Here is a 72,089-nt window from a genome sequence, read left to right as displayed (position 1 = left end):
AGGTGTTTTTCTCCTGGATACTTTGCCCACGGTGTTCCGGGGAGTTTTGCCAATTTGGCTGCGATGTCACCTCCTCGCTTTTTTTTAAAACATCTCCGGGTCTAATAGAAATAAATCTAAATTTCTTTGTACCGCATTGTACACACTTACCAGTAAGCGCCGATCTGTTATTTCTTGTCGTAACGGTTGTCATATCATTTGTGCCAGTACGCACTCTACACTTCACACAATATAGATCCATAATTTATGTATAGAGATATGAATATAATTGATTTTTCGGCGACTAAAACAAGAGAACCAGTTAAGCATGTTGCAGCGTTACCAAACTCGATCCGGATGATTATCATCGGACCATCTGGATCCGGCAAGACGCAATTGTTACTCAATTTAATAATGAGATGGATGAAGTGGGATAAGTTGTATTTGGTTGCTCCTAGCGTAGATGATCAACGATGCTACGAGGTGTTGAAAGATTTCAACGAGAATGCATCAGCGATCGCTAAAAAGAATGTTATTGAGTTTATTACGGATATCAATGATGCACCGGGTATTGATGATATTGATGGCGACGTTAACAATCTAGTCGTGTACGATGATGTTATGTTAGACAATCAAAAGAACCCAGCTAGGATATTTTCCAGAGGCAGGCATAAAAACACTGACGTGATATATGTCACTCAACGATACACTCAGATTCCAAAAGTAATCAGAGATAACTGCAATATTCTTGCTGTATTCAACGGCGTTGATACACACACGCTACGAAATATTTGGCAGACATGGTGCGGCGGTGACATGGACTTTAATGTTTTTCGAAACTTTTTTAGTCATGCTCAGTCGACCCCACATGGATTCATAACGATAAATTTACATGATCCTCGGACACGATATCGTATCGGACTTGACCAAATATTCGGTTAGTTGTAAATAATTTTCATTGTAAATAACCTCTTAGCAGCAGAGGGGGCAATGACATCGACGCGGTCGTCGACGTGCTTACCGGACGCTGACGACGCTGGGAATCGGCGCGCAGAAGGTGTTAATTAAACCAAATGACGACGCGACGATCCCCCAACGACGTCGTCGTTTTTTTTTTACCAGGCGCTGACGACACTAGATCGTTGAGTGCAGAAAGTAATAATTAAGCAAAATAACGATTGGACAAAATGTCCGATTCGCCCCCTCTGCTGCTCCATGTATGACTTTTAAGCCAGTGAAGATATACCATCACATGACTGTGTCTCGCATATTGTGTCATTTCCGGCTCAAGGTCACCACAAGGGATAATGCCAGCCAGTGGTCAGTTTCCATGTCTGTTGCATTTTAACCCCAACAGATATTTTTATCAAACTTTTTTACAGTCTTATCATACATTGGTCAGAGCTCAAGTTTAATGTCATGAAATGGGTGTATTTTGTACCATTTTTTTTGCAGTACTCTTATTGTTTTTGTTTATTACATATGGAAATTTGCAACATGTAACATGCAGTTGAGTCTGAAATAATCATCAGATATAAAATTAAATTATTTTGTTTTGTGTGTCTCAAAGTTTACCTAGATTTGTTAGTCAATACAGGTAGTGAAGTCAGTCATTGTTGAACCAGTGTTAGTGGGATTGGGAGAACAGCAGTCAATTTTATGCCAACAGCCAGTCAGTCATTGTTGAACCAGTGTTAGTGGGATTGTATGAACAGCAGTCACTTTTATGCCAACAGCCAGTCAGTCATTGTTGAACCAAAATTAGCGGTATTGTATGAACAGCAGTCACTTTTATGCCAACAGCCAGTCAGTCATTGTTGAACCAATGTTTGTGGGATTGTGAGAACAGCAGTCACTTTTATGCCAACAGCCAGTCAGTCATTGTTGAACCAGTGTTAGTGGGATTGTGTGAACAGCAGTCACTTGTATGCCAACAGCCAGTCAGTCATTGTTGAACCAAAATTAGTGGGATTGTGTGAACAGCAGTCACTTTTATGCCAACAGCCAGTCAGTCATTGTTGAACCAAAGTTAATGGGATTGTGAGAACAGCAGTCACTTTTATGTCAACAGCCAGTCATTGTTGAACCAGTGTTTGTGGGATTGTGAGATCAGCAGTCACTTTTATGCCAACAGCCAGTCAGTCATTGTTGAATCAATGTTTGTGGGATTGTGAGAACAGCAGTCACTTTTATGCCAACAGCATTGGCTATAGATTAAGATTTGTGGATTTTCTAAACCCTTTTATAGAATCTCATCACACATAACAAAATCATTCTATAGCTGATAGTTCATTCTACAACGGTCACCCCTGGGATCAAGGTCACGGCCATAGAAAATTTGTGTTGTGGTCAAGTTGTGCAGAACCAGCTGTTACTGCATTGTTGTTTATTTTGTTTGTACTACTCCCCACTCCAAGGACATGATTCCTTCCGGCAGTTACTAACTGGAAGTCTTGAATAAAAAACATAATGAGCCTAGTTTGATACCCTTCCCTAACTCATTTTCGACAGTTGGAACATCTTCCTTCTTTTCCTTGGACTTCATTCATTTAAACATATATTTTGGGAATTCAGCACTTCATCTGTTAGGTGTCTTCTGGTTTTTCAGCTGTAAATTGTGGCCTTTTTTGTGTCATATTTTGTTATTTTCTCCCAGTCCTTGGTTTATTTTTGTTTTCCTGTGTCTAATTTCAATGATCTAACAAGGCAGCATGGGACACTTGCATCACCAGTTTGCATGCGTGGCATGTGTTTTTCATTTGCCAACATTTATTAAACCCATGGATAGATTTTCTTCATACTTTGAATGAATCATTATGAAGCTAGGAGAACTTATTCTGTGACATGCTTGGTTTACCTTTTGACCTTAGGGTCAAAACCACACTTTTTACAACAATGCATTTTTTAATAATTTTCGTTTCCACATTTATAATAAAAAAAGAATCAACTTAAGTTCATCATTGCTGGATCAACTTTATTTACAGATATTAACTTTAAGAAAGTTTTTAATTCCTTTCAAAGGCAATGGAAGGTTTGAAAAGACAACTTTATTTTTCTATACCAGCCACCAAGTACCTCCCAACAGTTAAATTGCTGATTACCTTTATGAACATTTTTACCATTTTCATCTTTCACTCATATCAGTTAAACTATATATTCACAGTTCCCTTTTATATGACAGTGGCAAATTTCACATATTTAATTCACATAAATTCTCCTGCACATTAATTTAAGTAAACAAAATGATGAATTGGCGCAAAAGACCAGTCTGGAAGAGAGTGACAGAAACTAAGGCAATAGGTTTCTTCCATGTGAACTTTCTGTGGCACATATTTTCTGTATATTTTACATAAAAATCTTGTTTTTAATAGTCATAATACAATGCATGCTATTACTGCATTACTGTATTTTAATCCAGATGTAGCACCAAGTCCAAGAACACGATTCACTCTGCCAAGTAGTTGTTAGAGATCTCGACTAGACACTAGCCCCCAGTCCTAGGACATTATTTCCTCTTCCATTTGGTAATTGGAGGTCTAGAATGAATGCTAGCCCCAGTCCAAGGACATTATCCACTCTTCCAAGGACATTATCCACTCTTCCAAGGACATCATCCACTCTTCCAAGTTGTAATCAGAGGTTTAAAATAGACTCTAGCCTCCAGTCTAAGACATTATTCACTCCTCCAGTTGGTAATTGGAGGCCTGGAACAGATGATGGCCCTCAAGTCCAAGGGCACTGTTCCCTCCTTCCAGATGGTAAATGGAGGTTTAGAATAGATGCTAGCCTTGAGTCCAAGGACATTATTCCCTCTTCCAATTGGTAATTGGAAACTTAGTGAAGATGTTATCCCCCATTCCAGTGATATTATTCTGTCTTCTAAATTGGTAACTGGGGGTCTAGGATAGATGCTAACCCCAGTCAGAAGACATTCCATCTTCCAACAGATAATTGGAGGTATAGACTAGATTTTTGCCCCCAGTCCAAGGACATTATTCATTCTCCCAATTGGAAACTAGAGGTTTATAATAGACACCAGTAGTTTATTAAAATGGTTTATTTTTTCTTCTTTTAAACATAGGAGAGCCCTTTTATCTTACAGGATGGTTTTTTTGTGGTCGAGCTGAGCTATGAGGTGATGATATTGATTGGATTTTTTTTGGACCAGATCAGGTATGTGAGATATGCAAGATGGGGGTTCTGGACCAAGCATATGATTTTTTAATTGTAAAAAGTGTGGGTTCTGGACCATTGGTGATCAGATTGATGTTGGTTCTGTGCCATGGTGGTTCCAGACCATGTGGTGATGATAGTGATTGAACATAAACGATGATGTGACACATGTTTACATCACAAGAACTGACCACTGCGTGATGTTTTTATGGCAAATGCCAACATTGAAACACCATCGGGGCAGTATTGTTTATTGTGGAAAGTGCATAGGCCCATTTTATTGACCAGCAACATGGAAATCCTGTGTCACTCTGATTTAAAAGTTCTCATCGTATGGTAGTGGAGGCCACCAGCCAGGGCCTCCCTGTAATAATTGATCATGGCAGTTTTATTGATGACAGCCTTTTTAATGCCTTTGGCGTTTTTCCTCGCTGCACCAATGTTCAGTTTGATACGTACATTTTGTCATGCAGACCGATAAACTCCTCAGTGGGGGCACAGTTACCCTCATCTTTGAACTTACTAGGACCTTTTTGTTGTCAGAACAGTAAAATGGACTATGTCATGGGTACTGGCTGAGATCAAAACATTCTTTGTGGTCAATATATCCTGGTAAAGACCCTTTGTCTGAATCTCGTAGATGAACGAGTCGGTGTTGGTCAAGAGCAGACGAGTGCGATCACCATACCAAGATAAAGCTATAATGGATAATCCAACATGAACATTATAAACAGATCAATTATATCTGTTCCAACTTACACAGGTTTGTCGAGTTTTAGATCAGTGTTTCTGGATTCGACGGTTACCAGGTGTTCTTTAAGATTTTCCTGTGGATGAAAGCATCAGACGTGACAAGCTTATCATGACAGTGCACATCATTGAGGATTTCAACTCTTTTTTACATTTTCTGATGTTTTCCATGGTCTTGCCAAAGACTCTGTTGTTCATGAGCTTGAAGAAATCCTGTATGAAGTCTGTGGTGGTCAGCATATGCTGCTGCATGTTAAAGTCAGTGCAACTTCTGTTACGAGTCTATGCTCTTAAAATAAGTAACAGAAAAGAGTGAAAACAACAAGCTTTTTAAATTTTAACATATAATTTATTTCCATAGAATACAAAGTGAAAAATGAAAAATGAGAAAAAAAGAATGAATGGCTTTACTGATTAAATCCAATAATAATCCAAGAATTAAAAAATACAAGTCCTATCAATGAAAAGTTCTGAGTGAATTTCAGTTCAAATCACGATTAAATTCAAGATGGAAGGCGATGACATCAATAATAGCCAGCATTCTACTGATGTGTCAACATTCTCCTGTTGAATCACAGAAAAATATTCCAGTTTTTGAATTCCATATAAATTCCAGTGAAAGTCTTTATCCAAGAATTATCTCAGAGCACTTTTGTATTTCCAGAGAAGAGAATCACTTGAATTCAATAATGTGAAGAAAATAAATATATATTCAGCCCAAACTGGTCACAACATAATACAACTTAACGTGTCAAATGTGTTAAGCTCGACTGGCAATTCTTTATTATAACATCAGTTATAAGACTAGCTAAAACACAAAACAGATTCTTGGATGGGGTCATTACTTCATTTGTATGGAAAAAATAGAAGATTGACAATTGCTTAATGATACGTAGTCCAGGTATGACCTTGACTCAACTTATTCCTTCTTACTGAGAAAGATAATAAAAGAATTTTTTTTTTTTTTTAAAAAAAAGTTGTTTACTAAAACTGTCACTGACTTTGAAACAAGGTCAGAAACTAGATACAATGTTTCTATTCTAGACAATGTCAAATCCAGTAAACAATATTGCATTGCAATAGCGTGTAATGGAGGAAAAAATTTTTAAAACTGACAGACAATTAAATATACATAACACTTTTCATCCACAGGGCCAAATTAAACTTTAAAGCGTGATGAAGTTTCTCAAGCACCAGCCCATATTTCAGAACCTGATTGAGCAGTCGATGATGAAATATGTACTTGGACTTGTTCATAAATTTGGCACAACCTTTTTTACATTGGCGTCTCCCAGACTGAACTTATCCTTCTGTGCTAGTTGTCTGGAGAGAGAGTATCTCATTTTTGACCATAGGTCTTTTAGCGCAGATTGGATAATTGTTGTGGAGCTCATGCAGGTATTCAAGATAGATCAGGTCCACTTAGATGAAATAACATATGTACTCGACGTAACCGCTCAAGTACTCCTGTAGAAACTGCGCTGCGGTGACCCAGTGAAAACCGTCCACATGAAGTGGCTGCAACATAGCTCAACCATACAGATTGTTTTGTTTAGATAAACGATGTACACGGGTGGTTTAATCAGTTCATAGGTGAATAGGTACTTGCAGTTGGCCATGGCTTTTTTTATACTAATAACGACAATTCCACCTTGTTCCATCTGTTGGTGATATTTCAGGGTTTAACACCATTTTCCAGCACAAGATAGGCTATACATGGCGGCCAGTATAAATGGTGGAGGAAGAACCAGGGAAACCCCCGGATACAACCATCGACTCCTGAGAAGCTACCAGCAAGCTCTCTCAGGTACCCATATTGTCCGAACCCGAGACTCGAACCCTCGCAGACAGGTGCGATGGAAGTGATCTATAACGGTGAGCGTTTTAGACCACTCGGCCCTCAGTTTCATCTGTTCGGGGAACAAAAACGTGTCCGGGTCTGTAAAGTGTTTGAGCTGTAGTACACTTATCTTAAGCAATGCATCCCATGCCAACCCGGGTACCTAGAAGTACTGGGGCGGGTATAGCAGGTAATGTTTTTGGCAGGTTTCGCTAAAATGTTGAAACACGTACGTTTTCAGACTACACGTCGTGGTAATCCCTGAGAGTCTGGCAAACAAATATTTGCCACACTGCGAGGGCTCTATCATACTCATCGTCTATGATGCTGGACGAATTGAAATGGGAATAGAAGGCGGCTTTGGAAGGAAGAGAATTTTCATCAACCCGCGACAAGCCATCGATGTATTTGAAAGGATACATTCCAATTTGCTTTAGTAAACTTATTTTTTTCCGGATCGGCCTCTTTGAGGTGAGCAAAGGCAGGACAATTCTTGGCTAGGTATTCCAACGGCGTCGACATAAACTGGAAACTGCCTATGAACCTGAATTGTCCCAGCAAGAACGACATGTACATCTCAAAATTATTAGAGTTGCATCTGACTTTGGTTTTCCGACGAACTTAGGAGTTATTTGACTGGAATTAAATATGAATGCTTGAAGTGGAGGTTGCATTGGTAATGAGCGGCACCGCGATAATGTCCGTGATGTGAAAGTGTACTCTTTCTTTTCGTGCGGTTTTCAAAAATCTTCGCAAATGTGAAAACGAACCGCCGGCCTATGCTTCAGTTGCTGTTCTCGCGTGTGCAGAATCAGATGTACTGGACTTTTTCTAATGTCGGTAATGCGTTTCTATTCGGACACAAGCTGCTTAAAGAACCAGAGGACACAATCAGGACCGCGACGCTGTCAATACGGCGATGACAATATTTCATGGACAACCAACATGTTTTGAAACCGATCGCGCACGGTACGTGCTGATGCTCCACCATTGTGAAAGATCGACCAGGATCACGATGAGGACCCTCCACTTTTTCCAGTATAGCTTCCGATTCAAACACGATCAGGAAAGCTGAGCAAAATTTCTGTTTTCAAACTAAACTATTTTCCTTTCCTGGCATCTGAACAGCCTATTTCCTAACAGTAACCCGACAACACATGTTCATCCAAGTTTTCCTGTCGTGAGAAACACCGCAAACACTTGTAGTGGAAATGTGCCTTGTCATCTTGTTTGATGTACTGCGAGCGCTATAGCGACTAATATCCTCGATACAGATGTAATGCGATTCATAGTAATGCAAATTAATGCTGTGATGATTGATCCATGTTTAAATAAGAATCGGATACACCTCGTAATTCTTTTATACATTCTTGTTTTCCTCCAGACTAAAGACGTTGATCGATAGATGATTCTGTGCTTCCGATTTGGGGTCATCTTAGTCTTCCGATAGAAACCGTATAAGGGCTGTTTTGATGCTATCGAAATACGGCTTGTAGTTTGAGATGCGATCCACGTGATCGTCAACAGGATACAACGCGGAGAGGACCATCCAGACCAGACAGTGATTGTCCTTGTTTTTAATGTTCACGCACGCTTTGGTCACAGATCTTTCTGGGAAGTTTAACATATTTACCTCCACGCATTGGCTGATATTTCGACGTTTTTAAATATATCTCTAATTGCTTGTCATTGTTAGATTTATTTAATTGTTTGTATGTTTTGAATTAGAGACAAAATATTTATCTTAAAATAATATAGCACAAGGAAAATGTCATCACGAGGAAAGAACCATGTCGGTGGTTGCTTCAGAGCAAGACAGAGATGCAATAGAACCTGCAGAGGAAAATACTGTGCAATGCACAACGCGATCATCCAAAAAGAAAGCTGAGGTCCTCAGACCGGCCTCGGTTGCGCGAAAGGCGTTCGTAGACGCTTACAAGTGTGTCAGAATTGTGGCAGCCAAAACATCATGGCGAATAAATGATATTACGACAAAGTATTCGTATTTCATAAACCATCACATCCTCGCCTACTGCGTTACCGGATCACTTGTCTATCACATCCACGATGACATAATCCGGCATGCTGAATTTAGATTCCATCGCGCAGTCTTGTTTCTGCAAAATCTCTTTTTGTCGCTACAACTTTATACATGCAGTCATGGTCATTGCTATGCGCGTTATCGTCTTCCTTTTGTACAAACTTACCGACATCGTCGCCACAATTTCCAGGTTGATCCCGGTCAAATGACACATCGCCATGAACATCAGTATCGAACCCATTATTCCACGCTGCACACCAGAATCACGTTGTTTGGCGGTTATTGTGTAGGATTTGACGTCTCCCACTCGATCGGAGCCATCCTGGGTTCATCACTGGAACTGTTATCAGGTAACTGCGTGAACGAGGGAGATTTAACAGTGAACATCGACGTGAACAGTATGCTCATCAACTGGTCAATCGCACAAGCGTCATTTTCGCGGTGGGTTCCTCACCCAATTTCAGTTACTCCACGGCGATTAACTTGCTTCTGGATCGTTGATGAAGATTCGGCCCAATCCTTTCATTTATTATCCCGTCGTGAACACGTACTCGATCTCGGAAAATCCTTGGCGGATTTTTATCTTAGATTTGATCGACTTTACCAGAAATCACTGAGAAATTCGTTCCCAATGCCTTCAAAGCCTCAGGAGCTGGAGCGACCGAGCTGTATCCGAGGCTGTAACAGCCGCAGAACAGAAAATTGTCAGCAAGGTCACGAGCACACTGTCGCTCACGTCCGTACCTAAGATGTTTTCACAGGCAGCACCAGCCAGCTTCATTGGAAACGTTGGCGCGGAAGACTAGTCTCCACAGGATAGGCATGCCCTGAAATAAAAACTGAATAGGAAAGCTTCTACCTTTTACGGGCCAGAAGCCGACCGTGTCATGCTAGGATACGGCCTGAACAGATTAAGGTGACCACTACGCGATTTTAATCACACCGCCATAATAAAAACCATGTACTCGATATTTACCCCCGATTACCTGAGGATGAACGATGACAGGCCTATCGACGAATCGACGATCGAGTACGAATACTCTGAGTATAAGAACACGAACATCAACCTCAATGCGAGCACTCATCAAAGACTCGAGACACGGGACGAGGATGTATATCTGCTTCCACGGAAGGCTTTTCTGGAGATTAGTGGGAAAATCCAGTTTGTCCTCGCAGAAGAGTATGCTGCCGAATCTTATCACGCTTCAGGACAATGGATGTTCGCTGTTTAAGTCGGCACAGTATCAGTTGAACAATCAGTAGTCCAAGAGATCAACGGTTACGTACTACAGGCCAGCACGCTTCAGAATTCGATCATGTTCAGCGATGTCTACATGAGATCTTACGTCACCAGAATGTGGTTGTTCAGAGACACCAACACGGGTGCCGCAGTAAGTAATGAGTTTCGCATATGTACATTACCTGTGAACTCTCGCGCTGCCCGCAACAGAAGCTGTTCACGATGTCGTTTATCGACCAGCGAAAGATGGAGCCAATGGTTATCTGATCGCGGCGATGTTCGCAGATGCTGAATGGTCTGTCAGTGTGCGGACAGGCATATACTAGAAATGCCACACGACGAAATCGCCGATTCAGGCAAGGAAATTTGCATGATTCCTCCGATCAAAACTGTTGCTGTACACCGGGATATCCTCACCGTATTCAGAGGCGTCAAACACACTCTGATCCTGGAAAGAGTTACTCCCACGCAGTACATACACAACACGTCTGGAGCAACCAATGGCGCTGGGACGTTACCTCCCTCTCTGTTAGGTATTGGAAGAGGACTTCAGCTTCCTGGTAAGGGACTTACCCGGAAAGGATTTCCATTGTCGTGAAAAAAAGAAGGGTTTCCCGGAGTCAACCTTGTCCAACTTTGACATATATGAGAGAGTTAAAACCGAGCATCCACACTTTCACAGGTGTGTTTTCTAAGGGTCAGTTGCCTGATCAGATCAGACCCGACGTAAGCTGCGTGATTATTACGATCAATTCGGAACTCATTAGGTCGCTGTGGTGAACGATCCATGGAAACGCGACGACGAGTACTTAGATTCTTTCGATTTATCTCCTCCTGACGTGGTGATCTTGTACCTGTAAACAGGTCATCTCGGTGCTGTTTATAGTTCGTGACAGATTCATAATATGGACGGCAGAACGTGTGGAAGTTACTGAATCCGTTATATCCAGCAGAGATACCATGAAAGGTAGCCTGTGGAATTAATTTTATCACTTAGTAAATAACATTATTTTTGGTGGCTGTATTAGGTTTAGCACAATCATGAACTCGTGATGTCTCAAGTGAAGAGCTAGAATGGGCAGCAGAAGTCAAGCGGAGGTGATGACCAAAATTAGTCTCCTCATGATCAAATCGTTCTGCGATGTGTGTGGAGCCCAAAAGTCGAACATCTTGACAGTATTGTCTCCTGAAGGACAGCGACTTCTTGTACCTATTTTGTATAAAAGATGCATCGGCGTTACTGCACACATTGTGATTTTTACACAAGTTGCGAGGATCATCGAATGAAACAGAATCTGGTTAACGTCAAATCCTCGGGGACACGAAAGACATCTATAAACTCTCCAGATCCAAAGCTGAATGGACGTTACCAGGATACAAGTACACGGGGCCGTGGAATTCCCTTGAAAAACAGCTGGACGAAAAGGATCAGTCGCTGCCAGGCCGGGAGCGGATGCCATTAGGTTAAAGCACAATATTTGTTACAGGGATCATCCCGACGACAATTCTGAATGCGATGAGGTCATGTTGAGGGATTTAAAAGAGTTCAAACCGAGAAATGTTCGGGAAAAAGTAGACCGCGCTCTCGTGCGTAGTATCATAGGGACTAAGCATAAGTTAGGCGACGATATTCCGATGCGAGCAATGGAGTTGCTAGCGACGTCACAGCTTGGATAACAATGAAGCTACTGAGGAAAGAGCCGCACAAATCTGTGCGTAAGCGTTTTGCACGCAGTAAGGTCATTGCTGTGGCGAAGGATGACATCTGGTCAACGGATCTCATCGACAAGAGAAACTACAGCTCGTACAACGATCATGTCACGTATTTTCTGACGGTAATCGATGCATTTAACAAGTACACCTGGGTGGATCCACTGAAAAACAAAAAAAGGAAACTATTGTTGAGGTTTTGGACAACATTGTGGGTGCACAAAAACAGAAAATTGTGGGTCGATCACGGCAGTGAATTTTACAATAAAACAATCTCGGACTGACTTCGGGAAATGACGTAGACTTGTACAGGACACAAAATCAGGTCAAAGCTGTTATCGTGGATAGGTTTAATAGGACTCTGAAAAGCCGCATGTGGAGGATATTTATCAGCGACAATTCAAACCGGTTCTTTAGATTTTTCGTCAGAGATCTTAAACCAGTATAATCACACCAAACACAGAAGTATCAAAGTAACGTCCATGGAAGCTTCTGATGAAGACCTGAAACAGGACCGACGTCTTCTATTTAGGCATAAATTTAAGGTGGGTGTTATATGAAAATCAGCAGACTAAAAACGTTTGAGAGAGGATACACACCCAACTGGACTGAGAAAATATTTGTGGTGAATACAGTAAAGAAAACAATGTCTGTCATACACACGTTTAAAGATGTCTCCAGGGAGTTCATCGATTGTACGTTTTATGAGCAGGAATTGCAAAGCAATCAACCAGAACATGTTCAGATTCGAAAAAGTCCTTTTAACGAAAGGTGAAAAGTCTCGTCAAATGGTTTGGTTATCCTGACAAATTTAACTAGTGGATCCCGACGGCGGTGCTAACGCAAATGACGACGCCAGTACCTAAAGCTCACTGAGTGCTTCGGAAATAATCTTATAGTACGCAACCTATTCTGGTAATACTATCAACACAGAAATACGCCTGAGCACATAATCAAACTTGATAAGTTTAATACGACCTGGAAGTGGGGCGCGCGTGACCAGGTCGTTTGATCTCGTTCCGCAGTCATATTAAAACGCCTGAGTTTATTCATGATATTGCTGCTTGTATTGCTGCATAGGCCTCTGATGGCTATAACATCTCATCCAATGGTCATCTTTGTTCTCCAACTCCTCCTCCAAAATATCTCCGGAATATAACATAGATTCTTATAAGCAATTGCCACAAACCTCGTAAAAACGTTCCAAAATCTCATCGATGGCTTCTTCGAAGCTTCCATCCAGCTTGTGGGACGCTGATGTCAATGGCCAAGGCCATGGTGGTCGCTCTGACGCCTCTGGAAACGAAGTTTCCTGAAACGAAGATGCCATATCCATAACATTTGCTGATAATAAGCGTCTAATATGGACACGGTGGTACAGAACCAACATATTACTAATTACCACCCACTGTTCGGGAACCCCTCGTGATTTTCTCATTATCATAATTATGATACAGAACCCACATTTTGTTTATTTTTACATTTTAAAAATCAATGGTTTTCATACGTTTGGTCCTGAAACCCCATCTCACATCTCTCTGATCACTACATACCCGATTCGGTAAAGAAAACATATCATCACCTCATAGTTCAGCTAGCCTAGAACCCCCATCCCATAAGATAAAAGGGCTCTCCTACGTTTGGTCTATAATCCCTATTTTGCAATGTTACTAACACTATCCCACAGTTCAAGGACAATATTCACTCTTCCAGTTGGTAATTCGCAATTAGAGCTCTAGAATAAGAAAAACTTGATCCCAGTCTCACTTTTCTCCACTTCCAATAATCAGAAGATCTTAAAGTTTACCAGTTCGAGCTGTAAGGAACTGACAAAAATCGAAATATTCAGTTACGATCTTTCATCCCTGCGCACTTGGGGGGGGGGGGGGGGTGATTCGACGGTTTGGTATGTATTTAACCTCCCTCCAATAAATTTTGTGGATTAGATCAAATGGAGTTAAGAGAATATTGTGCAACGCATTCCTTGTACCAAAATGGTAAGATAGTTGGGCGAAGCTAATGTCACCTTACTTCAGAGTTCATGACATTCCCAAAGCATGAAAGAATTTGCTAACATAGGAAACAGAAGTCTGCTCTCGTATTTTCCTGCACGTAGCGTCTAACTGTATAAAGTTACTTACATTGCTAACGTAGAACATAGATAGGATCACTGTATAATACTTCTGTAAATGTAAAAGTGTTGTAGAGTCAAGCTGCTAACATGTTCTACTTTTATAAAACACATTAACATTTCAGTTATAGTAATAACAATCGTGGGGTTTTTATGAAAATCGCAGCAAATTCACTTTTAACATGCAAAATCCGATTTTATAAAACAAATGGTAAGTTCAATCCTTGTATACAATTATGATTTAGTTTATACCACCATTACAAATTTTAGACTTCAACTTTTATACTTAATTGTCATGTCAATGGCAAAATCAAGCAAGATGTTTAAGATCTATAAAAAAACAAGGTCCATGCTTTTAAATGAGTTATCAGAGAGGTTATCCCTTTTAGTAGAACAATTATGGTCTTGATATTGCATCATTGGATTTTGACACGAAGAGCTTGGACACGATGGCTTATGACAAGATCAATTGCATTGTAGAGTACTGACACTAGCTAGACACAACAGCAATCGCAGTATAGAGTACGGACAAATTAGCTAGTCACAACAGCAATCGCAGTGTAGAGTACTGACATGACAGTTGGTCACAAGAGTCATTGCAGTGTAGAGCATGGACGCAATAACTTCACAATAGCAAACATGCACGATGCATGCCCATCACTAATCGCATGGTGCGGACTCTAAAAATACGCTTTTGAAATGCCGAATCATTCCGACCGAGCTATTTCTTGATGATAAGTTTGTTATGTGACAGCTAAAACCCACTTTAATGACAGGTGGAAACTATATGGTACATATTTGGCCCCTCGGTGTCCTACCCATGACATCATTTAATGTATATTCGCTTGTTCACAATCTAATCTTAATCCATTCTTATATTATATGGTCGAATTTTCTCCATTTGTAATTATAAGGGTGTTTCATTCGCTTAGACGGTCTCCTCTAGGTGTTAAACTACTATTGACCCTTGTTCAATCCAGGGGAAAGCATTTCGAACTTTAAACAAGTCCAACTCCCACCTTAAGAGACACTTAGGTCTGGGAAGCCTCTGCCATTTATTTAACCTTGACTTATGTGACCCTTAGAAACCTGTCGTCAGCGTGTCTTCATTCTCCATTGTCTTACTCCTGTTGTGCCATTTTGATGTTCAGGTAATCACCTGCTTATTTCCCTAAATCATGACTCCATGTCACCATGTCATCATTCATTAAGCATTAATGATACTTTGCACTGCCTAAACTCATCAGAAGAGAATTGTGTAACAGAATTGAAACCGAGTGAGCTATGGACTAAATGAATAACACAATGTGTGTGAATGACGAGACTTGTGTATTGTAGGAGAAGATGGCACGAAATAATGAATGAAATGAAATAATCTATGCAATACCCGACTCTCGCACACACCCTACACACATTAGCAAAAGAAAGAAATTATATATATATTTCTTTCTTTTGCTAATGTGTGTAGGGTGTGTGCGAGAGTCGGTTATTGCACAGATTATTTCATTTATTATTTCGTGCCATATCTATATCTCTCTCTCTCTATAATATATATATATATATATATATATATATATATATATATATATATATATATATATATATATATATATATATATATATATATCAGTGGCGTCGCTAGGGAGGTGCGGGGGGTGTGGACCGCACCGGGTGACACCATCTCAGAGGGGTGACACCAAAATGAAAAATTGCAAATTTTACAGAGCACACACTGCTCGGTCTAGTCGGATTTCATAAGCGGATAACCGATCATAGTTAAATACATGACTAGCAGGCACAGCAGTGGCGTCGCTAGGGGGATGCGGGGGGTGCGGACTGCACCGGGTGACACCATCAGAGGGGGTGACACCAAAATGACATTACTAAGGATTCTGTATGGTCTGTTACGGAAGGAGGACCATGGGGGTGACACCATGAGCTACCGCACTGGGTGAAACCAACCCGAGTGACGCCACTGATATATATATCCATCTAATGATAATGACGAGGATTGAGATGATGACAGTGCTGAAATTACCAATGATAATGATGACGACGCTTCATATAACCGATATGCTATATAAAATGAAACAAAACAAAATGTCATAGTTCCGACCCACGCCGGGTGCACTCTGGTTCCACTTTGAATGAAAAAACAACAACATCACAGTTCATCTTTGACTCAGCTATCCAGATTCATACTGGCTCATTTCACCCTCCACCAGTTTCAGTCTGGCTCAACTATACCCTCCACCAGTTTCAGCCTGGTTCAACTACACCCTCCACCAGTTTCAGTCTGGTTCAACTACACCCTCCACCAGTTTCGGTCTGGCGCAACAACACCTCCCACTAATTTCAGTCTGGCGCAACAACGCCTCCCACCTGTTACAGTCTGATTCACCTACACGTCCACCAGTTTCAGCTACAAATAGATGAAACTAGTAGCGTATAATACGAAATACACTTATCACACAAAATACGAAAAAATACTCAAATATATGTATATGAAATGAATACATATCCACTCAACAAATACCTATAGTCCATCACATTATATCAATGTCCCTAATGGTTTATACAAACAAAAAAATACATCAAACCCGCACTCTACGTGTGACTTTCTACTTAAGAGTCCTAACGATAATAATACAACAAATATGTCACGAACACACTGCAAAGCATAAATGTACAAGGGAATCAAAATTATTTAAACAGTTGTCACTTAGTTTTGTGGTTCCAAACCGACACTCCGTGACAAGATCCAAGCGATGTAGTAAAACTTTACTATTTATACTATATAAAAAAACAAGACGTTCAAGACCCAAGGGTAAAGTACCCGTGCATGTCGAGAAACATCGGCATCGCGCTACGAGCGACCTACAGCGAGATGTACTCATTCAGTAACTATATGTCAAGGTAATAAAACAAGCTACTCTAATTAACGTTGTACGCGTCGACAAAATCAAATACACACTGTCATCGTTTAATGCAAAACCGAATTATTTTCTTGCCTTATTCCGCGACTAATTACTTAAACGATACTATGAACAAGACTTAAGACATGCATATAGAAAGATATAGATTAAAAAAGAATTTGTTATGTCAATTTCTGACTCTTATACGTTTGCAGGAGAAGCTGTTGACTCTCTTTCGAAACAATTTAGATTTGTTGCAGTGATGAGATCTAAGTTTCATTCATTTTCTTCTTCTTTTTACTCCACGCCTTTCAAAACATCAAACCATGGTTAAATTAATGGTGTTTAAACTTAGCACAGCTTTCACCAGTATCACCATCTATATTTAGATAGCTTTTAACACTGTCACCATCTATGTTTAGAAAGTCAATGCATGTGAGGGTGCTATTTTATCATATTTAAAAGCTGGTTCCATCATAGCTCGGACTAACTTCTAAAAACGACACAAACTTATAACCTTGTTCTATTTATACCATATTGTCGCGAGAAAACTTTGTCCAAATATCCAGCACAATTATAGTACATATGTAGAAATAATAATGTTATCGGTAAGTCTGAAAATTGAACATACTAATGAAATGACAAGATGAATTACTACTCTCGAAGGATATGCCACGTGCAAAGGTGAAAAGAGTGAATGTTGCATGTGAACCCTATGGTAATATTATATCCTATATATGGGTTTTGTGTGTGTGTGTGTATATATATGAGTGTGTGTGAAATATTTATTCCGTCACGCAGGCATACAGTTATGCCAAATACTGATAATGGTATATTGGGGATTTGGGAACAAATAACATTCCGGAAGAAATTTACTCAGTGTTTGGAAAACCATAGTATCACTTCCAGTTCAACTGTAAACGTTTGACTTTACAATAAGCTGAATTCACGTCTGGGACGAAGGGACTTTACAGTACATATCAATGGTTCTTGAAGGCATACTTTTCATCTATTATGTGCACGTTAAACGCGGTCATAGCTTGAATTTAATACTGTTTTGTTGAGGAAGCCCAGTTTTAGTGGTTTATATGACAAACAGCTAGATAGCCTATCCATCCACTGTAATAAGCATGATCATCCACACATAGACGTGATAATCCATCCATTGATATGGTCACGATAATCCATCCATAGACAGTCGTGATAATCCATTCATAGACATGGTCACGATAATCCATCCAAAAACATGGTCACGATAATCCATCCAAAGACATGGTCATGATAATTCGTCCATATATATGGTCATGATATTCTTTTGGTTGAAATATACTTTGTATGGTTATACAGGTATCACACACAAGGAAAGAATTTAAGACTGGTGTCCTGCTTTATGGAACCCTGAATATATCTGGAAAATGTACAGTTTTTAAATCTTTAAGCAGAAACTTTGAAAATTATTTTTTCGTTAATTTCTTTGCAGATGTTACTCCTGGCACGTGCCCTCCTGGATTTGTACAATACACGAATGAAGCGTGTGAACCTGATTCATCTTTATGCGGACAGTTTACACCAAAACCATGTCAGAACTTTTATTTTGCAATAAAATTTTACAGTACAAGCGACCTAAAATCCGACGCCGACTGACGTAAAATCCATCACGTCAGCAACAACAGAGGGAACTTTTATCAGTACCACTTATTTAGGTTTGTGAAAGTATAATAAACGTTCAGATGTGTTACGGAATTATGGTCTTAAACTGAGTAATAGAAAAGAATAAAAAACCAGCAAGTTTTCTAAAATTTAACAAATAATTTATTTCTCTAAACACAAAATGAAAATGTAAACGAAATTACAGCATTGTGAGTTAAGCCCCAGATAGTCGTAAAGTTCTATCACAAGTCCATATATATATAGATCCAAATGAATTCCAGTGGTGTTCCAAATAAATTCCAATATTGAATGTGTTGATGTGCCTGTAGTCTCTAATTTGTCAATGACCTGGAATGTGCCGATGTGTTAAGTCTGAATATAACACACTAATATACTCCATAAGATCCTTGAATGAATTCACAATAACTCCAAAACAATGATTTAGTCCAAGAAGTATTAATGAACACTTCATAATTCCAGTGAATATTTCAAATAAACAAATCCACTCCAATTAAAACCTGAACGCAATTAAAAGACCAATTCCATTTCGTATGTTAAGATAGGAATACTTTTTTTAAATAAACAAAATTAATATAAAAATCTTAGACACAATATTAGAGTCAGGATATAAGTCAATTTCCTTTCTAAAACATTCGAAGTTTTCAACAATATTAGGAATTTATAAGTGAAAAACTAGTGTCTCCGACTCAAACTGAAATAAATATGTTTACCTCCATTAATAATGAGTTGAATATTTAATACATAATGATAGAGACAAAATAGCTATCTATTATGTTGTTTACAACATAAATGGCACTAGTCAGGTAGACAGTTAACTTGAATTTGGACACGGGTCAATTACAAAATACAGATTTACATAACATATCCTCAGTGAGAAATGCCAACAAAGAATAAAAATTAAATATACATGGCATATTTCACATAGATATGCATAGTTTCTTAAACTATATTATTTTCAAAAGGATTAAACAAAACCGATTTAGATGATCGATACATCTTAGCCATAAAATAGAGCGAAATCATGACAACGTTCAGAATGTAAATTGATTAATAAAAGAAAGAGCTGGGTTATTTTTTATATTAGGAATTTGTGAAATCGTTTGAATGTATCGTAGCCAGACTTTCGAGATCGGTTCAAATCTATATTGAAAATGCATAGCTTGCACCGTTGGTATGAAAAGTCATATAAATTGCCAGCAAAGCAATAGTATTCTCTTTGTTTTCATCGATCATTCCCCAAAGCACACTTGTGTGTTGCTGCTGGGGAATATGTTTATGTTAAGTGTTACTAATAGTTGCAAATCCTCGATTTAAGAATGTTAACTTGTTTTATATTTTTCCCTCTTGACGCAACCACAACTGCTGATAGATGGAGATGACGCAATATATATATATATATATATATATATATATATATATATATATATATATATATATATATATATATATATATATATATATATATATATATAGCTAGAGAGAGAGAGAAAGAGAGACGGACAGACAATCAGAGGGTACTTTTAAACCATTAAACATTCAGAAATTATTGTAAAGATTTGTAAGTCCCCCCTCGACATTCTAGCGCTTTATTTCATTTTAATTTACCTTATTAAATATTAATTTTCTTCTTTATCGGGTGCTAAACAGGGTGTCGTCTGTTTGTAAGACCAGCAAGTTGCCCTGCTGGTTTTGAAAAGTGCCATGATGGAAAATGCGAGCCATTTCACTTCCTTTGTGAAGAATATAGTGAAGGCAATCCGGCTGTTTCTATTCTCGGATAGTATTGTTTATTAAACGTTTCACCCACAATATGACGATATAAATACATCTTTGTCATAGACAACTTGGTTGGTCTATTATAGCACAGATAATGTGCATATTGTTTACCATTATCACGTGACAATGTTTGGTATTCTGGGTTTTTTATGGTGTTTAAAAAGGCAAGTATAATCATCACAGGTTCTCACTATCAAAAGTACGGAAAGCTCGGTTATATGACAAGTTTGAAGCATTTAACATCAACGCCCTGTATTAAAAGACCTTTTTTCTTCTGTGACTTGCTAGTGTTCTCCGCCTTTCTCTCATGCTGATCTAATGGGACGGGTGCCTACAGGCTAACGCTGATTTAATGGGATGGGTGTCTATAGACTAAAGAATTACCATAAAATGCTCCTTGTTGTAAATCGTCAGGACCTCTTTTATAATGTTCTGTATATCGAGTGACGTACGCAGGTGTTACCTAAATGTAATAGGTAGTATATTATTTTCGCGTTTTGGTGTGAGATCTAAATATAATAAGCAATTTGATCAACACATATTGTAAGGAAGATGAATGCAGTTTTAGAAATTTGAGTTCAATAGCATTGTTCTGTATCTAAAGAGCCGAAAGCCATCGAAACTGGGCACACAATGTCCGCTAAATTGTACCTGTCGAATAAGTGTAACGAGCTTAACATGCCAAATTGTCAAATCGTTCAACATTACCAGTACCAAACATATAAACTTGGGATCGTCTTGTCTTCACAAAATATGGCATCCAGAAACTTTCACGGCCAAGTTACAAAACTGACAACCATGAAACGTTTTAAATTTGATAAATTTCAAACGTCCTATATTACAGCAGGACGTCTGTTGTACATTACATAGTGGGCTGTGTCACACAAATTAGTCAGCATCGCTATAATATTGTCGCTGACAAGTTCCACTACATTAATTTGTTTCCTGTTTATTTCTACATTTGTAATGAGATCCGGTGTGTTAGTTACAAATTCGGAAGCACCACATTTATTTAAGTTGTGTTAGGCACTAATTTGGACCGTACTATCTCCAAAATCCAGCACAGATAAGTTATATTGCATTTTCCGAAAATAATCGCATTTCAATAAAATAACTTGAGTTTATATTCGGATTTGGATTCGGCAAATATACATCGGTTCGCTTTGTTGTCATATACAAAAACACAGAAGATAAACTCAATAAAAATATTTCTCAATAGGTGAGAAGTCTGTTTCCATTGAATGCCTGCAGCATTCTTCACTGCTTAGCAAATCTCTAAAAAAATTCATATTGTTACAAGCCAGGAGTCTTTACTTGACCGCGCGGTGTCAAACCCTGGCACGATTCCCACTAGAAGTCATAAGTTTACCCCAAATTTCCAAAGACTTCCATACAACTTCAAATGTAAATTAGAAAGCCCGACGTGTCCGTCCTGTACATAAATTTTACTCTAATCAATGCAAGATCACAGATCTCACAACCTGCCAAATATCTATCAACCGAACATCTGCATGGTTTCTCTTCGTTAGGTTTCCGTACCATCAGCAGTTAACACCGTAGAAACTATACAACTATCCCCTAACACAGGAAACTATTTTAACTACGCCACCTTAAGTTTCCATGTACATTTCGCCAGTACAACTGCATCACATTTGCCACCATGGCGACATAAACGGTATCGCCGAGTGCCTTCTTATTTATTCCTTTGTGTAATTTACCGGTTTCCTACCGTAAGTACTACCAATGCAGTCACACCACCAATGTACACCACTAGATTTTAATAGGGACTATGGTATTCAGGGACAATCATTAGGTTTTGAACTGAATTCACTACTAGTGAACCATGACATCATGGAAACTCACTAACACTTCACTCCGTGACGTTTTCCCCTAGTAACTGGGTAATTATTTCGGGCTAAGGAATATTTCCATCACACCGAATTCCAATAATCAGACAAGTAATCACACAAATCTAAGAATGCCTTAAAACGGGGCGCTATAACCAAATGCGCATATTCCAAATTTATTACAATATAAACAATATTAATTATTTTCTTTGCGATTACGATAGGATATAATAATAAATGATTGGCTCAGTTGGTGTAGCGGCACCAGTCCCCTGTGTAGTAAAGAACTATAATCACTTTATCTTATAAATGGCCCTAAAATCTAGCAAAAAATACATTTTCATCCATAGACTAATCTTTATCATAAAATAATACAATACTGATTAGTCTTCAACTTGGCAGCCCCATGACGTCATATGCACATGCTGTTGTCATTACGTCACGTGACAAAATGATAGAAGAGCGCTGAGAATCGAAATTTTAGCCAGAAACAGATGACAAATATAATGGCCGAACACAACGACTTACTTGCCATACTATGAAAAATGCAGGCTTCCTTCATAGGTTTGATCTAGTTAGAACACATTCGCTCAAACATTTTGTTATTTGAATTAGAATGAACATTTTTAGTCAGCCTTTAGTATGTTTTAAACATTTTTAAAAGAATAAATGTCCAAACGTTACGTCAAGTTCTCAACCCAGGTTGAGGCTTTGGAAATAGATACCCCAACCACCACAACCTCAAAGTTTTATAATTGGCTTCTGTTCTCCCGCTTCATAAATGTAAAGACACTATATAGTTTCTTTGCACCTCAGCTGAAAAGTTAGGTTAGAGATCAGTGGGTCATTACATGAAATCCAAAACTACATAGATACTGGTTGCAATGGCATTAACATTCGCGTCATATGACATTTTATTGTCTATAACATTTGTCTTTGTAATAAAGAAATTTAGTCTGGTGTTTCCCCTTTTTAAAAATAAACAAATACATATTTTGAGTATTATATACTTCAGGTATTTATCTAAATCTGTAGCCTTATACATATGTATATTTTAAGACTATAGTTGCAGATTATGTATATTATTTCATAATTTTGACAAAACATTGTATCGCTTTATTATAGGTTGGGAGAGACTTGTTCCCACATCGGTACATTACTGTTTAAAATAGAAGCTGCAGTGCGACTGGGTTATGCATCGAGCACCTGCACAGACCGCCAATGTGAGTGGAATGCATGTTTTGTGAAAAATGTAGAACCCCAAAACATAGCTGAGATAAACTGTTACAAGGCTGCTGTAAAAGAGACCCTAAAAATCTAAGAAAAAGATGAAAACGGTGCCAGAACTAGCAACCAATGAAGAGCAGAATCAATTTCTTCAATCACTGGCTAGTTTGGATGAACCTTGTGTTCGTTTAAGTGCCTCTAAAGAGTACAGTGATCGGTTTGCTACTCTTGGACCTGAGCCTACTTGTAGTAAGTTGTCACCGTCCTTCCGTGGCTTCTATTCGGCAAAGAATGAGAACATTGAAGGTATGGATTTAAACAAGATGTGTGATTCAATTTATGAGCAGCTGCACATAAGTGGTGCTCAGGTGGCTTATGTTGAGGAAGTTACCAGAAACCCGTCATCATCTTTCTTTTAGTATGAACAGAGAGTTGGCCGTATTATGGCGTCAACAGCTGGTGATTGTTTAAGAACCAGCTTGTCAAATCCATCACCATCTATAATTAAAAAGATTTGGGAGACTTACAACGGTCAAAAACGAGTTCCTGCTATAACTTGGGGTATACAACATGAAGAAGACGCTTTTTAAATGTACGCCAACATTTACACTCAATCAGGATCAACTCCAGATCACGTTCCATGTCGTAATGTGTATCTTACAATTCCAACTGAGCATTTAGAAGGTACGGTCCAGAAATCAGCCCTTTTATTTGTAAAGACAGTCCATTCATGGTAGCCTCTCCAGATGGTCGGGTGCAATGCAAGTGTTGTGGAGCTGGTGTACTAGAAATTGAATGTCGCTATAAGTATCGTGAAACATCACTAATTGATGCCTTAAGTGACACTGGATTTTGTCTTGACAATAATTTTCAACTAAGGACACACAAGTATTTTGCACAAGTGCAGATGCAAATGCATGTATGTAATACATGCTTTGCAGATTTAGTAGTATGGACGCCCATTGACTGCATTATTGTAATAGTGAATTGGGACAGTGACTTCGTATTTGAAATGGTAAAAACTTTGCAATTGTTTTGGAAGAAACATATCCTTCCTGATCTAGTCACACGGAGATTTGAACTAAATGTTCAGACTGAATGCAGTACTAAAGCTGACAAAGAGACCACGCCTTCTGACAGTATCAAATCCTATTGTGTATGTGAAACAAAAGTTAGATACCATGGTTGGTTGTGATCACTGTGATGAATGGTTTCATATCAAATGAATAGGAATAAAGTGTCTGCCAACATCAAAAACTTGGTATTGTGAAGAATGCCGGAAAATGGCGAAAAAAATGAAAATAAAACATTTTACTATGAAGGTTGTTTAATAACAATGAACAAAACTATGATGCATGTAAATAATGTTAGCTGTATACCGCTCAAATGTTTCTAACACTTTCGCTCTCGTTACCCCCCCCCCCCCAAAAAAAACACAAAAAGAAAAACATGAGCCATTTCTTTTAATTTTGCCAATGAATTTCAATGTATTCAACATGATTAATGTATTGACGTAATAAAACAGCTGTAACATGGTAATTTACATATATGAATTGTGTTTAATGAAAACAATGATAATAATATTTCATTAAAATACATTTCCGTAATAGTTGCGTCTGATACAAATATTCTATTAAATACTATATATATGTGAATAATATTTGTCATGGATTATGTTTAAATTTTTTATATAATGTATTTGACATGTCATCATGAAATGCAACAATTGCAAACATATATTCAAATAAAAATCTCAAACATATTTTATGTGTTCCGGTTTATTCTTTAAAAGCAATCCCAGTACCCAAATTAGTTACGGCAGCACACACCTTTAATATTTTGTCACAACTCGATAACACTAATTCAACGCTTTCATATTTAATGCTTTTGACACATCTGATTGGTAAAGTCCCTTTCAGTACAGTAAATCTATTCTTCATCAATCCAACCATATGTTCTGTATGAATACGAACAGAGGAATTTTTTCTAGAAATTTCAACATCTCTTGCTGGGAACTGTTTGTTTTTTTTTTCTTTAGTAAAAGATGGTGTATGGAATTCTCTAAGAGGATTTACCTCTATCACCAAGTATCTGGTCTTCTGGCATGTGATATTTTTGGACCAAAAAAGCCTGACTCGCGAACTATTTTAATGTCCGAATCTCTGCCTCCCCTTGCATTAGATATGAAATTTATGGACCCAAGAGGTGTACAAGAAATAAAAACTTTAACTGTACAGTGTTTCTTGTATGAATTATAACATTGTGCCCGTGATAATAAATTGTTTGCCGCTTCAATGAATATTTCAAAGCAATCTAATATTGAAGTCAGACGAGGAAATTAGAACTTGAACACTGGCGGTATAGTGCTGAATATTGTCTCTCTACCAGTCCACTTGATCATGAATCCAATTTTGGCATGAATGAGTTCAATCCATTTCCAGAAGCAGTCAATTGTCGTTGATTTGGGAATTCCTTTTACATGTGCAAGTAACTCAAAAGACACATTGTGATGTAGTTTCACAAGTGTTAAAAACAGTTGCTCCTTTAGTGGCAGGCTGACTTTATTTGACCATTTACTTGCAATGCAGGTACTTAAAAAGGTAAACAGCTTTATAAATACATCCCAGCTAATGCCAGTTATCATCTGGCAGGCATCATTTTTTCCTTCTACAGGAGGTGATGAAAGGGAGTAGCACTAATTATTTGTTCCAAACTTTATATTTTCTGTAAGGCGTCGTTTCTTTCTTTTCTAAGCTTATCGGTTTCCATATACAGCATCTCTCTCTCAGATTTTTCCAATGGTTGCTTCATTGGCATAAATTGTTGTGCAGTTGAAATCGACTCATCTCAGGTGACTTCGTTTCCAGGTGTTGCGATTCCTCTTCTAAAGTGTCATAGTTATCTGACAAAATACAAGATGGTATCTCCAGTTGTGAGTTGTCATCTTTTAACTTCAACTTCTTCCTTGCCTGACATGGTTCAGCCAATTTCACTGTTAAAAGAGGCATATGTATTACTCATGGGAACAGTATGAAATTTTACAAATCTCAATATTTATTGAACAAATTGTTCATCATGATTAATTTAAAGTTATACAGTCTACAAACGTGCACCACTGTGCATATTTTAAACATGAATCTATACAAATCTGTTTAAAATAGAAAATCTTAAATCAGCTGTACAAGGTCATAGTACTAATAGACACAAAAGAAGGGATTACATCAAATTATATATATATATATATATATATATATATATATATATATATATATATATATATATATATATATATATATATATTTGCACTACTTTATCTCTTTGCAACCCGTTTAAAGCGGTCAACCTTTACTTTCAACATTCCTTTCCCATCATCCGGTCTACTTGCGGTGGTGCTTGGAAATATGGAGGGCACATAATCTGGATGAGTTGAGCCGTCGACGTTTAAACCTGAAAAATTAGAACAGAAAACTTATTTCAGATGTAGAATGTTCTGCTGCACTATCACGAAATTTATTGCAGAACTCCAATTTAGTTTTGTGAACGGGTACTTAGTGAAACGATAATGACTTTAGGGTAGGGTAGAACCCGTTATTGTATACAAATTTTAATTCCATTTCTAATCATTTACAGTAAATCAGTTAACGGTTTAAAAGAAAGGATATCAATTAGCATAATACTTACCAGTAATGAAATGTGCTGAACAAACGTAACAGTGTCCGGATCTTGGAGACCAGCGTTTATTTTTGTTGATACTGCCGTCAGGATTAACTTAGCTCTGCCGATTGCATGTGACCATCTTTCTCTTCGTGAGCTTTCACTTGATATTACATGAAACTTTAGATCCTGATTTTTCCTCTTGCTGGAAGTACAGTCTGGTACATAACAGCTCTTAGGCGTTTTACACAGGATATGTGATTACTTGTTTTCCCCCAAACAAATATGGCGGCCGCGTTGTGATGAATGTCACGTGACAATTCCCCGGATGTCCGACTGCAAGAATGCAAGTGCACATAAACGCTGTCTGTTCCATATCTTAAACGTACTGCGCAAAAATATGTTTTTCTTAAAGGTTTAACGCAATTTTTCGGCAAAAGAGAGGCTATACATGGTGACCAGTATAACTGGTTGAGGAAGAACCCTGGAAAACACCGCGAAGAACCACCGACCCACGAGAAGCTACTGGCAAGCTTTCCACGTACCAATGTTAGCAGAACCTGAGACTCGAACCCACGCAGACAACGTGAGATGGCAGTGATCCGGAACGGTGAGCGCTTTAGACCACCCGGCCACTCGGGGCACCAGAGATGAGGGTAGCAAAAAGGAAAACAGAATTACATATAAATCCAGGAACTCAAAAGTTTTGCACAATTTTATGGAATCAATCATCACTGTGACCCTCAATTATTTACATTTTTAATTACATGGAGCCAATCTTTCTGGTGACCCTCAATTATTTACCTATTTAAATACATGGAACCAATTTACCTTGTGACCCTAAATTATTTACAAATTTAAATACATGGAACCAATCTTCCTGATGTCCCTCAATTATTGACATATTTAAATACATATTATATACTGGCACATACCACTCTTAATTTATTCTAGTGGAAAACTACTGAACAAAGTGGCAAGCAGTAGTAATTGATACTAAGCTAAACTCGTGTATGTTCAGTATTAACATGGTGAAGCAGCAAATCTGAATTTTGTAGATTTGATACTTTAAAGTTTTAATGATTTTATAAATCAAATCAAACAGATTGTGCGTATTATCCAGTGAATTAGGTTATAAAGAAATATGTGTACATCTGCATTTTCTTTAATTTACTGTGGGATTATGTTGATTGGAATCTAATATTAAACAACTTTCTTAAAGAGTGCTATATTTTGGGTTTGGAATGGATAAGATGATTAGCCAAAATTTGTCTTTAATTTGAAGTATTGTCTTTTTTTTTCTTTAACGAACTAACTGGTTGATTTATTCGAGGCCGTATTGTTTGAAACCTTCTGAATAAGGGTATTTTTAAAAATATTCCTTTACTTACTGTTAAAAATTCTAACATCATTCAATCCTTTTTAATAACAGTAACCTTCCAATAGCTATACTGCAAATAAATGTAGTAGATTCAGAAACAAGCTGTATAAATTGAAATTTTTTAATGAAAAGACGCCAAACATTGTTAATTTTAATACATTAATCTGGATACTAAAAGCCAGTAACCAATGCATTTTTGTCCATTATTTTTGTGTTACATCCTTCACTCTTCAACAATGAATGAAATGAAAAGATTTGAATATTGTGTAATTATTCCTCCAGTGTTTCTACTCTCATGATCGGTTTCGATATTACATGATGAGTCGGCTTGACCTTAAAATTTTGAAAGGAACATTTCAGATTTGATGTAGAAATATGAAGGAAGGCAAACTGAACAATTAGATTCTCATTATTCCACAGTCCACATTAGAAGGTCCTACATTTAGCAATGTTTGGGCACTTTACATTAAATGGTTTTGAAGTAAATTCTTGATACTTTGCACCAAACTGATATAAAACCAGGAGGCACGTGAACTTGGATGGGCATACCACATGATTATTGATCTCTATACAATACTCTCTACCTATTGTCAGATAACTATTTTCCAATTATGCGCACAATTTCTGATCCAATAAGCATCACTGAATTATATGTTTGATGTTAATAATAGGAAGGATTGTGAATAAATAACTTTCATTCAACAGGATATTTCCAGAGTCGAAAGGATGACACCAATTTATGCTCAATTCCACATCACGTATAAACCTTCACCTTATCTGTTCCATTAACATGCCCGATAGACTCCTTACTGACGTTGACCGGGATAAAACTGATAAGGTGTAATACAGTCAGAGATCTATAGTGACACGTATGGTGACCTCTCTTCTTCGACAAAAATTTCACCTGATAGGGTGTAGATTCAAGGCGTTTTGAGGGGGAAAGAATTATGGATACAAACACTGGTAATATAAGTATATATATATATATATATATATATATATATATATATATATATAGATATATATATATATATATATATATATATATATATATATATATATATATATATATATATATATATATGTATATATGTACGTACGTACGTACATACATACATACATACATACATACATATAGACATACATACGTACATACATACGTATATACATACATACATACGTACATACGTACATACATACATACATACATATATACATACATACATACATACATACATACATACATACATACATACATACATACATACATACGTACATACATACATACATACATACATACGTACGTACGTACGTACGTACGTACGTACGTACGTACATACATACATACATACATACATACATACATACATACATACATACATACATACATATAACAAGTTCGATAAGTATTACATATTTTCCTGTTTGAGAGAAGATTTTGATTATAGTAGATATAGCGGTTTAGATGTCGTGAGAAATCCAAATTTATATTATATTATACATTAACTGGTAGTAAAATGACGATTTTGTCAATAAAGTAATTCAATTTATGAGTCAAATTATTTATAATCAGTCTAAGCTTCATTGAACACCTAAAGATTTCTATCTAAAGATAAGCTTTGAAAATCTATTTATTTTGCAGTCTAAAAACAATGGATGTTTGGCTTAACATCACGCAATCAGCATGCATTAGAACAGAGTTTCTAATATTTTTAATTATCCTCAACATAATCTTCGTTAATGGTTGAGGCAAATTTAAGGACCTCATCACATTCTAGAAATTAATCCGTCTCATTTAATAAATGAAAACTGGTTCTTACATGTAAAATTATATAACGAGATAGCTTTCAAGTTTTCAATTTCTTTGTACATATTTCTTAATGACTAAAATCACAATATTGTATTGCCAGTCATTTTGGAAGCAAACTAAAACGAATTAGTGAGCAATCCTGTGACACAGAGAACACTGTATAGAGTAGATTACTAAAGAAGACATTTTGAACATCTTGTTATTATGTGACAAGGCTTGGAGAATGGTGATTGACGTTTCCTTACGTGTTAGGATGCAATGCCAAACGTATTGAAAGTGTTATTTAGCAATGCCAAAATTACTGAAAAGTGTTCTTTAGCAATGCTAAATTTGTTGGAAGTTATATTCCAGTCACAAGTCTGAAATAATTTATTATTTTTAAACGGAGTGGAAATAAATAAATGTTGGATGCTTTTATTACCAAATTGAGGTTTCGCAGAATGCAAAGGGAGTCTGTCCAGTGGAAAACTGTATGCTGAAGATTTGCAGGCTTTAAGTTAAAAAATAGTGTGTACTGAATGCAAAGAAATAGACTTCGTTGTACATCAATACTAATATGGCCTTCATGCACGTCAGCACTACAATGGCCTTCATGCATATTAGTACTATCATGGCCTTCATACATATCAGTACTATCATGGCCTTAGTGCATATCAGTACTATCATGGCCTTCATACATATCAGTACTATCATGGCCTTCATGCACATCAGTACTATCATGGCCTTCATACATATCAGTACTGTAATGGCCTTCGTGCACATCAGTACTATCATGGCCTTCATACATATCAGTACTATCATGGCCTTCATGTACATCAGTACTATCATGGCCTTCATACATATCAGTCCTGTAATGGCCTTCATGCACATCGGTACTATCATGGCCTTCATACATATCAGTACTATCATGGCCTTCATGCATATCAGTACTATCATGACTTTCATGCACATCAGTGCTATCATGGCCTTCATTTGCATCAATTCTATCATGGCTTTCATACATATCAGCACTATCATGCCCTTCATGCATATCAGCACTATCATGGCCTTCATACATATCAGTACTGTAATGGCCTTCATACATATCAGTACTATCATGGCCTTCATGCATATCAGTACTATCATGGCCTTCATGCACATCAGTAATATCATGGCCTTCATACATATCAGTACTGTAATGGCCTTCATGCACATCAGTACTATCATGGCCTTCATACATATCAGTACTGTAATGGCCTTCATGCACATCAGTACTATCATGGCTTTCATGCACATCAGTACTATCATGGCCTTCATGCACATCAGTAATATCATGGCCTTCATACATATCAGTACTGTAATGGCCTTCATGCACATCAGTACTATCATGGCTTTCATGCACATCAGTACTATCATGGCCTTCATACATATCAGTACTATAATGGCCTTCATGCACATCAGTACTACAGTGGACTTCATGCATATCAGTACTATCATGGCCTTCATTGAAGATACACGTCTTATCACATTCGTTAGAATCTGGAAAAAAGGAAATTGAGTCAGCAGTGTGATGTGATGATGATTGGTAGCAACCTCTGTCGGTAAACGTTTTGCATGAGGTGGGGAATCATTGATAATGTGGATGATTTTATTTATATTGAGACAGGTACTTAAAGGTGGAGATCGAATTAGACGCAGGAGTATAAAACTAAATAAAAATTCATAGTCTTCAAAATGATGGTGTGCTATTGAAATGAAATCAGTGAGAAAACTTATATTGCGGCAGAACATTCAGTCGTTGTCAGCGTGACATGTAACATTAATATTGACGTATGGGCTAGGCTGTTAATAACCTGGAAATTTGCGATGGTTAACCTCTCTTGTTTGATGGCTATGAGTTGAATTTAATTAGAGGCCGTTCGAAATTCTGGAGGGAAAATAATGCTAACGTAAGGTCAAGTAGCGGAAGTTAACAAAGTTGAGACAAGTTAGAAACAATCTTCGGTAATTGGAGTTAGGTGTCATAAAACAAAATTGTCTAGGAATAGTTATTAACAAAGGCAGACAAGAGAGAATGCCGACTTCGATAGGTGTGTTACATTTTGGCAGATAGATACACTTAATCCTGATTGGCTAAAAGAGGGTGTTTTCCAGACGAAATTCCTTGTTTGATGTAATTTCCCATACGTAATTCTGCAGTCCAAGTTTTTTCTGCCGAAAGGGAAGTCTGGTGGACTCCCAGTCTCGGAAAATGACAAAGCTATTGTCTCAGTTGCATACAACATGTTCATTGGTGTAAGTTTGTAATTATTTGTTGAATTTATTATTTTTAAATTCATACTTTTATTTTATTTGAGTTCAGAAATCAATCGTGCACTCATCATCTTGGATGTAATACAGTTCATGTATTACAAGAATGTCATACAATATTTCATTGGTATGAATGTGTTCGGATTTAATATGTAATAGAAATCATGCATTGTATGACTTGCTTGTAGTATTCTGATTTGAATTGTGATAATTAATGTATCTGTCTTAAATGATATGTATCATGTATGCTAAGAATTGAATGTATTATGTCTATGTCGATGAATCGCTAGTTAGCAAATAATGTAGCTTAAACAAGACATGAGGTCCGTTAATTAATCTATGTAATTTAGTTGTGAATTCTATTAACCGAGAAAATCGACGTAGTCGACGGATATCGTTCAGCTAGTAATGGTTATAAAAATAGCTCCATACTTGTGCTACACAATTGGTAGAAGTGCAGACTGCAAATAAGTTACGGTTGCTGATTCAAAGAGGTTGGAGAGAGAGAGAGGGGGGTGGGGTGGAAAAGAAATCAGCACCATTGTTCCAAAATATTTGTTTTAAAAAAAACGTTCACATAAACATTATTATATAAAGAGATAGGATGAGCGATTTCCCTTCATTTTAATGTGCCAAATATCAAATATTATACGTGAACACGTTTACACAGATGTCATCGAGATAATAAATATGACAACGCTGACCTGTCACCAGCAGTGGCAATAAGAGATTGATCGGTCGCTCGATTCTGGGATGAAATTTGTTTTATCAGTATAACAAAACGGCTAAATGCATTTCGCATAAAAAATTATATTTCTAAGAGAAAGTGTATCATTTAAATGTCATGCTCAATTTCATATTGTTTATGTAATTGCTAAAATGTTATATTTTACGTACAGAATCTCGTGATTTTCTATTCTATATCTCTGCTCAGATCTCTGTTATTCCAATAATTTCGTAATTTACATTATTAATTACTCGATCTGGGCAACACCGTGGTCGATAATCTCCTAGATAACGATAACCAAAGCACCATTAAAGATGGGGTATCATATACTATATCATATCATATATCATATCATATATCTTATCATATCATATCATATTATATCATATCATATCATATCATATCATATCATACCACACTTTTCTTACCGTACAGTAAAATCGATATTTTGTTTTACCACACTTTTATTATTTACCGCTCCGGTGGCCTAGCGGTTAGAGCGTCCGCCTTGTATGCGGGAGGTTGCGGGTTCGAACCCTGGCCGAGTCATGCCAAAGACTTATAAAAATGATACTAGCAGCTAGGCGCTCAGCATTAAGAGGTTAGTGTTAGGAGTGATCGGCCTGGTGTCAGGATAATGTGACTGGGTGGGACATCATGCTACGTGTCTGCGGCCTGGCGCCCCAGTAATATACATCACTATAAACTGCGTGACTGCAGACATCGTAGCGACATGACTTAAAACTTGTTAAAGCTACGTTAAAAATCCAAACACACACACACACACTTTTATTACCTTACAGTAAAATCAGATTTAGATGTATTTACCATACATTTCTTACGTTGCAGTGCTCTATTTGCTGATCATTGTTCTCGTGCTGGAAAGCGTAACTGGTAGGTAACACACCAATCGTCATCTTATACGACTGATCGATTATGTATCAGACCAAAAAAAAGAAACTCATGTAATCATTATACGGACAAAAGGGGTCATCAACGTTTGAATATATTTTGACGGTAATCCTTTTGTATAAACTGAGTTGTGTTTTGTGGACTTACTATCAAAATTACCAAAATTATTCTGAATCTTATTTGTACATGCCATAAATTATAAAATGGTGACCGTTTGCATTTCTTTCTTTGTCTGTACTACATATGCCTAATTGAATCTACTATTTTGAACGACGAAACAAATGTGAATAATTCTTATACTTTCTAGCAGTATCAAGATCAATTATAAGTACTACACCATCAAGAAGTGTCAGAAATATTTTATGTCAATTGATTTAATGATGGGGGAGGGGGGTCTTTAAAGCACCACTGTTTCCAGAATAGAAATGTTGCAAATTCTATTTTAATCTGGAACTCCAAATTGTATTGTCTATTTATGTAAGATTTTCCAACTAGTCAATGAATTCATTTCTAATTATGAAGCTTACTGTACTACTGAGTCTTCTTGAAAACATACTGTGGTAAACCTGTTGTAAAACTCTAAAATCTAGAGACATAACTGCCATCTTAATATGTACTACATGGCAACAAATTGTCTGCTTCATAGTGTGCTCCTGACTAAAACAATTAAGGCTGTCCCTGCGATATCATGCTGTCCTTGTGATATCTTGCTGTCCCTACGATATCATGCTGTCTCTGCGATATCAAGCTGTTCATGCGATATCATACCTCATCTCAATGCAGTTTATGTATATGCGATAAAAGTATCTACATATACATCAGATCGCTGATATCTAATATAGTTAGTAAAGAAGAGAGCAATCAAAACATGCTTATGTGTACACTGGAAAGAGTAACTTACATATTTTCTGTTCTAAAGCTACGCAAGCAACAACCGTAATCAAACCCGATGCCTCAACCACAAAGGAAGCAACAATCAAAACCACAACTGAGACAGCAACCAAAGCTTTACACCATACACCGTCAACAACTTTACTTGACAAACGAAATACAGTTTTACATCACACATCAACCAGAATGTTACTTGATATAACTACAGCTTTACCTGACGCAACTTCCAGAATGTCACACATAACAGAAAGCTCAACACAAGAACCAATAATGAGCACAGACAGTCCTCAACAGGAAACGACGATAGGTAAGCACAACACCAGGTGAGTTAACCTGTTTTGATGTTAGTTCTAATTGCACGCTCCCAGATGGTCATGCTAGCCTGTGTATTGATCAGTAATCAGCCAAGAAGCTATGTGCGAAAACCTGTGGCTATTGCGGCACCAGTAAATTGAATTGATTCCTACTCGACAGTGCTTTCAAAGGGATTCATTCTGTATCCGATTAAAACAGCTTTTCTTTTTATTATACAGTAAAATTAAATGGTACAACGTGACATGATTTGTCGTGTTAAAGAACTAGGCACGATATATCAGGGGTGGGGACATTCCATAAATCTATGTCACAGTTAACTCAAATAATTTAATCCATAATTGTGCATGTTTGAATTCAAATGTTGTTGGCTGTGTCTTTGTATGAGTAATGCTGTTCCGTTGTATGAGTAATGTGTCGTTGTATAAGTAATACTGTGTCGTTGTATGAGTAATGTGTCGTTGTATGCGTAATTCTGCATAGTTGTATGAGTAATGCTGTGTCGTTGTATGAGTAATGTGTCGTTGTATGAGTAATGCTGTATAGTTGTATTAGTAATACTGTGTCGTTGTATGAGTAATGTGTCGTTGTATGCGTAATGCTGTGTAGTTGTATGAGTAATGCTGTGTAGTTGTATGAGTAATGCTGTGTCATTGTATGAGTAATGTGTCGTTGTATGAGTAATTGTCAGATTTGGCTACCGAAGAATAGACTGATATACATTATATATTTTTGTGATATTGTGGTGATTTAATATTGTTTTGTATAAAATGTAGCATTGAGATGAATTTCATCATTTGAAATTTTTATAAGGCACGTGCATCTTAATATTTGTTAGATATCATTTCGATAGTATATGCTTGAGCATATGTACATTGCATTAGAGTAATAACACAGACACGGTCATATGTAAGTAATATTAGATTGATATTATACACCTGAGGATATGCAAGTTGTACTGGCTTGATAATATATACCTGAGGATGTGCAAGTTGTACTGGCTTGATATTATATACATGAGGATGTGCAAGTTGTATTGGCTTGATATAATATACCTGAGGATATACAAGTTGCATTGGCTTGATATTATATACCTGACGATATGCAAATTGTATTGGCCTGATGTTATATACCTGACGTGATGCAAATTATTTTGGCTTGATATTATATACCTGACGATATGCAAGTTGTATTGGCTTGATATTATATACCTGAGGATGTGCAAGTTGTACTGGCTTGATATTATATACCTGACGATATGCAAGTTATATTGGCTTGATATTATATACCTGAGGATGTGCAAGTTATACTGGCTTGATATTATATACCTGACGATATGCAAGTTGTATTGGTTCGATATTATATACCTGACGATATGCAGGTTGCATTGGCTTAATATTATATATATGAGGATGTGCAAGTTGTACTGGCTTGATATTATATACCTGACGATATGCAAGTTGTATTGGCTTGATATTATATACCTGACGATATGCAAGTTGTATTGGCTTGATATTATATACCTGAGGATGTGCAAGTTGTACTGGCTTGATATTATATACCTGACGATATGCAAGTTGTATTGGCTTGATATTATATACCTGAGGATGTGCAAGCTGTATTGGCTTGATATTATATACCTGACGATATGCAAGTTGTACTGGCCGGATATTATATACCTGACGATATGCAAGTTGTATTGGCTTGATATTATATACCTGACGTGATGCAAATTATTTTCGCTTGATATTATATACCTGAGGATGTGCAAGTTGTACTGGCTTGATATTATATACATGAGGATGTGCAAGTTGTATTGGCTTTATATTATATACCTGACGATATGCAAGTTGCATTGGCTTGATATTATATACCTGAGGATGTGCAAGTTGTATTGGCTTGATATTATATACCTGAGAATGTGCAAGTTGTATTGGCTTGATATTATATACCTGAGGATGTGCAAGTTGTACTGGCTTGATATTATATACCTGACGATATGCAAGTTGTATTGGCTTGATATTATATACCTGAGAATGTGCAAGTTGTATTGGCTTGATATTATATACCTGAGGATGTGCAAGTTGTACTGGCTTGATATTATATACCTGACGATATGCAAGTTGCATTGGCTTGATATTATATACCTGACGATATGCAAATTGTATTGGCTTAATATTATATACCTGACGATATGCAAGTTGTATTGGCTTGATATTATATACCTGACGATATGCAAATTGTATTGGCTTGATAATTTATACCTGATGATATGCAAGTTGTATTGGCTTGATATTATATACCTGAGGATGTGCAAGTTGTACTGGCTTGATATTATATACCTGACGATATGCAAGTTGCACTGGCTTGATATTATATACCTGAGAATGTGCAAGTTGTATTGGCTTGATATTATATACCTGAGGATGTGCAAGTTGTACTGGCTTGATATTATATACCTGACGATATGCAAGTTGCATTGGCTTGATATTATATACCTGACGATATGCAAATTGTATTGGCTTAATATTATATACCTGACGATATGCAAGTTGTATTGGCTTGATATTATATACCTGACGATATGCAAATTGTATTGGCTTGATATTATATACCTGACGATATGCAAGTTGTATTGGCTTGATATTATATACCTGACGATATGCAAATTGCATTGGCTTGATATTATATACGTGACGATATGCAAATTGCATTGGCTTGATATTATATACCTGACGATATGCAAGTTGTATTGGCTTGATATTATATACCTGAGGATGTGCAAGTTGTACTGGCTTGATATTATATACATGACGATGTGCAAGTTGTACTGGCTTGATATTATATACATGAGGATGTGCAAGTTGTATTGGCTTGATATTATATACCTGACGATATTCAAATTGCATTGGATTGATATTATATACGTGACGATATGCAAATTGCATTGGCTTGATATTATACACCTGACGATATGCAAGTTGTATTGGCTTGATATTATATACCTGACGTGATGCAAATTATTTTGGCTTGATATTATATACCTGAGGATGTGCAAGTTTTACTGGCTTGATATTATATACATGACGATGTGCAAGTTGTACTGGCTTGATATTATATACATGAGGATGTGCAAGGTGTATTGGCTTGATATTATATACCTGACGATATGCAAGTTGCATTGGCTTGATATTATATACCTGAGGATGTGCAAGTTGTACTGGCTTGATATTATATACCTGAGGATGTGCAAGTTGTACTGGCTTGATATTATATACCTGACGATATGCAAGTTGTATTGGCTTGATTTTATATACCTGAGGATGTGCAAGTTGTATTGGCTTGATATTATATACCTGACGATATGCAAATTGTATTGGCTTGATATTATATACCTGACGATATGCAAGTTGTATTGGCTTGATATTATATACCTGACGATATGCAAATTGCATTGGCTTGATATTATATACCTGACGATATGCAAATTGCATTGGCTTGATATTATATACCTGACGATATGCAAGTTGTATTGTCTTGATATTATATACCTGACGTGATGCAAATTATTTTCGCTTGATATTATGTACCTGAGGATGTGCAAGTTGTACTGGCTTGATATTATATACATGAGGATGTGCAAGTTGTATTGGCTTGATATTATATACCTGACGATATGCAAGTTGCATTGGCTCGATATTATATACCTGAGGATGTGCAAGTTGTATTGGCTTGATATTATATACCTGAGAATGTGCAAGTTGTATTGGCTTGATATTATATACCTGAGGATGTGCAAGTTGTACTGGCTTGATATTATATACCTGACGATATGCAAGTTGCATTGGCTTGATATTATATACCTGACGATATGCAAATTGTATTGGCTTAATATTATATACCTGACGATATGCAAGTTGTATTGGCTTGATATTATATACCTGACGATATGCAAATTGTATTGGCTTGATATTATATACCTGACGATATGCAAGTTGTATTGGCTTGATATTATATACCTGACGATATGCAAATTGCATTGGCTTGATATTATATACGTGACGATATGCAAATTGCTTTGGCTTGATATTATATACCTGACGATATGCAAGTTGTATTGGCTTGATATTATATACCTGACGATATGCAAGTTGTATTGGCTTGATATTATATACCTGAGGATGTGCAAGTTGTATTGGCTTGATATTATATCCCTGACGATATGCAAGTTGTATTGGCCTGATATTATATACCTGACGATATGCAAGTTGTACTGGTTTGATATTATATACCTGACGTGATACAAATTGTATTGGCTTGATATTATATACCTGACGATATGCAAGTTGTACTGACTTGATATTATATACCTAATGATATGCAAGTTGTACTGGCTTAATATTATATACCTGAGGATGTGCAAGTTGTACTGGCTTGATATTATATACCTGACGATATGCAAATTGTATTGGCTTGATATTATATACCTGACGATGTGCAAGTTGCATTGGCTTGATATTATATACCTGAGAATGTGCAAGTTATATTGGCTTGATATTATATACCTGACGATATGCAAGTTGTACTGGCTTGATATTATATGCCTGACGTGATACAAATTGTATTGGCTTGATATTATATACGTGACGATATGCAAGTTGTATTGGCTCGATATTATATACATGACGATATGCAAGTTGTATTGGCTTTATATTATATACCTGACGATATGCAAGTTGTATTGGCTTTATATTATATACCTGAGGATGTGCAAGTTGTACTGGCTTGATATTATATACATGAGGATATGCAAGTTGTATTGGCTTGATATAATATACCTGAGGATATACAAGTTGCATTGGCTTGATATTATATACCTGAGGATATGCAAATTGTATTGGCTTGATATTATATACATGAGGATATGCAAGTTGTATTGGCTTGATATAATATACCTGAGGATATGCAAGTTGTACTGGCTTGATATTATATACCTGAGGATGTGCAAGTTGTACTGGCTTGATATTATATACCTGACGATATGCAAGTTGTATTGGCTTGATATTATATACCTGAGGATGTGCAAGTTGTATTGGCTTGATATTATATACCTGACGATATGCAAGTTGTATTGGCCTGATATTATATACCTGACGATATGCAAGTTGTATTGGCTTGATATTATATACCTGACGTGATGCAAATTATTTTCACTTGATATTATATACCTGAGGATGTGCAAGTTGTACTGGCTTGATATTATATACATGAGGATGTGCAAGTTGTACTGGCTTGATATTATATGCATGAGGATGTGCAAGTTGTATTGGCTTGATATTATATACCTGACGATATGCAAGTTGCATTGGCTTGATATTATATACCTGAGAATGTGCAAGTTGTATTGGCTTGATATTATATACCTGAGGATGTGCAAGTTGTACTGGCTTGATATTATATACCTGACGATATGCAAGTTGCATTGGCTTGATATTATATACCTGACGATATGCAAGTTGTATTGGCTTGATATTATATACCTGAGGATGTGCAAGTTGTATTGGCTTGATATTACATACCTGACGTGATACAAATTGTATTGGCTTGATATTATATACCTGACGATATGCAAGTTGTATTGGCTCGATATTATATACATGACGATATGCAAATTGTATTGGCTTGATATTATATACCTGACGTGATGCAAATTGTTTTGGCTTGATATTATATACCTGACGATATACATGTTGCATTGGCTTGATATTATATACCTGACGATGTGCAAGTTGCTTTGGCTTGATATTATATACCTGAGAATGTGCAAGTTGTACTGGCTTGATATTATATTTGCCAGGATATGCAAGTTGTACTGGCTTAATATTATATACCTGAGGATGTGCAAGTTGTACTGGCTTGATATTATATACCTGACGATATGTAAATTGTATTGGCTTGATATTATATACCTGACGTGATGCAAATTGTTTTGGCTTGATATTATATACCTGACGATATGCATGTTGCATTGGCTTGATATTATATACCTGACGATGTGCAAGTTGCTTTGGCTTGATATTATATACCTGAGAATGTGCAAGTTATATTGGCTTGATATTATATACCTGACGATATGCAAGTTGTACTGGCTTGATATTATATGCCTGACGTGATACAAATTGTATTGGCTTGATATTATATACCTGACGATATGCAAGTTGTATTGGCTCGATATTATATACCTGACGATATGCAAGTTGCATTGGCTTTATATTATATGCCTGACGATATGCAAGTTGTATTGGCTTTATATGATATACCTGAGGATGTGCAAGTTGTATTGGCTTGATATAATATACCTGACGATATGCAAGTGTATTGGCTTGATATTATATACCTGACGATATGCAAGTTGTATTGACTTGATATTATATACCTGACGATATGCAAGTTGTATTGGCTTGATATTATATACCTGACGATATGCAAGTTGTATTGACTTGATATTATATATCTGACGATATGCAAGTTGTATTGGCTTGATATTATATACCTGAGGATGTGCAAGTTGTATTGGCTTGATATAATATACCTGACGATATGCAAGTTGTATTGACTTGATATTATATACCTGACGATATGCAAGTTGTATTGGCTTGATATTATATACCTGACGATATGCATGTTGTATTGGCTTGATATTACATACCTGAGGATGTGCAAATTGTATTGGCTTTATATTATATACCTGAGGATGTGCAAGTTATATTGGCTTGATATTATATACGTGACGATTTGCAAGTTGTACTGGCTTGATATTATATACCTGACGTGTTGCAAATTGTTTTGGCTTGATATTATATACCTGAGGATGTGCACGTTGTATTGGCTTGATATTATATACCTGACGATATGCAAGTTGTATTGGCTTGATATTATATACCTGACGATATGCATGTTGTATTGGCTTTATATTATATACCTGAGGATGTGGTAGTTGTATTGGCTTAATATTATATACCTGACGATATGCAAGTTATATTGGCTTGATATTATATACATGAGGATGTGCACGTTGTATTGGCTTGATATTATATACCTGAGGATATGCAAGTTGTATTGACTAATATTATATACCTGACGATATGCAAGTTGTATTGGCTTGATATTATATACCTGACGATATGCAAGTTGTATTGGCTTGATATTATATTTGTCAGGATATGCAAGTTGTACTGGCTTGATATTATATACCTGAGGATGTGCAAATTGTATTGGCTTAATATTATATACCTGACGATATGCAAGTTACATCAGACGCAGTGTACATCCATGTCGATATACAAGTTGTTTTAGCTTGAAATTACCGACCTGAACATACGTAAGTTTTAAAATGTACCGTAGGGTACGTAGAGGACAACTTGACAGGACAGACAAGAATTTGTATGTAATGATGTGCACTTTTTTACGTACACATTTTTTTAAGTTTCTCATTTCATGTACATCCCCATCGCTAATTACACGACCAGGACCACATCCCCTACTCTAAATACACGTCCCAGGACCACATCCCCTACTCTAAATACACGACCCAGGACCACATACCCTACTCTAATTACACGAACCAGGACCACATCCCCTACTCTAAATACACGACAAGGGACCACATCCCCTACCATAATTACACGACCCAGGACCACATCCCCATCTCTAAATTCGCGACCCAGGACATGTGTTGGATGCATCTATCTCCACAAACCCGCTGCGTTTATACATGGCTATAGGGAGGGGATTTAAATGTTTCCACCTTAAACCCCCGGAGCAAATCTGATATCGTCTTCTCATCTTATTCAAAAATATATATAACCATGGTAGGGGTGGGGAATCCAACAGCTTCAATATTGCTGACCAAGGGACATCATTCCCCACCCTTGGGGAAAAACCAATATGTGTAACCAGGTGATACACACCAACATCAGATCTCCACCTACAACACTTGAGAAATAGCAGCCGCTAGATCCGCCCCAAGAGACCATATCACCGCCTATCGTGTCCTAATATTTATAGACCACTCCCAATCGTGTCCTAGTATATATAGACTACCGCCTCGCGCGTCCTAATATCGATAGACCACCGCCATCGTATCCTAATATATATATATATATATATATATATATATATATATATATATATATATATATATATATATATATATTGGACAGTGTAGAATGATATACTCTTGATTACGAACGGACGGATGGAAAGACAGACTTACATGAAAGACAAAAGTTTCCTAGTTTTGTTCAAAACCTAGGTTCTTGAAAAGAGAAAGTGACATTTGGCAAAATGCCATTTTGCAAATCTGAACATTTCCTGGATTATGTACAATTTGTTTTAGTCTTAATATATTTTGTACAAACGCACATTTCTTGTTTGAGCAAACGGTATTTAGCTTGTCAATAATTTAAAATGAATGGACAAAAATAAAGCAGCAAATCAGAATTCGTACGTAAAGATCAGAATATCATCAAATAAAAATGATTGTACGTTAATCCAATGAATTTCTCTTAGGCTTCTGTTGGCTATCGTATGAATAAAACACTGGCATGTGATAAAAGCTTCTTGATTAAAGATTGTCCCCAAAGCTGCGTCTGTCTTTATACGGAGGTTAATTTAAAGAAATAGATGTAGATACTTTTATCTTCTTACAAACCATTACCATATGACATATATTGAAACAACCCCAGAGTCGATCATGACACCTGTAGAACGAAACGCTACGTATTAGGTACTTCAATAAAGTGATCACTCTTCTCTTTATTTACAGTGTATCATAAAATATTAAACGTAGCTGGCAGGAACAGGCTATTTTGAGTGACCTTGGAGAAACAGTAACGATATCATGCTATATTCAAGGATAATCGTCTTTAATCAACCACTGTTACTGACAAGCATGTACACCTCCGTACTGGTAGTGTTCATGCATAATTGTTGAGAGTTATATGTTTTGATAATAGATCACTCAAGGAAGCTTCTTTAGTTGTGTAGTTGTTAACTTTGTGACAACAGTAATAACCGCTTCTCATAAGTGCATATTATGGTGATATTTAATGTTTCAATTCAAACGAAGCTGTTCAAAGATATGTTCTTTTCAAATGTAAAACATTTGCTTATTTGTACGTACTGGATGGAACAATTATTCACTGAATGGATTAAAAACTGATTTCGTGTTTTATGGACTACATAGTCATTTAATTTGACAGTCTCCCCATGTCATATCTCATTCAATGACGATATTAGTTTTTGCCGAAGTTGACATCATACACTGTCCGAATTCAATCACCTCTTGCTAGTTTTTTATGACTAAAGAAATATCAGAAATGTATGTTCTCGAAGTCTGGTAAAAAGTGTTCTGTAATTTATCAAGGGTTTATATCTTTTCAGGTGCAACGACTGGTACGTGCCCTCAGGGATTTGTACAATGCACAGATGGAAGGTGTGAACCATACGAATCATTGTGCGGACAGTTTACACCAAATACACGTTAGTAATTTTATGCTAATTCTGAGACAATGGCCAGTGACGTGCATAATGATCAAACTGATGATTGGGGGAATGGGTGTGTTTAGTCTCTGTCCCCGTATAATTCTTCTGGCTTTTGCTATTGGTTATGGTCGAACGATCTAGAACTTTTATGAGAATTTAACTGAATCAGTCACACGTGACGATTCACACCCTTGACAAATTTGTATATGTAGGAATCGAGGAACAGAAACGTATTTGACGGATCAAAAATAATTCTACATCTGCCGATTTCTTGATTGGCTGATTGCAATGCTTTATACCTTTCATAGCTATGTACTTTATTAATGCCATATATGTATGTCATATGGATGTAGTTAAAGTATAATTTAATTTTGCCACAAATGAATGTGTCATATGGACTTAGTAAAACTAAAATTTTATATTGCCGGATGTGTATATGTAAAACGGACTTTGGAAAACATTGTAATTCATTATTGCCAGATATTTTTATAATACAGTGTGTACACTGTTATACCACCAACATCATCAGCCAGCATATAACACCAGTATGTTTCCTCTCATCCCGAAATACCCTCTTGATGTCGGGGCGGCAGTGTTAATCAGCCAGTATATACATGTAAGTGGTAGGCAGCCTTTTCGTGTCCTCACACAGTTTTGCCCACTGCTGGAACCGTCATTTGGCGATTTTTCTGTGTTACCCTAGATAAGCACTCATCTTCTACTTTCCAACTCTACTGGCAACAACCAAATACTCCATCCCCTGCTATTGCACATTTCCATCAGATCTGCATACTTGGTCCACTTTCTTTCATGAGCCTCGTCACACCTCTCCTCCCATGTTACAGTCAACAAAAAGCCACCAGCTTGTTCCTAGACTGCGACAAATCACGTTATCTGAACGTATAAATGAAGTTACAATTTCGAAGAAAGGCAGTTTCTTTCCAAGATCCACACCCATTTTCCAACTCTCTGACTCATTGAGGAATTTTCTTTTGTATGATGAGGTCGTTTCATCTTTCTTCGTCTCTCCGAAATGTCTGCTAGCTCTCGAAAGACACTGTCACGCCTACATTGCAGCTGCCCTAATTTAGTGTAGTCTGGCATGTTGACAGGATGTGCAATGGGCTACTATTTTTACCTCAGAGAGGACACGCTGGATTCTCAACAAAGTTCCATCAGTGCAAGTTTTTAGAGACTGCAAAAGAACAATCACTTATTTCAGCAGAAACTGGATACGGAGGTGCTCGTAATTCCAGATAACGAACAGTGTAATCTTTCTCCGAGGAAAAGACCACCTGTTCCATACTTCTTGGCTTCTCAGTTTGGATAATCACATTGGACAAGTTAATTGTCAATTCTTTTCCTCCACTTTTCATACATCTTCTCGTAGCTGACTCAGCTTTCCTCATGCGGTCCTAAGCCTTTTCGTCCCGATTATATTGTTCACACTGCGCACAGTGTCCTTGTGCAGGATTCAACTTCTTCTGGTTAAACTTCACTGGAGACTTGCCACCTTTTACCTGTCCTGACTTCAGTGAGTGCAGCGGCAATCTTCCTGTCCTGCAAGTTCTTCCGCATCATAAGTATCCTTACTTTGACCACCTTGTAATCTTCCACCACTGATGCCAATGGTAGCAAGGCATTCCAGACTTGGTGTAGAGCCCAGCTTCTGTGAATCCATGATGTCTTTGAATGAGTCCTTATTAATCCCCAAATAGTGATTTAGTCCAAGAGTCAATGATCACTTTATAATTTCAATGAATAATTTAAATCAATGGTTCTTCCCAACTAATATCTGAACACAATTAAAACTATGATCATAGATTCCTAAAGACTGATATTAAGAGAGAAACGAAGAATTTGTTGACAAAACTTCATTTATACACATCTCCACTTGACCTATGTCGCAATAGCATTTTCCGAAAAACAAAATCACCTTAATGGAAAATTACAGCTACCTTCTAAGGGTATAATCAAGGTTAGATCTTCAAATCAAATTCAGGTAAACATCTTTAAAGAAAATGACATTAGTCATGTAGGCCCAAATTCCTCCCCTCAGTTGCGGACAAAGGGACCTACTCATCTTGAATTTTAATTAAACAATGGGAGGTGTCACGACCGTTTCTCATCACCAAACTCCTAAACGTCATTGTCTTAGACTTCATCCTGGATCGTGATACAGTATCTTAGTAGTGTAGTGGGGTACTTTATGGACAGTGGGAATTACCAATACAAGACCCTTTGGGTACGTTTACGGACACGATTTATATGGACAAACGGCAAAGCTGAGGGTTTATACGAACTAAAGTTTGGGCCTATATACGGACAAGGGAAAGTGGATTATAGGTTAGGTTTTGTATAGGGACAATAAGAATGATGACGTCAGGGTACTGAACATTGGCAACAATGTTGCAACGAGGTGACCTCAATCGGTTAAGACAGCGGAAAATAAACCGCTTGGCGGGGCGGGACATAGAACTGGATAGAACGCTTGGCGGGACTGGCGGGACTGGCGGGACATAGAGATATAAGACATACATACATACATACATACATACATACATACATTGATGAATATCAATTTATCACACATAAAATATGAAATCGATTTTTAAAAAATTAGGCAAGAGAGTAAATCTTTTTTGAGGCAATAGAGTGGCCCTGAAAGGGGCTTTGGGTTTCGTCTTCTAGTTTATTCTTTTTTTCCACCATCTTCTTAGTGTTGTTATCGGCGTTGTCTTCTTCATTTATTCCTCCTCCTGTTTCTCCTTCTTCTCGTCATCTTTCTTTCTACTTTTATTTTCTTTTTCCTTTTCTATTTTATCAATCCATTCTCTCATTCTGATTATTTCATCTTCATCCTCCTTCTTCTCTTTTCTTTCTTTATAAATTCGCTTAAAATTCCTTTTCCTCTCTTCAGATTGGGAATTTCCATGGCAAATCTATGTGGGCAATAAGCCCCAAACTGGATTCTCACCAACATTTCCTCTACGATGCTAACTGTATCAAGCACCTCCTGCAATTTCATCAATTTCTATAAATGTTTGTTTGTCGCCATTTTGTATTCAAGGTTGAATGGTGCGAATGACGAACGCTGAAGTTCATATACTTCACGTACGGGCGTGAAGGAAAACATCCCTTACAATAACTTCACATATTATCTACTATCCACTCAGAAGGGAGGGGAAAAAACCCAAAATATACTATCCACACACGGGAAAAGGAAAAAACAAACCCCTAAATATAATATCCACACACGGGAAGGAGAAAAAACAAACCCCGAAATCTACTATCCACACACGGGAAGGAGAAAAAACAAACCCTAAGATATACTATCAACACACGGGAAGAGGAAAAAACAAACCCCAGATTATCTATCCAGACACGGGAAGGAGAAAAAACAAACCCGAAATCTACTATCCACTCACGGGAAGAGGAAAAAACAAACAAACCCAAAATATACTATCACCACACGGGAAGGAGAAAAGACAAACCCAAAATATACTATCTACACACGGGAAGGAGAAAACAAAACCATATCTACTATCCACACACGGGAAGAGGAAAAAACAAACCCAAAATATACTATCCACACACGGGAATGAGAGAAAACAAACCCAAATATACTATCCACACACGGGGAGGAGAAATAACAAACCGAAAATATGCTATCCACACAACGTACGCGAACGGTTACAAACACATGCACACACACACAATTACATCAGCAAAGGAGTGTGTTTATATTCACACTTCTCCACATTCACACAAATTGACAACTTGAATAGTCTCTTTTCTAGATTTAGTTAGCCCTGAAAAGGACTGCTTTTTGAATTTCAGATGCATCTCTTAATGCGTGCACCTTCCTGGTATGGCTTCACACACGCAACGTCTACTCCAGTCCTGCTCCCAGTTCATTCTTTCTCTTATTAGCGCAGAGGTTGCTTCATTGGCTTCATCACCCCAATCTTCCGTTTGTGGGATTCTGAACTTCTTGCCACCTCCTCCTCAAAGCTTTCCGTCTGGGGGACCACGGGTCTCTGTGTTGGTGGAAGAGGTTGTGGATGAGGTAGTGGCTGTGTTAGTGACAGTAGTGGTGTTACCAAAGGCTTCACATCACACACTGATCTAATCATCAGGTAAATCAAGATCACTTCTTCGTTTTCTGTCTTCTTTCTCTTCTCCTCCTCTTCCTCAAGCCTGGCTTCCTCTTGTATTGCCTCTATGGTCAGCTCATCCAGGAGCCGCCTGGCATACTCCGGATGCATCTAAAGTTCGATCAATTTTGCAGTTTTGCTCATTTTAACGAGTGAACTCTGGGTACCCAGACTGGTGAACGCTTCGATTTATATACTTGAAGCATATGTGAAGGAAAACGTACCCCGATACCAAAACTCACAAGAACCATATTATCACAAAAACATGGAACGCGTGGACCTAAAGGAAACACTCACTCATTTTTTACTTCCAAGCACTAAATACAAACACACATACACAGACTATTTGACAAGCTAGGGAAACGAAGTGCTTATAGACACATTTCTATTGTTTTGAAATAAAACAAAGAAACGAAGAGCTTATAGACACACAAAATTATATGATTGGCAATTGGATTAGTATCTCTTTTCTAGAGTACTGGGGTAGCCCTGAAAAGGGCTGTTTTGTAAACTGGGTTTATGGCAATCTTTTATCGTCCAAGATTGCGTCCTCGTCTGGTGGCAGGCTTTCCCACAGGAAAAGGTCTGCTTCTGCGGAAAGAGAAAAAGAACTCATTTGTGTCCACACGGCAGTCGACAAAACCTCTGTCTGGTTCCTGTTGCTGTTGCTGCTGCTGCTCTTTCTACTCTCTCTGCTTCTGGAATCTATACTTCTCTGTCCATTCTTCTTGTTCCTTCTTGATTTCGTCTCTGAAGACCTCTTCTATCAGGTCTTCGACCACTTTCAGCATCCTGACATTCTCTATCTCATCAGGCTTGGGTATCAGGCTTTGCCTGCCACGATGCAAATACACGTAGCCTTCGTTTAGTTTAGCTAAATTAGAAGGCATCTTCATAGGTTGACGAGTCAACAATGGACGGTCAGACTGGAGACTGCCCTGCATTATATGGTTCAAGCACGGGCGCGATAGAAAATATCCCAACGGTTTTGTAGGGTCGGAACGCTATGATACTTGATTTCATGGTTAGAGATAGAGAAGACAAAGAGCATGTAGAGTCACACATTTTTTGAAAACTAACCAGAGACATTCTTTTTTCACAACACAACATTTTTTCTTCAATAACCCATTGCTAACCAAAAAACATTTTTTCCAATAAACATTTTTCAAATAACACATTTTGACAAGGTTGACGACGTTTTAAAATCATGTTAGACTTCCACGAAGGGAAGTCATTGGGCCATTGATGTACGCTACGTTTCCTAGCTAAAGATAAGAGATATCCATAATGGTCACATAATCATCGTTGTACTTTGTCATCGTTTCTAGAAGAGTGACGATCAAAATAAGTCACTAAATATTCTAAAGAATATCAAAGACTGCGTTGATGAAGAAAATACACACGATATTGTGCATGCACCATGGAATATGTGCCTTGTAATTTCACATTATTGAATTGTGTAGTCTGGGCATTTCTTCTCATAAAGTCAATGATGTCTTCCAAAGGCAGTAATCAAAATACTCCACACATCCATCGTGGGGAAAGTAAACGGCTACCCAGTGAGTTCCTGGGAGATGAATGTCGTCCGTGTTGAGTTTGCGATGAGACAGTTCATCTTTAGCACACACCACATGATTCCAAGAATCAATGTACGAACTGTTGTTCAAAAGGTAATATAGTTCCCAGGTATACATTTTTTTTTCTTGAGTTTTTACAGGTAATGATAAATCATCAATTAAATCCAGACTTTTTGTTTGAAAACCTCTGACAAATAACCATTTCTGCGCATCGTCTCCCTACTCTGAGCCAAAAGAGCTTTTAAGTGTTAGGTCTCTAGAGCAATCAATGAAGAAGAGGAATAATCACCCAAGTCTTTATACCACTGATGCAACACTGCTTCTTCCAAAATGAGATCCCAAGCGTCCTCCAGATACTCGTCTAATTTTTCTAATCATCAGACATTTATCGTGTTGAATTTGACTGGATGATCGTTTTGACATCCATATCAACTTTCTTGATCAATTCCGAAATTGTTTCTGCCAGGTGTTTGGCAAATCAGGAGACTAAATGTTGTTCTTGTTCTGGCCAACTGGACCTCATCAATATGTCCTCCATGGCTCCTTTGTCTTCCACGACTTTCACGATGTCCTCCCAGTCCATATCCAAAAGTCTCCATCATGCAAAGAGGGATACGTTTCTTCCATAGCTTCTAATAGTCTAGAATGACTTCTCTCAAACTATTGATTCCTATCGTATTGTTAAATTCAGCATACAAGAAGACGTTCACTGTGTTGTTTAGGAGTATTGGCTTTGCAAACTGAAGTTCCACACGAATTTGGTCGTATTTTATTGGGTGGAACTGTCCATCGTCGCTGCCTTGCTCTGGAGTGAAATCAAAGGCCCACAAAGTGTAACCTTCTGCATAATCCTCGTACGTAATACCATGGCTGGTGTTGGTCGCTATCTGTCCCAAGGCTTCGTACAGGGACAAGTACGGTATCAAGTAATTCTTCTCGTCACTAAAGTCAGGTTCAAAGGGTCTGGTACACAAGGTTTTGCCATCTAGACTGACTTGTATCTTAGACGCATTGTAGTGCTAAAACTCAAAAGGATTTTCCTCGAAGATTCAGTTGAAGGCCGTATTTTTGATGATACCAATGTTCAAACGTCTGAGTAGCTGTCCTTGGAACATATGACCTTCGATCATGGATTGATGTCCAGCGGGAATGGTACAAGTATTCACTTCCGCGAGTCGTATCGGACACTTGGCGGTCGTTCTGCTCAAACTGTGACTGATGTCGTTTTCTACTTTAGGTAACACTTCCACACGTCGTACGTAGAGTCTGACTTCTTGGATGACTGTTTTGTAATAGGCAGACTCAGCTATAACATTGAAAGCGGCACTGCTACGATTCAGTCTCAGGCCGACGTCCACTTCGTTCGTTGCAACCACATGTCTAAATACAAACGATCCATCAGTTCTAAATTTTTATTGGTTCCTTTGATTTTGTTTCGTCGGCCGTTTAATCCCACATTGTGGTTTGGTTTTTTTTATTATAAATGATATCGGTATCGTTGAATTTGCCTGCCGTATCAGGTTTCCATACCACACAAGTATCCAGATGGGTGTTCTTGGCTTCTTTTCCGTACTTCAAGAGATTTTCCAGGTACGCTTGATAAGGGTAATTGTCCATGTTGCTACTGACCAGGTTTTGTTATTCAAGTACAAGTAACTGCTATTCAGATCGATGTAATCTTCGGGCTGTCCTTTGATTTCAAACTTTGATCAGCAGGCGGCGAGCAACTTTATGGTAATCAGTGGTGACACTTTTTCTGACACTCTTCAAGGCTCTGCCAGCACGACATTGAAGTTGATAGCAATGATGTTCACCAGATGTTGACAGCTAAAATAATAGCCTGGTGCAATTAACAAGTTATAGGTCCACTTTCAAGTTTGGGGGTCCCTTATTTTTATAGTATATTATATATTGGAATCCAAGTAGTTTTGCGCTTGCTCATTATGAACTTCTACCGTAAGCGTTTTTTGATGTAGAATGACATTAAGGACGTGTGTAGGATGAATGATTTCCACTAAAGCCACTTCCCAATGGGCTTCGTGATCTAATTGGATGGCTTGAGGTAATTTGGCCGTGTAACAGTATAACGTGTTGTTGGGAAACACCTCCATGGATCTGTCACTGGGTAACGTTAAGTAAAATTTGCTATTGTTATTCATAATTCCAGAGTTCTGCTGCCCGATGGGCTACTCGAAGCCAGAGGAGTGTCCAAAAGAGGGTTATTTTGATTGATGTTGGGGAAGTAACTGTTGGGAGGGTGACTGGCTTTGTGCGCAAGGCTCCAGTTGTGACGTTAGAGGAGTATTTTAGGGAAGGACTGGGGAGAAGGTAATCGCTGAAACTGCTCAGTAAAGTGGTCCACAATTGTTTGTGTTTTAGTTACAAATTCAAATTGGCAATGGCAGCATCGATAACACAATACACCACAAAGATTTGGCAGAAAAAGACGATTACGCTTTAGGCACACTTTCTACACACCACAACAACAAGGGTTTCTTTTGTAGATCTTGCAGCGAAGAACTGGGTGAAGGAGTGGTCACTGTAGTAATGTTTGAGGCTGTGTTGAAAGGCATGATGGAAACTTCAGTTTATAGTCGATGACTTGCGAAGCGTCGATCCAAGAGTCAAAACTCGGCGGACATCCTTTCCAATGTACCTTGACTTCTTTGACACCACATTGTTCCACTTTACGGGTTTTTTCATCGAGAATGCTTTCGATATCGTACGGATCGTCTTCTTTTCTGGTTGTAGCTCGGGCAACACATCCCCGTTCATGTCTTCCAATTTATAGAGGGCAGGATGACGACCACACACTCGTTCAGTGACACGAAACAATTCGGTGGTCCAGTTTTATATTGGTGCCAACACTCTACCTTTCTTGGGAACAGTCACAGTCAAGGACGTACCAAACAGACCCTCGAAGACGGTCACTTCGTTGTCGGGAGTCACTTCTTGGGAGGCATGTCCGATGCTCCGATGGTAAGATTGATTGTAAGCTTTGACCAGGTGCGGTAAGACGTCGATGTACTTGAGAGTGTGTTGATCGTAAAACATTTCCACATGCTTTTTTTCAATGTGCGTTGAAAACTTTCCACGATGCTGGCTTTGGTTTCGGGATTCTCGGTGGTGAAAAAATGAATGCCTCGTTTCTTCAATTCATTTTGGAAAGCTTGGTTCAGAAAGTTGGTGCCTTTGTCGGTTTGCCATCGTACAGGGTGACGATCACTTTGTTTCAACACCAGTTTTAGGGCACTAACTCAGTGTTCGATTTGAAAGTCAATGGCATGACTCAGGCAAATTAGGAACAGACGCCGATGACAAAAACCAAATATTTGTAGCCACGATTATAGGTGGTCAAATTAAGAAATCGAGTAAATCGGCTTGCCATTGATGAAGGATGCCCTCCACTCGGGTGCAACTTCTGGACAATTTTCGTCGAATGGATTTGTGTAAGGTGTACCTGGCTTATTCTTGTAACCATCGTTGCACTTGAGTTAAGCGGAGACTTTTCAGTTGAGTTTTGGCAGCACGATACAATTTCTGAACTCATCCGTATCCCGCCGGATGGGCGGAATTTTGAATATGATAGTGTTTCCATGTGTTTACTATTGGAGTTGAATTAGTACCGGGAGTCCTTCAGAGTCTGCTGAACTGTTTCGTCTACAGCTTTCTGGTGAAAGAGTTGAAGTCGTTGTATCACTTAACCGTATCGTTGCGATTGTTCCGTTTCTGACAAATCGCTGAGACCCATGAACGATTGCAGTTCGTGTTGTAATTGGGACATCTCGGTCAAATGAGGATTGGCTGGTAAATGCGGGGTGCGTTGTTCTTGCCAACGATGGAAATCCATCCATAGTTTCTAAGGCACTAAAGTCAGTTTTCGTCCTTCCATTAGATTCCAAAGCTTACGTCAGAGATAGTTTGACTTCAGAGACCTTTTATCTTCTGGATCCTACATATTTTTACTTATCCCTTCTAAGCAGCCGCTCCCACTAGTATTCTAATCACTGGCATCAATGTGGCTTTGAGTAAGAGTGCTAACAACAGGTGCACAAATGCTCCGCGTTTTACCACCATCTTTTTCTTTTGACGGATGGGTATATTCTTTTGGACCATTTTGCGAAGAACGTGTCGATGCTGGGCTAAGCATTCTTTCTGATGTGGAGAAAAAGGTATCGTGTCTTTCAAAACATTCAGGCACCATTCGCACAAGATATCGATGATGTCTTTGGAGGCAGTTTAAATGACTTGTTTTCGCATGGGTGAAGGAGCTTTGGACAGGATGTTTGGCTAAACAATGAGGCAGTCCTTTCCTTTTCTTTCCTTTAAGGGTATAAGAGGGATGGCTTCTAGTGAGTGACATCTTTGTTTGTTCCGGGGCACACACAAAAAAAACCACTGACGTCGATGACTTGGCACGCGCCCTTTTATCTCTTTTTTGGGGACTATCGCTTTGTTACAAATGTGACAGTGTTTTTTCTTATATCGCCAAACACTCCTCCTCTTTGGTTGCTTCTCGTTTTATTTAGACGAGTGTCTTTTCTGGGGTAGGTGTAGATGCTTGGCCAAGCGTTGTTTTCGGTTGACGAGACTGTCATTTTCTATTTCCTTGTCCTTTTTAAACAGGAGAATGACGATAGTGGTGGTGTGCACTTCTTTCAGGGGACATCTTTGGGCGTTCAGGAGCACAAAATACACTGAAGTCCATGGTTTGATATGCGTCCTTTTATCTTATATTTATTTGCTGAAGTAGCGTTTTAGATGAGTTGGGTTGGTGTGTAACCAGTCTTTTTGACGAACTCTTGGATTATATCCTTATCGCCAAGAAGATAAACTCCTCCCCTTTGGTTGCTCCTCTTTTTCTAGGAACGAGTGTGTCTTTTCAGGAGTAGACGTCGATGCTTGACCAAGCGATTTTATGACGAGACTATCCTTTTCCTTTTCCTTTTCGCAACGAAGAACGAGGATGGTGACGATGTGCACTTGCTTTTAAGGACATCTTTGGTGTTCAGGAGAAGTTCTTGGAGACACGGGTTTCCATTTTGTCATCAAATGAGGATGAACTGGTGTGAAATTGGGTTCGGCTGGCATCACTAGCAACGGAGAAGTTGAAGAACGTAGGCCAATTTGAGACGTGGTCACCGGTGCTGCAGTCGCATCATCTTGTGGGAAGAAGCTTTTCTTTAGGGTCTTTTCTGGGGGATTTTCGTTTCCTTTGTCTGAGGACTTTTCTTTTCCTGTGGCTGTGACCTGGTCTTGACAGAACTGCTCTTTTTCTTCTGGGTCCATTTGGCTTTTTGGGAGTGACTTTTTTCTTGGGGAGGACTTTGGAGGCATTGGGATCCCATTATAGAAGGGAACGAATGATAACACCTCCAAGAAAACCGCTAACTCCAGGTTTCAGAATTATTTGCATTTTGGTTTGAGTGTCAATGTGGGGATCTGCTAGTTGCGTCAAGGCTACTTAAATGTGGGATGTGAATGATGCCATGCAGTACTTGACGTGCTGTCACCGTAAACCATCGTAAGACTTCTCTGTGACTAGCTTCTAAGATACGAGCGCTTATTTGTGGATCGTTATACGCTTGAGTCAGACAAGGCGTTACTAAATGCTTGGCCAAGACTTGCACTTGCGATTTATCTCTAGGGCTTTTAAACAAGACACAATAATGAGCATTCAGACTAATGGGCTTTACTTTGTTGAAACAAATTTTGAGTAATGTGAATGGTACTGGCATTACGGTGATGCCCTTCGCGCATAAACCACAGTTTAATTTCTTTTTCGTCTTCTCCTAACATGTCGTAGAAAATGACCAGATGTGGTTGACTGAGGTCAGACACGATCCCGTCGTCTTCGCCAGGAATGCCTTCCACAAAAACGATGGAATCGCCTTGATCTTCTCGCAGGAGGCTGTCCGCCAATTGCCACTCTTTGTAACACCACACGATATCTTGAGATTGTTGATTAATAAAATGATGTTTATGTTCGACCAAATGTTTGACAAATTCGGTTTTGACTGAACCGTGAGTCAAGCAATTAACATGTTAAAAGGATGGCAAAGATACAAGGCATCCCAACTGGCACGATTTAAGTGTTCGTCGATGACTTTGAAAGTGGACAAAGAGGTAACAGAGGCAGCAGAGGTAGCCATAGTGTAGTAAATGTCACTTTGGACACGAAGACACATAAGATAATAGTTTTAATACTTTTTTAATGTCACGTTTTTTCAAATTTTAAAAGTGAACAACACAAAAGACAAAACTACAAGAAAGCTAAATGGTTAAGTACAGCGATAAAATACACATCGCAGCGATCAAAGAGGAATATAAACAAGACTCGGTACAACATGTTTTTGGTAACAAAGGTGTCCTAGGACAGTATGAAATGTTCTTATAGACTCTACACTTTGTACAGTCGCTCAACATCCTTTCGGAATGGCCTTTCGAGGATGTTCATGTCAATGACGGTCCTGTCCTGCACGGAGCGGTTTTCCTCGGTGTCGGATTCTTCTGGCACTGTAGCTAACACAGGTTTAAAAGTTTCCTATTTCACTGGACACTTTAAGTTCACATTTTTCTTTGAATGCATAACACAAATCCTGGGCAAGGTAACCCACTTCTTTGGCCGAGGCCTCGAAACCACAACATTTCCAGTCATGTGCATATTTCCGGTGAGAATGTAAGTCACAAGATATACACACATCTTCGTAAGTGTCTGGAGTGGCTAAATGTTCACAAACAAACGTTTCTTCAAACATATGTCGAAAGTTTGCATATGAAAGTCCAAGGCTTTTAACAGAACGAGTTTCTCGTGCTCATTTAAATGAAACACAATCACATTTTTGGTGGTGCTGTGTAGTACCGATCGTATAGAGCCACGAGAAATTCACTCGTATACGAAATCCCAGAAAGCAAGTCACTAAGACACACACCACACGACGACCCCAATTCAATGGATACAGTTCTCGTAATAAGCATTCGTAATCCTTCACCGTCTGCATATTGTAATTGATTTCCTTCCTCGGAATGTGTTGTATCGCTAATGATAAAGGTCGTACCATGGTAGCCAGTTTTTATACCTCTTTTTGACAGAGACAATAAGTCTACTTTCTGCACAGAGATGGTCGTACTCCAGTGACGAATCTAAATTGTTTAGTCATTAACTTGCACTTCACTCATGGTTCATAAGTGTCCTCTTGAACTAAATTTAAACTACTTTGATAACCCTCTAACTCTTCTTCTGGAATTCGTTGCAGTAAGTCTACCTTGTAGTAAAAAGAATCAGTAACAAACCATTCCTACTCGCCCACGTCCAGTTGAACAATGTCTGACCACTGGAACAGAAATCATTCCTCTTATAGCATTCAGTGGTTAAACATCGGTGATGTAACGGATGCAATTGTTCTTTGAGCTTGACTTGTATTTTGACCAATTCTCGGTAAATGCGTTCTTTCAACTCCACAGGCAAACCACGAATGTTCTCTTATAAAGTATCCATCTACTATTAAGGTACCACTAAAGGTAGGTAGTAACAATCTGGAGACAATCGAGCATGTTCTAGGTAAGAGGGATCTTTCTGTTCCCACTGGTAAAGTGACACGCCACATCTAAAACATTTGACCTTATCCCCTTCGCCCAGGTTGGAAAATCCGGCTCTGGCTAATTCTTCGGGGGTAGGTTCTCCCAGATATTTAGGCCACTTTCCTTGGAACATTTTGAAACGAAAGTCGCAGTATTGTGGCAAACGCTAAGGGAACGAATATTCGTCTTTCACAGGTTCATTTCGATTAGGGTAGGGTGAAATTCGCAGGAGTTTGCTCAGTTTTGGATGACATCCGGAGGGTGGTAACAGCATGATTTCACGTGGAGGCTGATATTGACCATGATAACGTGTAAAGTGATAAATTGTTCTGTAACCAGTTTCATCGCTTTCGCATCCATCACTTTCTATGGTAGGCATGGTAGAATTGGTAGTAGTAGTAGTAGTCATAGCAAAGTTGCCATGATGTTTTACTGCATCACTGAGGTCACAGCGTACGGCAGCCCTGAAATGACAAGGTACAGCATCGCACTCCATTTGGAAATCACCGATCTTGAATTGTGCCTGTCTAAACATGGTTTGAGCTTCTCTTCGTCGTTCTGGCTTGGCAATTGTAGTTACAATGAACTGTCGGTATTGGGCGTTGTAAAAACTCTTTTTTAGTGTCACGTTGAGAGTAGCAGAGGGACATCCATGAAATAACACCCTTTAAGCTTGTACACGATCTGGGGGTTTTCTACGTCCCAACCATCAACTGAATACCTTCCGATCATCTTTTTGTCTCCTCCAATGCGGGAGTGTTGGATCCATTTGTCTTCCTTGTCGTGCAAGTAATGTAGCCAGCGTAAGGTCTTGACCGAGTATTGACGTTTGACAAAATTGGTCGTTTGAGGGCTTATGACAGCCAGGGTGTTTTTAGGCATGAATCGTTGGCGGTACACTAAGGGAAATGCTTTTGCAATGGTGCAGGCTTCTTTCAAAGGATCGATTCCTCCGTGTTCCATGAATAATTCTCGAAATTTTCCACAGCTGACATTGTCCACGTCGGAACGGCAATACTTTAACATTTCTTCCTGAAAGTCGAAAGGGTCCGAAATGTGAGTGTGGTACCAAGCGTAGAAAGCTTCTCCTTATTCGGTACGCATGTTGTCGGGGTCGTAGTAGTGAGCCTCAGGCAAATGCTGTAGAACGGCGTTTTGATTGGCTTCGGCATTGAAAAAATGCAGAAATAGTCTTTGGCCGTTTCTGTCATTCAAACCATTTAGGCTTTAGGCTCAATAGCTGGGCCTGGATTCTGGTTCACTCATGTCATCTTCAAAATCGTTTTCATGAATTTTAGCCAAGACTTCAGCTATTAAGCGAGGCGATAAGTCACATTTCTGCCTCTTACTTTCTTCTTCTTTCTCCATGATTTGATGCGATCGTTTCATCTTAAGCGCAAAAAGTCAAATATCTGAAACGCCATGGTGCCCGATATATTCATGTCAGACCGGTGTCTTGCCTGTATAAAGGGTCAGTGCTTTCCCTTCACGTATTCATTTCACTCTCAATCCGACCAGAAATATTGAAGATCTAACACATATGGAACTTCTGATTAGAGCTTTGCGAGGTCTCATGCGAAGGTTTTATTTTAGAGAAGCCGATGGATTACTCGCCCTCCTTTCGAGATAAAAGTCAAGATACTTGCTATCTTGCTATATCTGTCAGAAGAAATGGCATTGGTCTTCAGAATGTCCAAACCGTCAAAAAGCAAGACATGCATTAAAAGAGACTAAAGTCAAGATACCTGTTATCATTGTCAAGAGAGAGGACATTGGTATTCAGACTGCCCTAAGAAACAATAGGAGCAGGAGGAGACAGAGAAGGATTCAGAATAGGAAAATGAAGAGGTGCCCTCCAAAGAGGTAGGACCTAACACGTCAAGAAAGACAAGAAAAGAAGACGAGAAGAAAGTGAAGAAGGAGAGGAAAAATCTGTGAAAGTAAAGAAATTATAAAAAAACAGATAGTAAACAAAGGCACAGAAGAAGCTCATGAACATTTTAAAGTTGTGTTGTGTTGTGATATTGGATTATAAATATGTAACAGAATAAACCAGAAAGAAAAACGTAAATGTCTCTTAGTTTGGATTTTTATAATGATAAGGACATACACTCTCGTACTCACACTCAACCATCATGAGCAAAAAGAGGGATTTTTGAGTTTTCATTGCTTTTGGTAAAATGAATACTATCTCTTTTCGAGACAAGTGCGTGGCCCTGAAAAGGACCATTGGAACGAGAGGTAATCACTTGTAACTACCTTATCCCTTTGCCACGACGATGATTTGGTAGAAATCACTAGTTTTGGTATCTCATACGTAGTAGGTGTGTGGACGGGGTTTGGTTGTTTGTCACGGGAAGGTCTTTTTCTCTTGGGTCGTATTAATGAAGTCTGATACATTTGTTTCAGACTCCTTGACTCTGCCAAAATGTCCAAGAGTACTGTGACCGTTTGATTTTCACTGTCCTCCTTCTCTCCTAAACCTTGTTCCTTCTCTGCTTCTTCTTCCTCTCATTTTCTTCTTGCCTCTTCTTCTTCTTGCTGATGCTGTTGAAGGAGAAAAGCTTGATCTATTTATCTCTGTTTTAACGTCCTCGACGTGTGGTAAAGACTGAGAAGGCGGCAAAGGCGCTGGTACAGGAACAAATTCTTGCGCAGAAGACAGAAAATCTACTCTTTCCCAATAAAAATCGATTTTTTCTGGAAGTAGGTATGTGATGACTTTGGTAGTCGCTGCTATGTCATCATTTCTCGTTTCTACGGCCGGTGCACCCCAATTCATCGTCTTCTTAGCTTCCGTCATGTTCTAACACTGTACCATGAATGCACTGCGCACAGACGCTAGCGCATGTATATAGGGAAGTTGACGTCACAGGTAGCTCTCTTCGGATTGGAAGACAGACACCGCTCTGTGATTAATTTTGTAACGTGCGTTTGGATTGGTGAAAGAACTCAGTCCGTTTCGATGCGCTCTTCCACTATTAGTAACTGCAGTTCACTTCATTTCCTTCACCTGTTCTCCTCACAAAATGTGGACAGACGTAGAATCATCTACCCTCCTATCGTCAATGCTGTTCCACCCGGACTATCCCATTTATGTCAGATCAACATGGACAATCACCCGAAAGAGTGATACAGCCCTTTGGAAAAGAAGGATATATGTGGAGAGACAAGTCTGTCTGAAGAGAGTCCTCATCTACGGACCAGAGGTCAACGAAGTTTGAGGAAGCTAAGAAGATCCGTGAGATGCACTATATGTTAACGGAATGGTGTTAACATAAAACCCAAAAGGCCCTTTTTCTGGGCCACTCCATTGCCTCGAAAAAATTTACTCTTCTGCCTACATTTTTTAAATCGATTTTATATTTTATGTGTGATAGTTTGATGTTCATCAATGTATGTATGTATGTATGTATGTATGTATGTATGTATGTATGTATGTATGTATGTATGTATGTACGTGTATGTATGTATATATATGTATGTATGTATGTGTGAATGTATGCATAAATGTATGTATGTCTGTCTTATATCTCTATGTCCCGCCAGTCCCGCCAGTACCGCCAAGCGTTCTATACAGTTCTGTGTCTTGCAACATTGTTGGCAATGTTCAGTACCCTGACGTCAGCATTCGTATTGTCTCTGTATAAAACCTAACCAATATTGCACTTTCCCTTGTAAGTATATAGGCTGAAATCTTAAGGCCGTATAAACCACCAGCTGTGCCGTTTGTCCGTATAAATCGTGTCCAGGGCGTCTTATAATGGTAAATCCCTTTGTCCGTAAAGTACCCCCACTATGCTACTTATAGTCCAGCGCTGCCGGATTCCATCTTGCATAGATATATGTTAGTGGCGACTGTCAGGTCACGCGTTGGTTTGTACGCGTTGGTTTGTACGCGTATCCCTGGGAAGAATTTTGGCCCTCATGTCTCACATTCTGCTGCTTTAATCATGATGTTTATGCTCATGAAAAATAGTATAACAAAGATGGTACAACCTGTGATGATAAGTCTTTCCAGAGCAATCCACGATATGGCCAATGTCTCTGCTGTAAATCGTAGATGGATGTCGCTGTAATGCGTCCTGATTAGTCCCTGTTCACTCTCTGGTATATGAATGTGGTCAAGAGCTATTTCAGTCAGCTTATGGGGTACTGAACCAAAGGCATTAGCAGAACGAGATTGTCATCTGGAATCGTGGTTTCCCAGGCGAATTGGCACATGACGTATGTGTGCTCAATGCACTCAGAAAATCTTCGGATTCCTCTTTCTGTATTTTCGTATCAGTATACTTATTACTTATAGTTTACTCGTTTTCTCTTTTTGCCAAGACGAAGAGGATCATCTTTCCCTCTACGCGCAGTATCAAGATCATCCGGAAAGGACTGCTATCTTTGGAATCCTTCTCCTTTGGTACAAACAGCCTTCGGGATTCTGCCAAAAGGCAAGGATTCTCCCTGTTCTTCATAACTAAAAATTAGTTCCCACAGACATCTACATAGCCTAAGGTACATCTTCCACATCTTGTAGTTGATACCAATAGGTCTTCTGAACGAGTTCGCTTTCTATATTACTTCACATACTTCTTCCAAGTATGCGTCCCTGTTTCTAGGGCATGATGGTGGCTCTACTTTTTCTCTGTGAGGGTCAGAATGTGTTTGCTTCGCTCCGTATGGCAAGACCATTCCTCTCTCTGCAGAGATGAAGCGAAATTGTAGGGAATCGGAAAACGCAGTCCTCTTGCTTGCATTAATTGTTCTCCTCTCTAAAAGCTGTTCGGCGTTCCTAATTTTTTTCAAACTTTCTCTGAAGACCTCCTTCAAATATTGTGGCCCACCTTCTCTTCATGTGTCTCGACTTCTCGTTTATTATGTTAGATGTTGCAGGCTTGGATCTTGCTTTATGAACACCAAACCTCTCTTTTCTTATTTTATAAGCGATTGTATGAAGGGACTGGATCGAGATTGCCCTGTATAGTAGCATGTACGATGTTCTTCAAGTCATCCTATCGGGCTTGACCTGTATAGTAGCATTTACGAAGTTTGCCAAATCATCATATCGAGATTGACCTGTATAGTAGCATTTGCGATGTTCTCCAAGTCATCGTCAAGCTCACCGTCTTTTGTATTGCAAATCTTAGGCCATAGCACTCTGTCCCTGATCCTATCTAATCTTGTGTAGATGTTTAAGGTTGCTGAATTTGCTCTTTAAGTAATGTTTTGTATTTTAGGTATGTGTGAAGAGTTATGACCAAAATGTCCTGAATCTGTCTCAACCACATTCAACCCGCTGCCTTAGTATGGGACAATTCTGCCGCGTAGATATCACTAACACTGTGGTGTCCTACCTGACTGATATCCTCCTTCTTCTCACCAAAACCAGAATCTGCGCTTTGCAACTGATTTCACAGTCCACACCCCGACCTTGACTGATGGACCTTGAGACCCCTTGTATTATTGCACAGTTTCCTTAATTGTCATCTAGTCTCCGCTACCACACATGTCACTGCGCGCTGAAAATGCCGTTTTGTTGTCGTTTAATCCGTGGTCTCGAGTCTTTCATTCCCTCTTCTATCGCAACGCTCTGGAGGTGTTTACCGCCTTGATGCACATTTTCCCTAATTGCAATCCAATCTCCGAAACCACACATGTTACTGCGCGCTAAAAATAAAGCCATTTTGTTGTCGCTTAATCCGTGGTTTCGAGTCTTTTCATTCCCTCATCTATCGCAATGCTCTGGAGGTGTTTACCGTCTTGATGTGTAGTAACCGTGTAGATGGTTCCACCACGTCATGTGCATGAGCTAGTCTCCCAACTGTCATTTGTATCTCCAACCTTACCAACCTGTGCCCGTTTGCCATCAAGTTCTTCCTGGCAATTACCGGTTACCCAAAAAAGAATCAATATTATGATACACTGTATAAAGTGCTTCAACCAGAACAATCCATCTCTGGGCATTTCGCAGTATTTGTCATATGCACTTAGTACAATCGTATAATTTATTATTACCAGATATGTCAATGTCACAAAGACTTAGTAAAACTTAAGGTTATGTAGAATTCTTAAAGTAATAGCTGGTCACATACCTGGGGTATATTTATACACCCTTCCTCCGAACTTCAAAAGCTGTGCGAATCAGTGTGTGTCTGTCTGTGTGTCTGTCTCTCTGTCTGTGTGTGAGTGTGAATATCTTAAATGAACATAATATTTTTACGCTTTTAATGAAGATCTAACTTTAGCTTATTGGATGGGGTGTAGCAATTTGATTACATGGGTTTGGGTCGAAGAAAATTCTGCCCTAAATGTATCAAGCAGGGGTCTTTGCTACTTTTCTCTCGACAAGAAATAATCTACTAAAGTGCCATTAAACTCAAAACAATAAAATACTCAGTTAATCACTCGTATGAATAATTGTAATTTACAGCTCCAACAACGACCCCCATTGTGGCTTCTAGTACAACAGTGAAGTCACCAACGGAATGGACTTCAAGTTCGATGCATACCGACGAAACGACCGTCACGCCTCCTTTTACCAGTACCACATATTCGGGTTTGTATAAGTATAAAAAGTGTTTAGTATTATATGTGATACAGATCAGCATGTTCTCTTTATTCATTGAATTATTTTCAAAGGCGGAAGGTAAAATAAGAAGCTTATACACTTAGTCAGAAAATAGAGTCAATCTTGTAAGATGCAAGCATTCATGTTCATACTATAAAGCGAAACATGATGCAATATGGATGTGTTAGGTTCATTCCAGGAATATAATAAATGTATTGCCCTTGAAGATATTAATATTGGTGTACCAGGGATGTGTCTATGACATGTGAAGGTTGTCCGATTGAGTGGTAATGGATTTTAAAACTCATTGAGTCAGCTTATACGATGGAAAGAGACAACGGTAACTTACGTCTCTGCCACTTGAATAAAGACGAGAATTTCATTGCAAAGATGTAATATGAACGTTTAAACGTTTCTGACAATTGATTCTTAAACACCGTCTATTTTATCGTAATTCGCTGAAAGACGACCATGACTGCTTAACCACTGCATATTTGGTGGTAAAAGGTTAAGGTTTTGCTGAAAGATGATCACTGATGCTTAAGCACTGCTTAATTGGTTGTAAATGTTAACCCTTTTCTGAAAGACATTAATGTTTAAACACTGGTTATTTGGTTGTAAATGTTGCTTAAAGGCGATCCTTGAACTTTAAACACTGCACATACGATCGTGAATGTCAAGCTTCTGTTACCTAAGATGAAGCAGAATTAAAAATAATTGTGTTCAATGTACCCGCCATTTTGGCAACTCGTGGACTTGCAGGCGGTATTTTCAGAGTGAAGCAACAACTGTTGAACACACACACACACACACACACACACACACACACTACTTCTTAAACTTTTTCTTTTAATTTATTCAATTTAAACTTTTTTTTCCTTACGCTTAACATTGTCGTGTCTGTTTGCAGGACCGGAAACGTGCCCAAGTGGGTTTGAAAAATGCTCTGATGGAAAGTGCGAGCCGTTTCATTTTCTATGTGAAGAACATCAAATAGGAATCCCGGCAATTGCTATCGTCGGCTAATTGCTCATACAACGTTTCTTGACCCCATAGCACAACAGACTATGCAGATCTACAGTAAACGTAACACTCTGCACAGAAGAAGTTCAAATTAGTTATTTTATATGGATCATAAATATTGATTTTAAACTGATTAGAAGGCAACATGAAGATTATCATGAAAATACAAACGTGATAAGAATAAATCTTTGTCAAAACACTGAACACTGAACAATAAAAAGGCTCAATATCTGAACATTGACAAACAAGACGTCAGAAAATCTAAACAATAACCAAAATGAAGTCACAGTGTCTAAATAATGACCAAGACGAAGCAAGAAACGTACGTTGAATGAGACATTTGTGTATCAAAATATCTGTATAACCTCAAAGCCGTGTGTCAAACCTTTATCAACAATTGAAATCTTTAAGGACATAATCAAAGCGAATACAAATTATGAGTGATGAAATGTTAATAAAAACGGGGTTAGCCAATGCGATTTCTCATGCTTAATAGTTACATTTGGCGGTTATTAAACCTTGATTTATCCTGCGACATTTCATTACGTATACAGAAGTAATATTTTTTTTGTTAAAAACAACCCAAAGGCTAAGAAGAATAATATTTATATCAACATTGCAACTATGTTGCACTAAGGTTGTTTGTAGCATCGTGATTTGGTAAACGTGCTGGAATGTTGCTTCGACATTGTTGTTTAACGTCATAAAGTAACATTTCTACTACGTCCTGATACAATCCTAAACCTAGTTTGAAAAGTGAAGAATGACAGCTGCCTGTGTTTCGAAAAGCCATATATCCCATTGCTTGCAAGAAAGTTCAAAACTTCAATTAAACATCACAAAATGTCAACATTACCATTCACTTAGGAGGAGTAGAGATAGTTGGAGTTGTCACTCTATTGGGTGTCAGAGCTGCACCATTTTCATTACTGACAAACCAATTGCCAGTCATTTGACTATAACAGAAGGAGTAGCCATAAGATGCCAGGAAACACGAATGCATCAATCACGCAAACATTATACAAATTTACGCACCTGGAAGACAGTGATATGTGATAAGTCCCACAAATTGGTTAAAAATCACACATATAGAATTAAAATCCTCACAGTATAGAATTTTAATGTAACTGTTAAGATAAATGTTTTAGCACCGTTGCTAGAACGTAGTTTCCCATATAATCAGATCATAACCGTACAGCAACGTTGTGAAAACGTTAGGCGTTAGCGGGTAGTTGTTTTTGTTTCAGTTTGACAGCACGTCAAGTGGTCGTTATGGTAAGGTTCATAGCAAACGATCATCGTACGACTGGAGAAAGCAATAAGAAAACCCTTCGTCTCTATTAGAGATAGCAAAAAGAAAATCCTTCGTCGCTATTTAAGTTAGAAAGAAGAAAATCGTAATTCTTTATCAGAGATAGCAACAAAAACATTCTCTGTTAGTGTTATGTATATTTATTTTGAATTATTTGTTGACTTTTCTTAATGTTATATACATGTGTATTTTGTACATGACCTTGTCCAAAATCAAGTTAATGGTGTACCTGACCAGTAACATTTATTTTGTAAACAACATTATATATAGCTAAATATTTCTAGATGATTGTGGATTAAATATTGAGATAAGTTTTAGTAGTAAGCATGTTTACTTTGATTTCAGTTAAAGAAACCTAAGAAACTTCTAGAATGGAGGTTTCGATTAAGTTGTCAAAGTATTTTCAAAAATGGTAATTGTGACCTAGATCAAGTAGAGGGGTATATAATCTTGTTTACATCGGGACTATTCATTATTGCGTTAACATCTGAAGCAGAATCAATATTGTTGTGTTCAGTTTTGAATTGTATTTAGAGCTATTTGTTAAAATTACTATTGTGGCGGAAACTCTTCGGCTAATTACCAAAAGTCTCGCTATTTCGGGTTCTTTAGGATAAATCTTTGCATTTGGAGTGATACCCCGCTGAATCTTCCAGAGTGCCACAGATTTCTACCCGAGTGTAATACCGTCTTAGTCCTGGCTTTATCTGGATCGCAGACTGAGTCGCTGGGTCCCTCCGTCGTCGACTGGGTGTCCTGTGGTCGCAGAATGTGTCGCAGGGTCGTCGGATATGTCGCTGATTTGGTCGCAGAGTCACTGACTTGGTCTTCTGCTGGTCACCGACTTTGTCGCAGAGTCGCCAACAGTGTCTTCCTCTGGTAGCCGACGTAGTCTCAGAGTCGTCAATTGTGTCCCTGACTTGGTCGCAGAGTCTCCGACTGTGTTGCATGGTCGCCTACTTTGTCGCCGACTTAATTGCAGAATTGCCTACTCGGTCGCCGACTGTGATGCATAGTCGTCGACTGTGTCGCAGAGTCGCCGACAGGGTTTTCCTCTGGTCGCCTACTCGGTTGCAGAGTCGCCGACTGTGTCGCAGAGACGCCGACTGTTTCTTCCTCTGGTCGTGGTCGCACGTCGTTCTCGCTCAAAATCGATCGATATCGAGAGAGAGAGAGAGAGATGAACAGTGCGAAATAATGGGAGAAGAGAGATCTTCAGTAAAATGTGCATTTTCGTAAGATTTTCGCGTTTCTTGGGCAAACCTTGTAGCGCCTGTATCACGGTCAACGAAAGACCTTGTCGCTACACCTTTTAAATTCCCCGGCCTGGCTATTTCCTGTCCAGGGAACTACGACCAAATGTGGTTATATCGCTTCACATGCAATGGACGTCTTCACGCAATACCGCTACATAACACACCACCGTAGCAGCCACATTCGGGACGTATATATACCCAGGTTGAATCACGTGTGCCAAACTAAAACGCTAGATGACATAACACGGCCCGCTAACATATAAAATCAGAACATAAACATTTACGAAATGAAAATTACATTAATGAAACAAAAATTAATGTCCATGGATATTTATCGTTGCACTATTAACTAGAATTACAAAGTGCTCAATAATAGTCTTGGACTAGAACTTTAATTTGGAATTATAGTAAATTCAGACAAGACATTTTGAACTATATTATTGTGATGCATCAAGAGACTGTTAGCACACCGCCACACACCTAGCCATTGTTACGTTTGAGACCACAGGCACATCAGCACATTCAACATAGGAATTTGTTTGGAATACGGCTGTAATTTAATTGGAACCTCATACATTTGGACTTGTGATAGAACGTTTAGGACCATTTGAGATTTATTTCATGATACTGTAAGTTCTTTTGAAATTTTCACTTTGTATTCTAGGGAAATAAATTATGTTGAAGTTTAGAAAACTCGTTGGTTTCCGTTCTTTTCTGTTTAAGACCATAGAGTCGTACCAGAAAGGGGGGGGCTCGTCCTAGGATATGAATTTCTCTAACATATTTCAGAAAACTTCAGTTTGTCTTTAAAATTTAAATTCACTTTGTTGCATAATTTTGGAAGTCCCCTGTATTATTTGACATATTTGAGAAATCTAGAGTGAAACAGTACACTTTCACCATGTCATTTAAAGTGGAAAACTTTAATCTAAATCCTACCCAGAGGGGTTAAAATCGTCGAAAACGGAATTAAGCTACAAAAGATGGAATTATAGTTAAGAAACTTCAGGTTTAGACAGAATGATACAAATGTACAGAGAGAGACGTTAGAGAACTACAAAAGCAGAAGGAAGAAAGAGATGTAAGTGCAAAGTGATAAAGAAGATAGAGAAATACATAAACAGAGAGATAGAGGACATATAGAAAGAGAAATACAGTTTAGATTTGAAGACTTAGAACTAGCAAGTGGTAACATCTCAACCATTTTACACAAAACTTCAAGTTTTGATGATATCAGAAATAACAAGCTAGTGCACCCTATTCAGAAAAAATAAGTTGATCAATATTTTCATCATTTTGAGAAAATTGCTTCAGAACTGCAATGGCCAAAAAAGCATTGCACTTTGTTATTGCAAAATGTACGTATTTTCAGAGCTCGTAGTATTTACGTTTCACTGTCAGTACAACAGTGCTGATTATGCTATGGTTAAGGAACATTCTTGAAGGATTATGAGTTCTTACCTGAGGCATATCTACAAAGGTTTAGGAATTGTGAAAAAGCAACTGACCAAAAACTTATATCCAATTTGCATTGGAAAAAAACCCACATCAATTTGATATGCGTCGCTCTTCTAAAAATTTGATCAAGACTACGATAACCTCACAAAACTAATGTTAGTTGAAGAGTGCAAAAGGTGCGTTCATAGTGAGGTTAAAAACCTAGCAAAAGGTAGACACCTTAGAAAATGCTGCTCGTACAGCTGACGGTTATTCCTTGACTCAGATTATTTTGTCAGTAAGTCTTCCTCTCGGCAGCTTTTGGCAAATAGAACCTCCAAGTCTTATACGAGCACTTCCAAATCTCTATATGACACGACTTTTAAGAATTAAACTTCTAATAAGATTGATTAGAAATGTTTACCATCATTACAACCAAACTGCCCTTTAGTGTTTAAAGCTGATGAAAAAATATAAAGGTGATTTAGGGAACATTATAATAATTAATTTCTTTAGCCAAGAAATGTCACGTGATCCGATGACAAAATGGCACTGTCCTAGTAATTGGAAATCTTTCATTTTTAATAACGAATACATCTGTGCAAATGTGTTCACGATTAATATTTGGTATTTGGCACATTACAATGAAGGGCAATCCCTTATCCTATCTCTTCATTTAGTAATGTTTAAGTTAACAGGATTTTTTAAATAAATATTTTGGAACAATGGTGTTGACTTCTTTTCCAAAACATCTCTCTCTCTCTCTCTCTCTCTCTCTCTGTTTTACACACACACATACATACATACATACATACATACATGCATTTAAAATTTCCTTTAGAATGCTATAGATTTAAAATCATATTTGTCTGTAACATTTTCTGTGCTGCACTAAGTCGAGTTTTTGTAACATGTACACTGACATTAGATAATACGAAGAGACAGATTGAAGGGGTTGTAGTTTTGTTTTGTATCAAGAGTGTTGGGGACGGCAAAAATGTTATAGATGGGAACAGTGATATTTTATTTTAGTTTCTTTATAACAGGGGTTGTATGGGATAGAGTAAACGGGGTGTAGTACATTATTTTTATTTATACCTCTTTTCATAAATCCTACCCTGTGTGAATGGGATAGTAGTTTTGTTTAAAATATAAAAGATGAAGAGGGGAGTGATATTTTAGATGGAGGTAAAAAAAAAATTACGTGAGGTATAGATTTTAACTTTATCTATTAGGGGGGTCTTTGGGTACCTGAACCGTAGATCGCTGAGTGGTTATAGTAGAGATAAGAGGATAATAGTTATTAAATCACTTTGTTAATAACAGATAATTGATTTGTGGATGATCGATAACTGGAAGCTGTGTGGTAGATAACTATGTGATGGACAGTTGTAAAATGACATCGTCTTAATTTCTTGTTTGTCTGCAGAAATATTCAACTATATATATATATATATATATATATATATATATATATACACACACACACACACACACACAAATAAAACAGAAAAACGGTTATGTTTGCAAAACTTTACATGGCTGTTTCTACAGGAATCAAACCTTTAACTTTATTATGTTTCAACTATCATTATGTTAAGGGAGTTGAAACATAATACAGTTAAAGGTTTAATTCCTGTAGAAACAGCCATGTAAAGTTTTGCAAACATAACCATATTTCTGTTTTATTTGTTTGTTTTGTCTATGTTTTGTATTTGCCTTTCAAGAGTCGAAAGCGCTTAGGCTATCTAGATACTAGTTTCTCACTGTTAGTTGTCAGTTTACTGCATTTATCTCAATCCCTGACACACGCGATCCCTAGCTGGATCCGGTGCACCTGAAAGGATTGTTATTCGCCATATGATTTGTATTCTTTAACCAAATATATATATATATATATATATATATATATATATATATATATATATATATATATATATATATATATATATATATATATATATATATATATATATATATATATTTATTTATTTATTTAAACACAACTGTTAGTATGTATGTATGTATGTATGTATGTATATATGTATGTAAGCATGTATGTATGTACGTACGTACGTACATATATATGTATGTAGGTAGGTAGGTATGTAGGTGGGTAGGTAGGTAGCTAGGTATGTATGTATGTATGCATGTATGTATGTATGTATGTATGTATGTATGTATTTGCATGAGTTTGGGGTTACATGATAGGTGTATTATCTGCTACCATCCCTAAAGTATTCCCAAGTACAAATAATGCCATATGCTACAGTTCCTTTCCTCTAACTTGGTTCAAACGATAAGAACATTAACACATCTGTATGTTGCGTCTTACCTTATGCATTTAGGACACTTCCTTGTA

At 38.0% G+C, this 72,089-nt stretch overlaps 1 protein-coding gene across 1 annotated transcript; it reads left to right on the top strand.

The window, feature by feature from the left end:
• Window positions 1–29,185: 29,185 nt before the first annotated feature.
• LOC149793031 (uncharacterized) lies at window positions 29,186–67,076 on the top strand. Its single transcript, XM_089966269.1, has 6 exons — window positions 29,186–29,298; window positions 34,011–34,055; window positions 34,993–35,271; window positions 44,721–44,819; window positions 64,562–64,687; window positions 65,610–67,076. Exons 1-6 carry the CDS (start codon window positions 29,283–29,285, stop codon window positions 65,723–65,725), a joined length of 681 nt encoding a protein of 226 aa, XP_089822395.1. The 5' UTR covers window positions 29,186–29,282; the 3' UTR covers window positions 65,726–67,076.
• The last annotated feature ends 5,013 nt before the right edge of the window (window positions 67,077–72,089 follow it).

Source organism: Sinohyriopsis cumingii, chromosome 8 (assembly GCF_028554795.1).
Source record: "Sinohyriopsis cumingii isolate HCF-2022 chromosome 8, ASM2855479v2, whole genome shotgun sequence".
NCBI lineage: Eukaryota > Metazoa > Mollusca > Bivalvia > Unionida > Unionidae > Sinohyriopsis > Sinohyriopsis cumingii.
The sequence above is the reverse complement of the archived record's forward strand: the minus strand, read 5'-3'. Positions and strand labels throughout refer to the sequence as shown.

What these genes read in the sequence shown, in the direction of transcription:
- LOC149793031 (XM_089966269.1), top strand. An exon ending in CGTGCTGGAAAGCGTAACTG is followed by an intron (nt 34,056 to 34,992) that starts GTAGGTAACACA and finishes TCTGTTCTAAAG; the next exon opens with CTACGCAAGCAACAACCGTA. An exon ending in TACCAGTACCACATATTCGG is followed by an intron (nt 64,688 to 65,609) that starts GTTTGTATAAGT and finishes GTCTGTTTGCAG; the next exon opens with GACCGGAAACGTGCCCAAGT.